Raw genomic sequence first — 50,727 nt, forward strand, 5'->3', positions numbered from 1 at the left:
GGGGGCCTTTTCTTGGACCAGAAAAGGTCGAAATTAATGACTCATTACACAATAAAGTTTCTCGATTTAAAAAAAGTTTTGACAAAAAGAAGCATATTGTATAAATCTTGTATGGAAGTTTTGCATTTATTGCTGTGTGATTGGATTTGAAAAAAAAATATTTTGATATTTTCAAATCTGAAATCTTTTCTTTACTGGTTCATCAACCTAGCTCGATATCTGAGGGAGATATCATCATTTTCGGAGATCCCTGACAAGGAGGGGGGGGAGGAGTGAAAAAATGGTATTTCACCCCCCCCCCCCCCCCCCCCCCCAGTAAAATCAGATTTAACCTTATCGTCAGCCTCTGGGCTTCAAAAACTTCTTTAATTTAGGTATGGGGGAAATTGGAGCTCAAGATTATTTAAACTCAGCGGTACTCCGAGCTGTTGAAGCTTGTTTAGGATTACTGCTTCCAATTTTAGCTTACTGCCTTCTTCCTCCATACAGGTAAAAAATAATCTATCAGAATTTTTCTTTGGCTCTACTTTTTCCTAAGGTAGATAATCTTTCTTTCAAACTCGTTACCAAATTTGCCAGACAAATGGTTGTGATTCTGATACGGATGATTTTCAAAAATTTGCTTTTCTGGTTTCTTCAAATCCTTTTTTTAGTTTGGAAGGTTCTACAGTAAACAGTAAAAACCCTGTTTTATTCCTAACTCGGAACAAAGAAACATAAAGAAAACTTCCAAGATTTAGCATTTTAAGTAAATGAATTCACCTCAAACTCATCTTTGTGGTTGAATGTAACAAGGTCCATCACCGGACATCCTTACATCCTTCTGAAAATGATTCACACTTAAAACCTCGTTTGAACCCTTTTTATTCAGTCAATATCATGATATAATTTTCCTATACTGGGTTGAATCTAAAGACTTCATATACCTGGGTTACTTTACCCTATACATTATACCTCTGAATTCTGGCAAATATAAACCTTTATTTTATATGTTCAACGAGACTAAAACATTTTATGGATTCTGTTTATACCATTTCTCTGGAGAATGAATCCAGAACCTTATCAATAAAAAGCAAGTTTTAATATTTTTATATTCATATCAATGTTAATTGTTGAATTAATTTTATTGGGTAGGTTTCATGCATCATGTGTATTTTATGAATGTAGTTTTCTGACCCACTTTTATTTTTTTATTTTCTTATCAGTGTAGTGTTCAGGTCAGACTGACCGCATTTCATATACGGTGGACCAAATACATTCTTGAATGTAAACTCACTAGCACTCATATACTTGTGTATATAAATCATCAAAAGCTAGTGTTACCAACATGAGCAATAAAACTAAAATCAATACAGACTTATCAAAATCTGTGATCAACCAAGGATTGGGTGGTGAGAGTTCTGAGTGGATAGAAGGAAGAAAGGATAAAAGTGTTAGAGGAGAAGTCTAAAGTGAACGTAAATGGTGAGTTAAAGCTAGATTGGTCGGAAAACAACGATGTTCTCAATGCTATTCTGAAGGCAGTGTTAAAACCTGTTATCTCAGGACGAGACTAGTTAAGGATTTGGAGGAGAAAAATAGGGCTCAAGCAGATCTCCTTAGTTTGAAGGTGATTTGATAATTACCAGTCCTGAAGGGATATTCAAGGTCAGCTTTGTCAAATATAGGGAAGAATTGTTGAAAGAGAAGAAATCTGTCACAGATCATGCATGTGAATTGCTTTGACGCAAATATGACATCAAAGTTCCCCCACTAATATATCTCTGCTTGTCATCAAATGCAGAGCAAAAATATATTAATAAAAATATAGAATAGGGAAGAGTGATCTGTTTGGGAGAAACTATCCAACCAGATTAAGAAAGGAGGGAGGGAAGAAGAGAACATCTATGCCAACTACATGATGACAAGCAAGAAAAATAGCATTTTGTTTGAACTGAGAGCGCTGAAGAGAGAAGGAAACTGAAGAAGATATTCTCTGATGGAAACGGGAAAATATCAATCACAGTAAATGAAAATAGCACCAAGGATCCCATCAGCTTTGTTGTTGAGGAGAAGTTTGGAATCTGTAAAACCATGAGAATCATGGAAAACAAAGATCTAGTTAAAAATGTCAAAGCTAAATAAATAGTGACTTGTAACAGTGATATACCAAATATGTGTTTTTTTTTTAACATTGAGTTAGTGAGTTATTTGTATTATAAAATCGGTTATTTTTTTATTACTTAATTTTCTTATTAACAATCATAGGCGGTTTAAGGGGGGTGGAAGTCCATTACCCCCCCCNATTTTCTCATTTAAGTATAGTTTTTATTCATTCTTCTATATAAATAACCAAGTTTACTTGAAGGTGACAGCATCATAAAAATAAATTTTGAGTAAGATATCAATTATCATGTTTCTACATATTAAATCCCTCCTCCATAAAATACATCCGTACTTTTTCCAGTACCCGGCATATCTCAGGAATATGCACATTACTAAAAAAGAGGCCTTGGTATCGACCACTGAAAGTTTAAAACTAAAACTTTGTGATATAAATATTGCCAGCTCAATACAGTGCTCTCGCCAGTTTGGCAGTTTATAATGTGAAGCATCTTTGGTATTTTTTTATATGAACGCTATATGGATAATTTATATGTTTTACTATTAATTTACTAGACTAACATGATTGATATGTTATGTTAAATTGTTATATTGTTATGGTTTCGCTTAGATACCATTTTTGCTAATTAAAAAGTGATTTTGCACTAGATTTTCACAATGTATTCTTGACATTTTTTTACATGCTCATCATAACTGTTCTTGAATATGTTTAAAGATTTAGACTCCTTTATATAGTCCGGCAAACTGTTCCATGGGTTTATCACTCTAGGGAGGAAAGGTGCCACAATGTCTAACATACAGAAAACACAAATAAATCATGATCCAGAATAATGTGTCTACTAAGCATGTACAAAAAAATCGTATTTTTGATCTAAAATTTACTTTTTAAGATTCTATTTCTCAAAACAATACTCATAATTGTCAATACTTTGAAGAGCTTGAGTTAAACAATTAACGTAAAAGTCTGGAAACAAATAAATTTAGTATTTTATCCTTAAACATCCAAAGTCTACCAGGTAAATTTGAAGAATTTAAAACTTTTTTTAGCCACAAACTGGTTATATTCTGACCATCCTTAAAACTGTAAAAATTGTTCCTGTCTTCAAGAATGGATAATCTGATAAATTTACAAATTGCAGACCAATTAGTTTACTTTCATCTTTTTCTAAACTTTTCGAAAAAGTAGCGGGAAATCAAAACATGAAATATCTAAATAAGTTTAAACTTCTATGAGCACCAGTATGGGTTTAGGGCAAAGCATAACACTACCCATCCTTTAATCCACTTTCTAGATAATTTACCAAGCCTTAAATAAACCGGAATCTGATTATACTTTACGAATTTTCATTGATTCAACTAAAGTTTTTGACACCTATGATATAGATTTACTACTCAAAAAGTTAGATCATTATGGGTTTAGACGGATATCCAATCGGTGGTTTGAAAATTATTTAAATGGAAGAAAGCAGTTTACTTCAATCAAAGGTGTAAATTCCTCTCTTGAAAATATACTTTGTGGAGTTCCTCAGGGGGTCAATATTAGGCCCAATTTTATTCTTAATTTTCATAAATGACCTTCCAAACGCATCTAAACTGTTCACTATACTTTTTGCTGATGACACAACATTACAATATTCTTCTAACTCTAAAAATTATATACGATTTTTCAAATTTAGAGCTTTCAAAAATTGCAGACTGGTTCAAAGCGAATAAACTATTATTAAATGCCTCTAAAACAAAGTATATACTTTTCAGAAAACAAAAGTTCTGGTAGGTGACTCACTTAAACTTTTCATCGAAATTAAGGAAATAGATAGAAAAGGTAGTGGTTTTAAAAATGTAAAGTTTGTGGGAATACATCTTGATGAAAGCCTAACCTGGAATTACCATCATAAAGCTGTAAAAGTCAAACCATCTAGCGCAGTGTTTGCAATTGCATTATCAAATATAAGAAATCTACTTCCAAGTAACATTAAGCATACTCTTTATAACTCATTATTTCAATCATTTGTAGAATATGGAATTTCATGAAGCCTAGGGAGGGGGGAGAAATGAAAGTCTTGAAATCAAAAAAAATAACTTTCTCCAAAAACGTTCAGTTAGAATTATTGAAAATGCAAAAATAGCTTTACATACCGATCCTCTACTCTTTACGTATAAAATCCTTAAGCTAAATTATTTGACTGAATTTAATCAAGCAACATTTATGTCAAAATACACGAAAAACCTTCTACCCTCCTTATTTAACAACATTTTTAAAAAATTCGGAAATTTTGAACTATCAAATTAACATTCTGAATACAGGCTCATTATAATATCATCCCTCTCATGGAATTCTTACGATATAGAATAACCTGCCACTTGATTTAAAAAGAAGTGCCTTGTTAGGCACGTTTAAAAGTTTATTAGAAATGTTCTCAAAGTGCAATTAACCTTCTTGTTATTCTTGCAAAAAATGGATATAGAACTTTGTAGGTTTTTGTACATTTTTGTAATCTTTTTCTGTTATAAACGTTAAAACTGAAAAATCAATTATTTTGTTACACTGCACCTTGGTCTCTCTAAATTTAGCTAGTAATCCTTAAGGGTCTGACGTGACTTATTGTAAATTTTTACAACCTAGTGATATTCATCATATTGTAAACGTTTTAATATTTATAATTAGGCGGGGATAATACCAAAAACAGCAAATAGCAAATCTCCACCTAATTGCTATAATACATACATATAGTAAACAATGTAAAAATATATTTTTGCCTGTAACATTATAACTTGTATTTTTATTTTTAACAATAAACTATATATAATCTTATCTGAAACTTTGCTAACTTGATCAAAAAATTAAGCAAACAAAATATTATATTTATCTTCCAACTTGTTTAATACTAGGAAATTTAGTTCCCAACCAGACAGTAGTGATTTATACCAGAGTAAGAGAGATATATACAGGTAAACTCTTACTTAAATATAAGTCAAAACTGCTTTTACTAATAAAGAATTGTTCATACAAGGGTGTCCGAAAACGGTAAAAGGAGATTTATCACCTCATTTGAAATCAGATTTTCAGATTGATGGCCATTTTTATATCCAACAACATGTTGACATTTGGCACCAGCAAAAAAATAGAAAGTACAAAATTAAAAGCATCATCCATGAAAAATATATTTTTTTAAATCAAAACTCATTCAGTATTAATAAATTAAAAAAATAAATCATTAGGAAGGTACATTTTTCAATTTCAAAACATGTTGATTTGGGTATCAAAAGATGTGTCTCTATATATTTTTGAAAAGCCCTTAACCCAGCGAATTCAGATATGCAAAATTATTTGCAAAATTGTTAAAAACTATTTTTGTATTCAAGGAAATCTGAACATGTGCAAATTTCCTTTAAAGATGTCTGTCAAAAAAACAGTGCTTTCTGCCACCTTTTGTTAAAGGCTTTTTAAAGAGCTATAGAATACTGAGATCCAATGACTAAAAGTAGGTTTAAATATAGATTTAGTCTGGTATACAGAAGTAAAGTAAGGCTATACATCTCTCATTTATCTCCCAACAGATATTCAACATTTCAGTAATAACATTTTTCTTTCAAAGTTATTGCTATTTTCGAAGAATTAAACTTCCAGTGCTTTTGATGAGTTCTTTTAAGCTCTGTCACTCCTGTCACGTCTGTTTTAGTTTGGGCCGTGACTGTATTATCTTGTATTTGTTTGTTTCAATATTTCTGTAATAATTTATTTGCTAGCAATACAATGCTCTCAATGACTAGATTTGCAAGAAAAAGTTTAAAATATAACTTTTTGCACAAGTCAAAACTTCAAAACGAAGCAAAAATTCATAAAATGACCAGACATTTGAAATATAACCAGATATCTGCCATTTTTAATTTTAATCGTTTGAACTATATGTTAATTTGAACTACTAACAGAGCATCATATCCTGTAGTTGAAATTGGAATTATTTTCTTTGAACTTTGCAGCAGTTTAAAGTTTGAGATAAGATTTAGAGGAATATTACCAAAAATACAGTTCAAATTCGCAAAGAAATAATTCAAATTCAAACAAAAAAAATACAAATGTACACAAAAATTGTGTAAATGTACAAAACAAAGTTTTTATTGTACATAAAAAAATAGTTCAAATGCACACAAAGCCACATAATTACAGCCTCATGAGTCCAGGCAACACCTGGTATTTTTGCTAGTGATATATTGAATCAGTTGGACAATTTAAGAGAATCTGAATTAAAGTCAAAACCTGGATCTGAGACGAAATAAGGTTGTTAAACACAACTGTAGCAGTCTTTGTCTTGCAAAATGCGTTACCTGTTCAAGAGTTTATAGATTGGTAATTTTCATTTATTTCATGTCTCTGATATTGATGTAGTTCTTGCGCTATATCCTGTGAAACTGTTTCTTTCATTCACAGTAGAGGAAACATTAATTTTTTTCCACATCGGCTCTTTATTCCTGTGGGTATATCAGCTCCCTTAATCAATAAACGTTATTTAATATATTACTAGATAATAGTATATACTAGGTTGTATGCACATGTTTTTAAAATTCCGATGTACACATTACTACATCTTATCACCTTTTCAGCTTTCCTACAAATTCCCTCTTGCCAATAAGAATAACTATTGAGCCCTAAATCTAGCTTTGTTTTCAAAATATTCAAACTCTTTAAAAACTTTCAAATCTAACTTGATCTAACTTAATCTTTTTTAGGCAAAGCTTAACACCTGGAGAACGATTAAGCCAAGTTAGTATGGATTCAGTTTAGAAAAAGAAGATTTATACATACTATGTTCAAGAATCTTGTAATAAACATCAATAGTTTTTAACTCTCCTATTTATGTTCTGGAAAACATTACTATTTACATAACATTTATTGACACTTCACAGTTTTTAATTAATCCAACAAATCAACATTCAACATAGCAATTATATTATTAAAATGGCTTTATCATCAATTTTGGTAATAATTTATAAAACCTATAGTAACTGGTCTTTTGCATATTCGGTTAATATTTGTCAACCTTGTTTAGAAGTCGGGCATGGGCATACATTGCATCGATGAAAAAAAAACTCAAAATATATTCAGTAATACAAAATGAGAACTAAATAAAAAGATTAAGCCACAGTAATAACCAGACAACTGCAGAATAGGAAGACGACATTAAGACAAAACAGAAGTGCATTTGATGTTGTTACAAAGCAAAAAGTTTAATTAGTAAGTGGAATGGGCCTGTTTACACTGCACAATTGCTGTGCCTCATGTTCATTGGACTATTTAAAGTCATAACTTTAGTCTAAAAGTCGACTTCCAATTCCAGAGTTTTCTGTATATATAGCACTAAATACATATAAAATATAGATACGGCCGGGTATGTGTTAATATTCTTTAATTGGTTTAGGGAATCTGTAGATAATTCCTATTTTATCTAGTAAAAACTGCTATTTTCATCCTCTAGACAATTAAAAATATAATAATAATGACAACCGTATGCATGGTCAAAACTTAAACAAACAAATTGTAAACATAGCAGAATTCGTCACTGAATTCCCATATTTATAGGGACACCCTGTATGAAATCAGTAATTTTTTATATTTATCAAATATTTTTTTATTAGCTGTAGAAATTACACAGATAAGACAAATGGTATAATTTACTTACAGGTCATACACTTTTGTATATGTTTTTTTTGATCTTGATACATGCTCATTTAAACTCTTGTTCGTGTATCAAGCAATATATTGTACGTACTCTGAAAGGTTTAAACAAATTAGTACACATATTTAGTCCTTTCTGTGGAATCAGTGATACATTATTTCATCAATATTTAAAAATTTTTTGGAACAGGAAGACAACTTTTAGACTAATTGTGCAGTGTGCACAGACCCATTTCACATAACAACTGATTTTTAAGGTTTTTGTAAAACCATTTGCTTTATAACAATTCATTACATATGCAGATAATTCCTGTCGTCTTAATATTCCACAGTTTTAAGGGTCTCACTGTAGTTTATATCTTTAATATTTTAAGTAGCATTATTTGTTAGTTTTTTTGAACTGGAGGATTTAATGAAATTCTCATAAAAAAAAACCAAAACTGAAAATTACGAATTTTTTAATTACAATTTTGCAAATATTCTGTGATTCTGTGATTCAATCTTAACAAAATTCTAGAATTTGATAGAAATAATATATATACACATTTTTGCTTTTCTGAACCTTTGATTTTGCGAGAAAAAAAAGGTTCATTGTATTTTTTGAACCATTCGATTACAAAAAAAGTATAAAATTTCAAAAACTTTAAAAAGTCCCCCCCCTCGAATTCTTATACAATTAATTCCCTGATTCGTGCAGGGGCAAATCTGTAGGCTTAGCATTATGATAGTGGAATCTAGCTTCTATGTTTATAGTTTTTTTCTTGTATCTCAAGATGAAAGACGACTTTTTATAATCGTCTGTAATCATCAATATTTTTTGAGGAGTGTGCACACTATATTTTAAAATTGATTAAATAGTATAGATGGGGGGAGGGGGGGGACAAAACAGCTCCATTTAAATAATTTAATTAGACTAAGAGTTCTCTTTGTTATTATAAGAATTTGGTATATTATTGAGCACAGAGCAAATCCTTCAGCTTCAAATTCTGAAAATACTCTCGGTACTTCCCTGCGGATACCAAAAAAAGATGATTTAAAAGTTTTTAAATAAGAGGAAACCGATCAACAAATTGAGGTTTTTAAAGTTTTTGAAAAAAACGGAAACAGATCAAAAACATGAGGAAACGGACCTAAAATTTGAGGAAACCGATCTACAAAACGAGATTTTTAAAGTTTTTGAAAAAAACGGAAACGGATCAAAAATATGAGGAAACAGACCTAAAATGTGAGGAAACCGATCAACAAAACGAGATTTTTAAATTTTTTGAAAAAAGCCGAAACGGATCAAAAATATGAGGAAACCGATCAACAAAACGAGATTTTTAAAGTTTTTTAAAAAAAGCGGAAACGGATTAAAAATATGAGGAAACGGACCTAAAATTTGAGGAAACCGATCAACAAACGAGATTTTTAAAGTGTTTGAAAAAAGCGGAAACGGATCAAATATATGAGGAAACGGACCTACAAATATGAGGAAATTGATCAAAAAAAAAGAGGAAACCATTCAACTCTAAATATTGAGAAACGGATACAAAATATTCGGAAATCCCTCAACAATTCTGAACTTTTGAGGGATTTCCTCGAATTTCTAAAAAAACGGAAATTCCTCAAAAATAATTTTTGATCCGTTTCCGTGTTGAGGCGTTTCCATGTGACCGACTAATAAATAACTAAACATGTTCATTGAAATAATACAGTTACAGAGTGTTAAAAAATCTAAAATGAAATATTGTAAAATGGTATATTCTTTGTTTTATAGATTATGAAATCTTCTCTGTAAATTATTAAAGTTTTACTATTGAAAAAAGGTTTGAAAAATTATACCATTAATCTAAAGACCGACTAATTCTTTGATTTTATTTGTGAATTGTTTCAAAGTTTACAGACAAGTTTTGAAAATTTGATTATTGAAATGGCAGTTTATAAAATGTATTTAGGAATTGAGTCTTTGCCACAAACTCTGATTTTTGATTTTCTATTTCTATATCTTTGCAACTTAATCAGGGGCGGATACAGAATTTAAGTGAGGGGGGGGCAAGATTTTTTAGGAACAAAAAAATTACTAATTAGGAACAAAAAACCGTGCTGGAGGCGAAAATTTTTTTTGACTTTAAGACTCAAAAAGAGTCAAAATTAATGACTAAAGACTAAAAAACTAGATTTTTAAGTTTTAGGAACAAAATTAAAGGATTAGAACAGGAATTTCGGAACAATTAAAAGATTGTTCAGGAATTAGGAACAAAAATAAAGGATTAGGACAGGGACTTAGGAACAATTAAAAGATTGTTCAGGAATTAGGAACAAAAATATAGGATTAAGACAGGGATTTAAGGTGGGTCGGACACAGTATTAGGAACAGGAACAATAATAAGAACATTAGCAATTTAAGAACAAAAAGAAATTCCTAGTTATACTTAAATGCATGAAAATTAGGAACAATCTTACAATTTTGATAAATGAGTATTGATTAAGGAATATTACTAGATATGAACAATATTATAACTTAAGTCTAGTTTCTTACAAATTTCTAGTTCTAAATTTATCGTTAATAATAGCACTTATCAAATTGGGAACATTTTTTGCCTCTAAATCACAGGGGGGGGGGGCTACGCCCCTCCCTGAATCTGTCAGGGGGTGGCGAATGTCCCCCCCCCCTGTATCCGCCCCTGAACTTAATGTCGAAGACCATAGATATTTCAAGCAAAGAATTCTAGTAGATCAAATATTTAAAATATCACAAGTTTACATACACTATCACGTTGCAAAGATTTAGAAATAAGAACATTTTTGTTTGCGGCAAAAACTCAATCCCCTTTGTATGAACATCAATGTTAGTGTATTTTTGATGACTTCTATATCATCTTGGTTTCAAGCGGGAATATTATGTAAATTTAATTTTGTAGTATCAGGGTTGAAAAAACTACTAGTCTCCGGATTTCCAAAATGATCTAAAATGTCTACCATTTGTTAACCTTTAAAATTGACGGAGATATTAGATTTTTTCAAGATTTCAGTCAATTAAAATCAACAAAACTGTTCAAACGTTTAATATGTCAGTCAATTTTAAAGATACAAAGAAGATAGACCACATTTTGGAAAGCTTATTAGCCGCCCAATCTTTTTTTATGCACTTTATGTCATTCATAAATTATCGGAAACCAAAGACGATATTTTATTTTCAATGAAATTTAGTACTAACAATGTAGTTGAAAAGTCTAAGACTAAGTGTATAATCTTTACAAAATATCCAATCGATACTGTAAACATTCTGCCCATTTATCTTAATGATGTACCATTACCATATGTTGATCATGTAAAACATCTTGGATGCACGCTACAAACAGATAATTCATTTACTCGTGATATAAATCAGAAACATGGACAGTTTATTGCTAAAAGTCATTCCCTGAATCAAGAATTTTACTTTTTATATTCAACAGTTTTGATTAAATTATATAACCTTTATGCAACGAGTATTTATGGATCCAATTTATTGAATTTATTTTCGAATGATGTGTTCAGAATTTATTCGTCTTGGAACACTGCAGTTAGAATGTCATAGATATTTTATCGAACTATTGTCAAAGTCATCTCATTTAATGACCATGTTCTGCAGTAGATTTGTTTCATTCATTTCTTCATTAGAAAATTCGTCAAAAATTTGTATCAGACTTTTGATAAATCTTTTAAAATTTGATCAAAGGTCAGTAACTGCAAAAAATCTGAGAAATATTGCAGACAAATGCAACAAAGATTTGAATATTATCGACAAACGTATTGTAAAAAATTGTATGATATTTCAAGAAATACCCTTGGAAGAAGAATGGAGGATTCCATTTTTAAATGAATTAATTTCTGCAAAAAACAATAAGATTGTTATCAATGGAGTTGACCAAGCTGAGATTGACGATATTATTAATTTTATATGCACGACCTAATTACAGTATGATTTTGTTTCTTGTATTTGTATTCATTTTTGATATATACTCTTATAGCTCTTTTTTCTTCTGTTTAATTGTACCAATTATTTAAATTGTGTACGTTTACGAAATAAATAATAATAATTCAAGTCGTCTCTCAATTCCCATGCTCTTTGGGGCACCTTGTGGCTGAATCTTATACAATCTTCATAATAATTGTAGATATATTTTTTGGGAAAATTGGAGCGATTAGAGGATATATCTACATTCAACAGTACACCAAAAAGATAAAGGATAGTACATTCAATACAGCTTATAAAAAGCCAAAAGTTAGTAAAAATTTAAATCTAGTCTAACTGAAACGCCTGTCTCGAATCCCTTCCCCCCCATGAAATCATTTTTTAATCCCCTGATCTAAAAGTCATAATATTTGTTCTAATGAGAATTATTATTAATCCCGAACGTACCTCAATTGGTTTAATATCAGGATCAAAATCATTTAAAAGAGGAACGTTAAAATAGAAAACTTTTTTTACAAATCGTTAAAGACCTTTTTTTGAAAAATGTCATTACTAGTTTTTAGTTGATAAGGTTGATCATTAATAGATTATTAAAGGATCATTAATAGATTATTAAAGGATCATTAATAGATCCTGAATAGATCATTTTTGTGGCTTTATGTAGATTTACAATAAATGAAAAAGTAGGAATAAGAATGGTTGGAGTGAAAAGCGGAGGAAAAAGGTAGTTGGAGAGGTGGTGTGGAGTTTCGGAGGTCTCCGGTATAAGGTAAATTAGGCCTCAGTTGGTTCAAGTCCATTAGTTTAGTAACATTTAATTTAATATATCTTCTAACGCTCAATTCTCTGTAATTTTATAATTTATTAATCTATTCTCACCCAAAGCCGGTGACAAAATATTTGATAAAATACTTTTTTTTAAATCTGAACATCAACATAAATTTAAGATTAGTAAAATGACGAAAACAGATTCTGAAAATGGCAGGCTGGAATTAGAAAATGCAAACGACAGAAGTATTATTTCTGAATATCCAAATGGAAAAATGAAATCAGAGTTGCATAATCATAATCCTTCTTCTGTCAGGTATTGTAAATCTAGTTAAAAATATTTTTGGCACTAGGCAGACTGTAGGTAAGAAAATTTACCTTTGAAGGGAATGACCGGCTATGTAAGGTAGTTGAACTGAGTGTGCAGTGTTGTGAAAAACTTCTTTCGGATTCATTCGAGACATATTAAACTATTTAAAGATCGGTAAATCCTGAGTTTGAGCGCAAATTCGACGTTAAAACTCCTACTTTGGGGTGGATACGTTTTCAGAATTAGTTTTTTTTTAATTATTAAATAATGACAACGAAAATTAAAGTAAAAAATGTACAGTAATGATTAGGAACATATTTCTCAAAAAAAATTTGTCAATAAATCATTGCTAAAATCGATTATTTCGTTTTCATTTTTATATTGAATTTCTAATTTTCTTCGAATTTATTCACAGATTTCTTCAAATTCTTCAAATGTCGTCTTTTCAATAATAATTCTAGAAAATCTGCGAAAATCTTTGTGAATAATGAGAAACCAGAATAATGAGATAATAGAAACTAATAATTGAACAAGATTACTTATTTTCGATGATAAGATTAATTTTTATTTTCTCAACATGTTCCTATACATGGCGTCTGTAGTTTATTGTAGAACTTTTTTACATTTTATGTCGTAGTTATTTAATAATTTAAAAAAAACTAATTCTGAAAACGTATCCACCCCCGAAGTAGGAGTTTTGAACGTCGAATTTGCGCTCAAGCTCAGGATTTACCGATCTTTAAAAAGTGTAATATGTCTCAAATGAATCCGAAAGAAGTTTTTCACAATACTGCATACTCAGTTTAACTACCTTACATATCTCACTATTTCCACATATCTCACTATTTCCACATATCTCACTATTTCCACATATCTTACTAACTTTCCATATTAACATGAAAGTCAAAAATCAAATTTTGTTTGACCATAACGCAAAGAAAAGTTTTGTTTCCATGGGGCTCTTGAAAGTCTACCGTTTAAAAATTAATTGTGATTTGATTAAATATTGTCGCGTAACAAAAGGATTTCTATTTCAAAGTTCAAGTTATAAAAATTTTAACGTTGTATAGTTAAAAAATGAATTACTCTTTATGAAAACGTTTTGGAACGTTTTCCCTTATAGTATAATGAAAAGTTCAACATTAAAGAAATGAGTTATTATTTTAATAATCAGGAAAAGAAAGCTTTTTATAAAGAGTATAAATTTTAATAATGTAACGTATACCATTTAAAAAAAAGTAATTCTGTTAATCAAAATGGTTCATAACTTTTCTCTGAATACTAAATTGATTAATCTAACGTAAGATATATGTCTGATGAAAATATTGTTCATAAAACGTTTTAATTTCAAAAGTGTAACAATAATTCTGCCAATCAAAAAATTTCAAAACGTCTCTAATCTATGAATGCAAGAGATTCGACTGATGATTTTGACAGCAAAGACTAATGGTTTTTCATTTCAAATTTAAAGGAAATGAGTTTATGCCACAAACTCTAATTTTCATTTACTTTATCTTTGCAACCCGATGTCGTAGACCATTAAAATTAAAATATAAAAGTTTGAAAAGATACAAGGATTAGTATATTTGAAAAAAAAACTTAGTTCCTTTCTAAAGTGTAACGAGTTTTTCGTAACATGTTATTAATGAAAATTTAAATCTTATAAATGTTTCTTGGACTTTAAAGGTTTTTGATTTGCCATTGTTTAATGAAACCTACTAAAACTCTGGAAAAGACAGACGACATTTAAGAAATTTTACTTATGCATTTTCTTTTATAATAGCAAAAAATCAACTTATTAAGTAGAACGGGTCTGTGTACACTGTACACAAGACAATTGCTGTGTTTCATGTTTATTTGACTAATTGAAATCATAACTTCAGTTGGGATGGGTCATGTTTTCGGTTAAAAAACTTAAACATAAAGATACTTACTAAAATGCAAAAATATTTTATCAATTGGAAAATGCCTGTTATGTTTTATTCATCAATAGACTTTTATGAAACTTTAGAAAAGAATGAAAACCTGATTTTTTAATCAATTTGTTAAAAAAAAAACATTTTAAATTTTATTTCGCGTTGTTTGTGTTAAAAAAATTTCACATTACTTAATTTTATATTTTTTAACCCCAAACATGAACCCTGAAAACATTTTAATTGTGGTTTGTAAACTAAAGCTAATGCCGCTTTTTTACTCACTTTGTTAGCAACATAAAAAAAAACACAAAAAGAACTAAAATTTCACCACCAATTTTAATTTTCTGATTTCTACATCTTTGCAAGATGGTGTAGGATTTTGCTATGTCAACTATGACTTCTGTTAGATGAGAAAGTCAATTGAGCTGTTGTCACAAACTTATATTTCTAAACCCTATATCTTTGATTTGCTACCCAATGTTGCAGACCTTATATATGTCAAATTATGAAAAACGTATAATTAATTAGAATTACTGTTCTTCATGCTAAAGTGGTTTGCCTTGCCGAGTGTCCCTAATCATGTCTATTTTTTAAGCTCGTCAAATCCACGATGATAATTTCAAGTGATCCTCCATTTAAAGAGGGATATGCGCGATTCCCAATGGTAACGTGTATACTTTTATCTAATTGATGATTTGAAAATACCAGCGTTTTCCTATCTTGTAAATGTATGCTAGACATAGCACTCCATAAATGGAAGGTCACTTGAAATTACGTCTCTAGTCTAGTCCCTTTGAGTTGAAAGTCTAATGCTAAGAACTTTCATTCACAAATTTTAAAAACCGTTATTGATAATAATATTATAATAACATTTTTATATTGCATATTCTTCTACACATTCTCTAAAAAAGTTAACAATACAACAGCATGCTGTTGTATTGTATTGCAACATACAGGGTGAGTAAAAAGAGGATTAAAAAAGCACAATTATTTTTGCATTGTTCATGTTTTAGGATGAAAAATACTAAAGTAGAATGTAATTATCACGGCAAATATCTTGTAATTCTTTCATTTAGAAACAAAATTATTTTTAATGAAGTGTAATGTAAGAAACGTTAAGGCTTGAACATTTTAATACAACGCAACATATAGAACCTTTTTTCAAATCTTTCTTAAAAACGAAACGAATAACAGTTTTGAATGTCAGTTGTAATAAAGTGTATCAAAAAAAGTTTTCACAATAACGTTTTGATAAATCGAGACGTAGGAAAAGTTGCATTTTAGTAAAATTTCTAAGCGTAATTAAAAGAATTTATAATGGAAAAGTTAAGATAAAACGTAACGTTAACAAAAAATATTCTTTGCACTGAATTGCATAGCAACGTGCAGAACTATGCCCGAATGACAATTTATTAAAGCAAAACTTTTGTCACCTTTTAGTTTTCAAACCAAGTGAAAGTGTAACGTAAGGTCTCTGAAAATTTTTACCTTGCATGAAAGTGGATCGTTAAAAAATTGTGGTTATATTATAAAAGGTTTAACGCGGGAAAGTTTTTTAAAACAGGAAATGCAAAAGTGTAACGGAGCTTACTTTTTTTGCACTAACATTTTCTAAAACTTAACGTTGTATAAGGTAATCAAATGCAGAAAATTCATTACGTAACGTTATTACATGCCATAAAAATCATGATGTACAACGTAACCATTCAAACGTTTATACTTTTATGAAAACTATCGTAACGAAAGCTAAAATCTAGAAAAATCAAAACATTAACATCTCTAGGTTGTATAAGCTGTTGCTTCATCTGCTGTGAAGGAGTAAAATTTTGCAGATTTAACCTCATTCAGAATAGATTTTAGAACAAAGTCTTCACCTTTATTCAAGCAATAATTTACTTTATCATTAAGTAGTTCATGTTTTCAGCCCCCTCCCCTCACCCCACAAAAGAAAAAACTTAGCTTAAACTTTAATTAGTTATATTGCTATTGCTATTCGGAATTTTCCAGGAGGACCAGGAGACTATTGTATTTGATCCCTTCTTTTCAGCTTGTTTTTGAAGCATTCCTCTGATTGAATTATAAGCTCAATAAACTAACGTTTAATTATCATATTTTTTAGTTTACGATCAGAGCTCTTAAATTTGCTCAGGGTCAGGATTCATGAATCGCTAAATTGCAAAACGGGTTGGACTTTTTCCCCCCCCCCCTCCCCTAAAAGGGGGGAGAAAGCCTTCTAAAGGGAGAGGCATCCCCCCCCCCTTAATCAGGCTAAAGAGGCTTGCCCCCTCCCTAGTTATATGCGTATATCTAAGTTGGGCGTTCCTGTTTCTTTCCAATGCACATCCTGCAACAGAGCTAGAAAACTTGAAAACATACAGATTAATTGTGAAAAGAAATAGACATTTAAAAGACGTTGCTTATAGCAAAAATAGCGCAACAAAAGCTTTACAGCTAAATCATACGCACTATTTTGGTCTTATTAAAATTATAACAAATTGTCATCTTCTCTAATTTTTTTTTTCTCTTGAAGTTTGGAAATGTCGTCTTTCGGCATTGATTGAAGAGTTGTTTTTAAGCAAAAATGAAAAAAATATTTTCGTCTTTAAGCTTAAAATTTCTAATTTCTAATTGTGGTTTTCTATAAAAGTGACCTGCGGATTTTTATGTAACAAAGACAAACGTAATTTACTTTTTTACGTAATTTTTACGTAAAAAAGTGAATTGTACGTTCTTAGATGAAAAAACGATCGCATTATTGCACATATTAGACTTTTTAAAATGGATTCAAGATTGTCACTTGAAATTATAACGTCTGCAGTTCCTATAACCATTTAATTACTTTTTAACTGAGTATCAGAGATGTCTTTAATTCTGTATAAAATTGAGACTGTTCATTGTTCAATGTTCATATATATATATAGATTCATATATATATTATAAAGAAAATAATATTTAAATCTAATTCATGCTGCATGTACAGATATATTAGAATTATATTCAGCATTTATATTTGTCTAAAGCAAAATTACATTAAACAATATAAAAGTTTACAAACTAATACTCTTTTCTCTGGATATCGCATTTTATACTTGACAGGGTTTGCCAAAAAAACAGGTGCAATACGAGACTTTTAGCATGAGAATAGTTTAGTTATTCAGAGGTGGTTTTCAGAAATGGAGTTAGTCAAGTGTTTTTCGTTTTCTAAAAATGTGGTATGATGTGGTACTGCAAGGCTTGATAGATTTTTGCACATTGCTTTGAAACTAACACTGGGTTTGCAGAACTTATGGAGTTTGTTTAGATTTGCTTTATTTGATGGCGAGATATATCCTCTTGAGCCGACTTCATAAGGCCGGGTGAACAGACTCATCCCTATAAGTTGTTCCTATAAGTTGTTATATCTGAAATAAAATGTGCATACTTGTTGATCTTTTGAGCGTTGGTATTTTTGATATTTGTTTCCAACGGGACAGTAAGCTCAAAAATATCCATCTTTTCCTCCATTCTATCGATAATTACTAGATCTGGTTTCTCTGCGGTCACAAGGAGGTGGGGGGAAACAGTACCTCCCCCTGGAAGGGTATGGGACGGGATGTCGGCATACATCAGAAATCGGTCAATATCAATTAATCCAGTTATATATTTAATAATATTGTTGTGCCTCCAAGTATATCTTTTTTGGTGTAGTGCAACCTTGCAGCCTTTCAAAATATGGTTTGTAGTTTCTTTTCTTTACAGAGAGTTTTCAGAGATCTGATGCAGATTTTCCCAATTGTACTTCTGTTAAACTAATTTTGTACGGTTTTGTATTTATCTTTTATGAAAATCTATTTTTTAAATGTTAAAAAAATGTATTTATGTAGAAAAATCTTGTAATCATTAATCTTATGAGAAACGAAATTAGAATCAACTTTTTCTACATATTTTAGTTATTTCTTTAATATATGCAAAGTTTCTTAACTTTTTTACGCTTAATTTCTTAGCACCTAAAACAAATCTTAACTGGGTAAGTTAATTATATAAGTTTGAATTTTACATGCACATTGCACAGCTAGTATAATTTGTAACTAGGGAAGCTGGTGTAAGTAAGTCTAATTCCTCGCTAAGCAGTTTGAACAGCCAGGGATCGGTCAACTCTGGTAATGAAGATTCGCCAAGGAGAATAATGGGGATAAAGTGGACTCAGGGAGGTAAACTATATATAAATACTTTGCTTGTCTGTCTGCTTGTTTGTATCCAATAAACGTAAAAACGGCTGAACCGATCGTACCCAAATTTTTTTTGGGACCTTGCATGACTCCAGGGAAAATCCACGACACTTTTTTTATAAAATCCGCAAAATTTTTTGTTTTGTTTTACCATGTTCAAAAAGATAACATGTCCACAATGGAAATGGAAGATGGGCGCGAAGCGCCCTAATTGCCTAGTCCAATAGTCTAGTCTACTTCGTTCGTCTGTCTGTTTGCTTGTATCCAATAAACATCAAAACGGCTGAACCGATCAGACCCAATTTTTTTGTGGGACCTCGCGTTTCCCCAGGGAAGGATTAAGGATGATAGAATTTTCAAAAATTTGCCTCTATTAAAATTCTATTTTTGAAAATTTTAAAAATCGACCAAAAATTTTTATAAAATCCGCGAATTTTTTTTTTGTTCACAAAGAGAACATGTTAACAATGGAAATCCTAAAAGCCAAGTATCTGAAATTTTGCGAGAAATTTTTTTTGGCTAAATACTGTATGTAAAAATATTCAAAGTTTTTAGGACGAAGCAGACTCGGAAAAGGGACAAAAAACCTACTGGATAAATGGAAAACTCATGCCTCTAAATCTATTGACCTAAGTATATCTTATCACTCTTTGAAAATGTAGGATAAAATATTGAGCTTCCTATATATTTATCTTACATTTTAAAAATAAATTAACCATATTTTTACTGACGTCTTCTTGTCCCCAAAATACCCCATCTCTATATTTCCTTATTGAGATACTAATTCATGGCATTTCATACATTTTAGAAAGCTTAAGACTGTTATATAATAGTTTGCAACAGTAAAAAATTGCAAAAATATTAAAAAGCCTGTTTTAAAGACAAAATTGCAAAATGGGTAAATATAAAAATACCCCATTAACCTTACCGTCTCTAATTTTTCAACCTGCTCCTCACCAATATACTATGCAAACATTAAAGGAACTGAGATTTAGCCACAAACTCTGATTTTCTATACCCTGTATCTTGGCAACCCAACGTCGTAGACCGTTGATATTTCAAACTATTAATTATGTTAGACCAAAAAATCTCAGGTTGAATTACCAAAGGTCTACCCCATCAGATTGCAAAAATATAGGTATTAGAAAATTCGAGTTGGTTTCTTTAGTTTGCCCATGGTACTTAAAAATGAATTAAATTTTGAGTTGGTTTTTATAATTGTAAACAAATAAATGTTTCTATTTTTCTATTTTTATTCTTTTCCTATAAATCTACTTTGCTTGTCTGTTTGTATTCAATAAACGCCAAAACGGCTGAACCAATCGGGTCCAAATTTTGTGTGGGACCTCACTTGGACCCAAGGAAGTTTTATATAGGACCAAAATTTCAAAAGTTTGATTTTCATTAAATTTATAAAATCCAAGTGTTTGATTTTTGTACGCCACAATAAAAGTTGAAATAGAAGATTGGCGAGAGGTGCCTTAAAAGCCTTGTTGTAATAAATTGATGAAAATGTTTTTTAAGGTGGAAAAGATAACATGTTGTCAGGTAATCCGGAGCTAAATGAGAGCAAAGAAGAAGTCAATGGCGGTGACATGGAAAAGGAATCTTCATTTTGTTAAAAAGAACACATTTTCAATGGAACAATTGCTAAACATGTTTTCAAAATTATTTCTTTAAATTGGATCAAGAAACCTTTCTGTCAATTTATTTCACAGTTATATACAGGGTGTCCAACATCATTTCGGATTGTTTATGACCCTAAATTGCGATTTTCGAGAATAATCAGAAAATTTAAAAAGAATGGTACATTTTAAGAAAATGCATAAGCCTAATATAAAAATTTGCATGTAGAAAACACTAGGCTTTTCGAGTATTATCTACGTATTTTGGCAATAAAGCTTGGAGATAATCCAATATGATACAGGATGCTCTGTACGATATCTCGATATCTATCCTGATTAGTAAACATTCAGCGGCGCTGCCATCACTTGAAAAAAATTTACAATTGTTGCGCCAATTGTATTGGGGTGTTTATAATGTGATGTAAAACATTAAAAGAAAAATGACAACGACCTTTGCGTCTTATTTGTCTTTATACTTTTCAGTTCAAATTTAATGATCAGTGAGCAATAAAGAAGATGGTATTAAAAAAGCAATAGCGTCTCAATAATGAAATGATTGCAGAAGTCAACTTGGAAGGAACATGTGTGGAGCACGTTTATTCACAGAGGATATAGCGATGATGTTACAGAATCAGAACCTAAGGGAAACGTGACATAACAATAAAGAATTGATATAATTTATCAGAGGAAATTTTTATTTTATTTTTTGATACTGAGTTTTACAATAGATATGTTTTATATTATTTTTTTTTCAATCATAAACTTATGAACGCCCTTCCCCCTTCTTAAAGGGAGTGACTGGCTATGTAAAGTAGTTGTACTGAGTATGCAGTGTTGTGGTGAAACTTCTTTCGGATTCATTTGAGACATATTAAACTTTTTAAAGATCTGTAAATCTTGAGTTTGAGCGCAAAATCGACGTTCAAAACTCCTACTTTGGGGGTGGATACGCTTTAAGAATTAGTTTTTTTTTTAATTTTTAAATAACGACGACATAAAATATAAAAAAAATTCTACAATTAACTACAGAGTACAGACGTATGGGAACATGTTGAGAATATAAAAAATTAATCTTATCATCATTAATCTTGTTTAATAATAGTTTCATTTTCTCATTATTCTGGTTTCTCATTATTTACTAAGATTCGCGGATTTTCTAGAATTATTATTGAAAAGACGACATTTGAATAATTTGAAGAAATCTGCGAATAAATTCAAAGAAGATAAGAAACTCAATAAAATAATAACAACAAAAAAATCGATTTTAGCATTGATTTATTGATAAATTTCTTTTGAGGAATATGTTCCTAACCATCTAATTAGATTACTGTATAATTTTTACTTTATTTTTCGTTGTCGTTATTTAACAATTAAAAAAAACTAATTCTGAAAACGTATCCACCCCGAAAGTAGGAGTTTTGAACGTCGAATTTGCGCTCAAACTCAGGATTTACAGATCTTTAAAAAGTTTAATATGTCTCAAATGAATCCGAAAGAATTTTTCCACAACACTGCATACTCAGTTCAACTACCTTACATAGCCGGTCACTCCCTTTAAGAACTCTTACAAAGAAGCAAATACAGTTAAATTTTGTATTTAACTGTATAAAATCTAAGGTATCTAAAGTAAAAAATTAATATCTACTATGATACTATAGTTGCATAATTAATACAACTTCTGAATTTAAAATGTTTGCCATTACGAAATACCGAAAAACTGATGTTTTGTTTTCTTGCTTTTACTTTGGAATGTTCAATGTCAAATTAATCACAACTGTTTCATAGATGGATGGAAGAGAGTTTCTGACTGAATTTCAGATCGATAAATTCAGATATTTCTTCTATCATGTACTAGATCTTAATAATGATCATGTTATCTCTGAAGAGGATTTTTTAAAGCTCAACGATAGGATAAGGCACTATATGGATTGGTCAGTAAATACCATTCAATTTTTAGCACTGAAAGAAGTTCATAATATATTTCAGGTAATTTTTCCTAGAAAACGGCCTAAATAAAGCATAAAAATATACTTACAATTATATAAGTAAAAGATAAATAAGTTGAGATGAAGTAAGATAATTTGGACTTACAATGGGTAGGAATGCTTTCTGTACACAGCTGCGGAGATTGAACGCAGTAAAACTAAACCTGAACACTGGGACCCGTTCTCCAAACCAGCAGAAATAGAGGCAAAGTGCTGTGTGGCATTAGGTACACAGGGAAATACATTTTTAACAGTACCAAGGTCTTTTTGCGATAGCTACTGCGCCTGCGCGGGCTGCAACATGGTTTTCAGATACGTATATCTAAATCATCTGATCGCAAATCTGGCCGGTGTGGCGTTATTTCTGAGTTAACGTTAAATAATGGTAGTTCATTCTACGCAGCAAATTTTCCGCGGCATCCCGCATATTTTCGCAGTTTGCGGCAGTGCGCACAACAATAATCTGGTATTTTATCTGAAATTTTAAAGTTAGAAATTATATTTATGAGCTTAAAATCTACACTATATGCTGATATATATATATATAATGTGAGAACAGAAGTAATTAACTTTACATTAAACTCTCATTAGTTGCAAGTATCAGAATCATTTAACAATTAACTTACATAAACTAAGCTGTCATATCAATCCCTAATGTTAAAACAATTGATTTTTATTTTTTACTGTCTATCGCTCAGATTCTCAAATATGAGAAGTACTTTTACTTAATGTACTGTTTATATTCGCAGAATTGTGCGCGAATGCTTCGGAAAATTTGCTGTGTAGAGTCTACTAACATTACTTAACGTTTACCCAGAAATAACGCACCACCGGTGTGGCTTTATTTCTGGGTAAACGTTAAATAATGGTAGTAGATTCTACGCGGCAAATTTTCCGCAGCATCCGTGGATATTTTTGCAGTTCACAGCAATGCGCACAACAGAAATCTGGTATTTTGTCTGAAATTTCAAAATAAGAAATTATATTTATACACTTAAAATATACACTATATGCTTATATAATGTGAGAACAGAAGTAATTAACTATAACTATAACCAGTTTCCCTAGCCCCAAACATTTAATAATACTGGAGCACCAGCAGCCTGACTTCATGCGAGGGAGGGAACCCCCAGACGCCATGAGCCTCCGCTATGCAGACACGAGCCTCCCAGAGTTGCTAGGCAGACCAAGCCCCTACTTTGCAGAAATGAGCATGTGCAACACATCCAAATGTGCCTGTGTAATACAGGAGGTTTTTTTTAACTTGTGTTTTAAGTTCAAATAAAAGATTTTTTTTATAATTTTTAGACAAAGTGGCATGAGAGGCTTCTCAAAGATGAGAAGTATTTATTAATTATCATAAATAGTGCCTAATTATGACTAATAAAGTGGTTTCTAAAACTTTAAATATTTTTTACACGTAAAGGAAAATATTTAGAAAAAAAATTTAATTGAATTTCATTTCATCTTTTATAATCTTTGATTTTAGCGATACATTTTTTGAAGTTCAAATTAAAACTTAAAAATTTGTATTTATTATTTAAATCTAAACATTTTTCAAAAAAAGGTATTGTTTAAATCAAAGATTACAACAAAACAAACAAAGTTTACCAGAAATATTTCTCCAAATATCTTCCTTTCTGCGTAAGAAATGTTTAAAGTTTTAATATAAATCTTATAAACCACTTTATGAGTCCATATATGTTTCTAATCATGACAATCAATGAACAACTCTAATCTTTAGTAAAATTCTTATGCCACTACGTCAAAAAAAATTGTTAAAAGTTTTCATCACTCATAAAAACCGAGATTTAAAAAAAGCTGTGCTGTTTGGTGGAGGCTCGTTTACTGCATAGCGGAGGCACGGTCTGCATAGTGGAGGCTCAGTCTGCATAGCAAATCTGGGAGGCTTGATGTCTGCATAGCAGAGGCTCATGGCCTCCGTGGGTTCCCTCCCTATTCATGCTATACTGGCCAAAGTAAGACTGAGCTGAAAACTGTTGAATTGAATACCCTTATTACCTATCGCTTAATCTGAATATCCAAATATCTCTACTGGATTCCCACCAAAGAAAGTTCTTTCATAAAATGGTGCGCAACCTTTCTTAATTCCAAACAGTTTCTGATTATTGATAGGGATTCTGTATACACCACTCTAATTGGTTGAAATTTAGAAACTTTCCTGGATACAAACTAAAAATTAAGATAATCTTAGGATTAACAAAAAGAGGAGATCAAGCATTGATCTTGATATTCATAATTCTAAAGTTTTCAGCTTAGGCTCCATAATGCTTACAAATGTTGTATTTATTAATCCTCGGGCGTTCTGAAGCGTACACACAGAAAATTTTGTTAAAGGGCTCTGTGTGACATCATAGTCTACATATATTTTGGCAAACAATGCATATAAGCTAAGACCGCCCTAAAGCATATTATTCTAAATTGGTCTTACGCCTATAATCTCTTTCTGCGACGTAATTTAAAAAATAATGCTGTTCTAACTAATTTAAACTCTATTCAACAGTTATTATTGAATTCTTCTTGCACTATCGATTTAATAAAGCTATAAAATGCCCGGTGTGTCCATGAAATAAAAACATCGAATTTTGAAAGAAAAAAGTTTCAATTTAAATTTTTTTTTAGCCTATTTAACCCCCGAAATACCCATGCGTTCACTAAAAAATGTTGACTAATTTGGTCCAGCTGTTTGGCCAGCTATAGATAACATGTAAATATATTTATTTATTTATTCATTCATTCAAATATATACATATATATAAATATAAGGATATAAATTTAGTTTTTTGATTGAATAATACATTGATTATATATATATATTTCAGTTTTTAAACTTCACATTTTATTAAAAAAAGAATTATACTAAACATAATGTTTCACGCCTCATGACGCTCATATATAAATGAGCAAAGAGCTTTATTATATTGAAGACTAGCTGAATTATAAAAATTTTAAAATTTCGAATTTTGAAAATTATGTTACCCTCAAAAAAGTCGGCCCATTCGGTTCTGCCGTTTTGCCAGCTATGGCTAACATACAAACAAATACATATGAGCGAAGAGCTTTATTAACTAAAGACATATATATAAATGTTAGTAATAGCTGGCCAAACGGCTCAACCAAAATGGCTGAATGTTAATGAGGCAACCTATGGGTACCCCGGGAGTGACAAAGGCTAAAAAATCAGCTAAAAACGTGTTTAAAACCAAGCACTAGTAAATGCCGTAAGTAACTCTGAAAAATAATATAAACCTGGCCAACACCGGCACTCAAGCTAGTTTTCATAACACGAAAAATCTAAAAATGTTATTTAGAAGAATGGTTGGATGTTTGGGGAAACTTAGTATCAAAAGCAAGAAACATTCATGACTTACCAATGTGGCTACAGTACTATCCTAAGGAAACTAAGTTGTATATTCTACAATGACTACTTTGGCTATTTTTTTCTACCCTAAAATATTGAAGATAAAAAAATTATGTAGAGTTAAAGAAAAACAGAAAGACGTTCTTAACCCAATTTATCGTATGTTCATTTAAAAAAATACAAAATGGTTACACTTCAATTATGGTTACACAACACCTTTATTGCAAATTATTATTTATCATTCAAACCATACACCATTAATACAAAAATGTGTAAAAAGTATATTTGTATAAAAAGTATAAAAGAATTATAAATATGCATATGCAAGATTTTACATATTACCTATTCATCATTGCTGCAATTTATCAAAATATTCTCCTAGAGTATGCTGGGAGTACAGATTTTCATAGATTTCTTGAAAGTGATATGCAATATTCTGGGCCCCAACTTCTCCATTTCTACAAGTTGAAATTTATTGTGCTTTGACTACAGAATTTCTTAATTTCTTTGAATATATCACCTCCTCCATTGAGCAATTTTTGTGCAAATTTATCTTGACTTTTGGCTCTCTTTAATCTTCTTATAGAATATTTTCATTGCAAGTGAGCATTTCGCTGCAAAATAAACTTTTCTCCCTCTCTTGGCCTCCCAGCTGCTTGCCAAACATCAAACCAAATCAGAACTTACTTTTGGCCTGATATGGTTTTACATATTCATTCCAACCTAAGATCACTTTTAATTTTTCATTTGCCACTCCTCCTGATTTTGGTAGACACAACTTTGCTGCATTATCTATAGCTTAAAATATTCCTGTTGCATATTCATCAATACTGGCATCATAATTCTGACAATGAAAAGTCTAGCAAAGGTTACATTCCTGTAGTTGAGTCTATAATATTAGGTCTTATATCTAGATTATCTCTATAATTTACTTGCTGCTAGCTCTAAAGACGCTAGGTTTTGGTGTACTGGTTAACCTCTCTACTTCCAAATTAAGCTGATCCATATCAAGTTTACAGAAAATAGGAAGATGCCCAGACATATTATCTGGATGAATTATCATACCAGCTTTGGTAACTGAACTATAAAATCTTTCATTACTGAGGAAATGATCAATAGTGGAAGTGTGAGTTATATTGATCATTGTATTTCAGTATGTTGTGTAGCTTACTTCTCCAATTCAATCATTATCTGACAGATTCCAGAAAATGTTTAAGCCTTCCTTCTCTTCAAATGTTCAAATACTTTGCACAAATTGTGTAGGTCTAGAAAAGTCACAATTTATGTTCAAGACTAGTAGGACGTTCTTAAATTCTGTTGTAGACAATATTCTGTCTATTTCACCCAGGAGAGATAGCAATTCCAGATCATTCATGTTATTATTTTGGGAATCCACCATAAAGTATAAATTTAATACCAACAATTCAGCATTGGGAAAGTTAAATTTTGTAGCTTGGATCCTGAAGATATCACACTTAATTTTACTCACATATTTTGTGAGTCCTTTCTTCCACATTGTAGCTAGACCCCCTTTACCCCGTCCAGGCTTGACCACTGTATCCTCTTTGAATGCAGGCACAATATACATATCATGAGTTTCTCCAAATATTTCTTTAGTTTGTAAGTATTGCTGTGTTTTTTTTTTCGGTCCCCAGAATCCAAGAGGAAGTGTTCTTGAATGCATAAAATGTCTGAAAACAAAGATAGCAAACTTATAATGTTCTGTTTATCAATTCCCATACCCCCCACTGTTGTAGCTAGTTCAGCACTAAGTACAAGCTGAATCCATCATTGTTCTGCTGTTGCACCACCAGTAGCACTATTCTTCTCTACACTTGTGGTTCCATTTCTATCAGAATCTGATACAGTTGTGGTTCCATTTCTATCAGAATACTGCTTCCGATAATGGATAAATACAATGACACGAACTCGCAAGGGCCATACAGTGGGATCCAAGGCTTTCTCAAGATCTTCAGCCGGAACTGAGATTTTAAAGCTAATAACATTTGTTGTTTCATTTGGTTTAGACATCTGCACAATATCGACAATTGTTATCATCAGCTTCATCTAAGTCATCCACAATTAGTGGATGTTAAGTGGTACCTTTAGGACTAACATAACAGAAAATGTCAGCCGGAGGGGATTTAATTTTTCTAATTTTCTCTTGAGTTCTTGTACCAGAGACAACTGGCTTCCCTACATTCCTTCTTTTGTTTTGAGAGTTGATTCCATCATTTAATCCTCTCATTACACTGGGAGATCTTTCTCTACCTATTCCTGCTCTAAGGGGGACTTTGAAATTCTTTGGTCTTGCCCCTATCCCACTGTAATCATCTTTACCTCTAGTTACCGCACTGTAAGATTTTGCAGCAAAACTTGGTTCAGGATTGACATTGACCTTATCCCAGATACATTGCAATAACTCCATCTTCTTCTCCATTGGTTACATCCTTTCATCCATCATGGTATTTGAGGTGTCCTGAAATGCGTTGACACTAAATTCACTATTTGTCCAAAACTTGGGTATTTGGAAATTGAAAGGTATCACAACATTTCCATGCCAAGCTCAATTTTCGATATCTTTTCCCGGAGATCTAGAAAAATGGAATATATCTTTCGTTTTTCATGGATATTTCCCTCTGTATCCTGCAGTTGAAAAGCTTGATAACAATTTGATCTAGCTGTTCCAGGGAGTGTATCCAAAACACAGGTTTTATCAGCAACTCTATCAAAAGCATAAAACATTGATCCTAAAATTCCATCAACTAGAATAATTTTCCCAGATCTTGTATCTTTTTAAAGAAAAAGCCTTGATTACTGGCTTGTTCCTTTACAATGGTCTCACTATCCATTTCGTCCAGGGAAGTAGCTAAAGAATTATCCAAGGATTTTTTTGGTTTTGGCCCCATTTTTGCCACAAGATTGGCGAAAGCCAGATTATATCTAGAATCTTCCAGATTTCTATGAATGTACTTTAAATTGTGTGTAAGCCTTGAATTGAGAAAGCAGTGTGTAAACTGCCTAAAACACTCTTACACTCATCAATTATTCCTTTAAAAACCGTTTAGAATTTATTCTTACTTACAATTTTTTAATACAAATTTTAAACATTTTGCTTTCTATTATAGAAATAGCTTAACCTATACTTTCATAGTTAAAATGCCCATATAAACAACTTAGTTCTTCAGATATTGTTTGACACAATAAACAGAAGTGGTTCAGGAGTAATCTCTAAAAACGAGCTTCGGTTGTTCTACACAGCTTTCCTGGACGTAGGAAAACTAGGGGAAAAGAAAATAAGGAAAATTTCAGACTTACTATGTTATTTTGTACTTTTTTATTTCTTTTTGCTGCAGCTAATTACTGGAAGTAAAAAAAAATTCAAAAAATTTTAAGTTTGTCTCTTTATAAAATTACAAACAGTAAAAATCTGCCAAGTTTATCTTGCCTTCCGTTAGGATTTGTTCCAAGTCAAAACAATAATGCCATTTTTATATCTAATCTAGTTGTTAAAGGGACTGTTAAATTAAAGGGGATATGGGCTGAAACCTAGAAAACCTAGATCTACAGGGTGTCCCACGAAACATGACATTTAATAAACAGTTATTTTTAGTTAACCAAATCTTTTGCTTGATTATATTTTACTTTGAAATCAATTTTATTATAACATGACTCCCATATAAGATATTTATTGCTCTTTGGTATCAAACAACTGAGCAAATAATGGAAAAAGACATTCTAAACTATTCACCAACTGTCATGTTTCGTGGGACACCCTGTATCAAGTAATACAGACGGAGACACGGGATAATGCTACTACACTGCTATTGGTGGAAATTCTTGTCACGTGATACAGACGTATTATTTATTTATCAACTATATCTATTAAAATAAATAAGTAATATGTTTAATTATTGGAGCTTACCTAAGCTGTTTAGGCTCCTCTGGGTTATCGTAACTTTTAAATTTGTTGCGTATTTGCTCAATATGATCTGTTAAAACTTCATTCTTAAACCACATCTCCCATATATGAGTTTTGGTTTAACGTTGACACAGTTTTATATCAATTTCACGAGACAGGAACATCAGATAGAACTCATATATGTTGCGATCCACTCTTAAAGTTTTTAGGTTTCAGCCTATACCCCTTTTCATTTTTCCTGAACAATCCCTTTTTAAGCAATGCATTAGGCAGCAAAGTAAAGAAATATTACTGATTCAAATCACATCAAAACCACATGTTCTCTTTTGTAAAAAGAAATTCCTAAATTATTTTTTTAATTAAAAGGAGTTCTCTATTTTATAACAGTTCAATGCTTGCTGGTTTTAGCAAAGAATTTTTTCTTAGAAATTTTAATGTATAATTTATCAGCTTCGTAACTGTGCCCCTTTTGATAATATAATCTCAAAATTCACAATTTTGCACAAAATGTTTCTGATAGAGCTTAAAATACCTTTAGCATGGTTTATTTTTTGGTTATTTAAAGGGTTTTTACATTATTGCTTGCAATAGTTTTTTTTCCGACAAACCTAGAGAGAGATCAAAGGAATGTTTATTGTAAAACAATGGACAAATTTCTGAAACAAAATGTTAATTTTTAGGACCAAAATTGTCATATTTGCCAATCGATTTCTTTTCTGTCTTTAAAATTTTCCTGTTCTAAACCTTTGAATTGCACAGAGCTGGGAACTCTTGTATTGCTGTTATCGAGATCGACGACAAACTGATTAAATACTCATAGGTGGATGACGACATTTTATGTCCCAAGTATTTAAAAATAATATCTAAACATATACAGGGTGCCCCACATCATATTAAATCGTCTAATATAAAAATTTTCTTGTTGAAAATACCAGGTTATTCGAGGATTATGTGAGTATTTTGCAAAGATAATATATATATAGATACGCAGGGATAGTACAATTTTGAGCTCTCGAGAAAAAGTGAAATCAGCACCATCTCTGTCGTACGCAAGGCATTTTATCCTCTGGATTGTTGCTAATTTATCACTTTGTTCATGCGTAATAACAACAAACGCATACTACAGTATCAACAATGTATACTGCATATTGTACTTAATGAAACAAGTTAATCAATGCAAATAAAACTGAGGTAGGAATTTGACTAGACAAAGTTTAAATGTGCAAGTTGTACTGAATGGCATACGTAAATTAATGCAATTTAAATAAAAATTATGACTAAAAAGTACATCGAATCTAGGACAAAGTCCTAATAGCGGACAGGATCCGGTCGAACAATACATCCCATTCAACACTACTATGGTCGGTTGCTCCTGGCTCTTTATGGCTCAAACTAGCTCATCACCCCCTTCACCCCAAAAACTCAAAAAAAACTCCATTACTTTCCTAAAATGATCATCCTAGGTTTGGTGCGCTCAAAACTTCAATTGGATTGGTAAATAAAAAAGAAATGAGCCAGTCCATTATCCCCTTTGATAGCCTTGTTTAATTTTTTTTAAATAATTCAAATGTGCCATGAAATATCCCAAATAAGTAAACAGTCCCTTTAAACCTCTGTTTTTGAAACTTTCCAAATTCATAGGAAATTCTGAAAACAAATGCAGGAAGGAACTGTTAATCTTTTCTTTGTTATTATGCAATAAAGTTACCCCCCTCCCCCTGACATTTTTGGAGACTTTTTTAGTTTTCTAACACATACCCATCACTTTTGGCTCAAAGTGGGGATTTTATACCTGTTGCCTGAGTCCTCAGGCATATTGCCTGAATGCCTTAGCTTACCTTTACCCGACTAAATCTATATTTAGACCTACCTCCGGTCATTGGATTCTGACTTCTTACAATTCTTTGGAAAGCCTTGGTACCAATTACAAAATCTAATTTTTATTTAAATATCTCATAAAAACTGTTTGATTAAATAGATATCACTTATTTAACAAATATAAAATAATTTCCAAAGGTTTGTCAATTTTTCTGTTTGCTTACTATATCTTTACTAAGTACAACTGAGCATAACAGAAACAAAACGCGTACTGTATGTTTGTGTTACCTTGAAATTTAATTTTTTTGGTCAAACAGGTCCAGATAGCAACACTTGAACTATACAGGATGCAATACGCGTACTGTATGTTTATATCACACAATTGCGTCTTTCCTTCAGATGGCAGCAGCAGGGGGAGAAAGGAGTATAGAAAGTAATCAATTTGCTATAGATGTCTCTCGTTTCACTTTATCTCAGAGGTACAAAAATTAGTTGTCTGCTACAAGCAATTTAGGAAGGAGGTTTCTACCTGCCAGCGTATCTATTGTAACCATCCCCAACCCTCTCCCCCTGCTCCAGCCGCCTTATCAAGATACTCTAGCTTTCCAAACACGATAAGGATGTGTTGATAAGACAGGATCACAGGATATAAAAGGAGACCTAACAAAGAATAAGTTTAGTTGTGCCCCAGCTCTCACAAGGAGAGGATGAAGACATTTGCCAACTCCCCACAGTGGTAAGAAGTCCAAAGGGGGGGGGGTAACAATATTCTAGTAACCTTCAAGTCACACACCAATAATAGAACAAAGTAGTTGAACATCTATATTAAAGAGAAATAAAATAAAGGAATAAATAACTAAAGTCAAGAGACACAGATTTGGCACTCAGTGATGGGATTCTCCTTTGGCCGGATACTCCTTGGCTGGATACTCCTTGGCTAGATACTCCTTGGCTAGATACTCCTTGGCTAGATACCGTCAACATGGTATCTCCTCAGGCAACATATCTCTTCAGGCAACATATCTCCTCAGGGCTCATATCCCCTCAGGCAACATATCTCTTCTGGCACCATCTTTGTTCTGGTAACAAATCTCCTTCAGCATGTTGTTTTCCCACAGCTCCAATCCGTCCAAGCAGTTTCTATTCCTTTGGACTGACTGCTCCTTACCACTGTGGGGAGTTGGCGAATGTCTTCATCCTCTCCTTGTGAGAGCTGGCGCACAACTAAACTTATTCTTTGTTAGGTCTCCTTTTATATCCTGTGATCCTGTCTTATCAACACATCCTTATCGTGTTTGGAAAGCTAGAGTATCTAGATAAGGCGGCTTTTGGTATTTTGGCGTTAAAGCTTTGAGATAATTCAATATGATATAAGACACTCTGTATATAAATTGGTCTGTACGGAGTGCACAGTACAACAGAAATTGGACTCACTTTATTTACAAACACAGACTTAGAAATGACAGAAAATCTAACTCCTTATCATTAAAAGGGGGGGGGGAGATTAAAAGAACCGAATGTAAAACTTAAAGAAATTGTCGCTAAATGTGATAATATTTTTGACCAGGTTCTTGGGAAAGGACTTAGTGATCTAAAAAATCCCCTGAAAAAGTTTTAAAAAACTGAAATTTTGAATCAAATCCTGACTTCCCTCCTCAAATAGTCACTCTATTTTGTAAAGTAAAATTTTACTCGAGAATTAAAATTTTAAATGTAAATCTAAAACTAAGTGGAATTAAAAAATCTGTTAGAAGTCTTAAACAAATGGGCCAATTTTTAAATTGAAATTTATATATTGGTCTTCACTTTTGTATTTTGACAGATAAAAGAGTGGTGGAGAACTAAACACAGTTTTTTCCCAGGAAGGGCTTACATTTCATTTTCTTTTTAGGGGGGGTGGGAGGCCAAAACCCCCCAAAAAGCATATATTTCACTGATCTAGATGGGAGATGAGCCCCCATAGCACCCCAGGAAAATACGCCTCTGTAATAGCGGGGCTACGACATCTCCTCTTATTCCATTTGCTCTATGGCCATTTGCTCTATTTCCATTTGCTCTATTAACCATTTACTCTATAACTCATATATCACGACGTTTGCTCTATACGTCAATCGATCTATGACATAACACGTCATTTGCATAATAAACATTTTATGACTGTGATGGTTCTAAGATATTTACAAACATATTTCGGAATGAAGAGAGATTTCAAAGAACAAAAATATTCAGTATTAAAGATAAATTCTATAGAATTAGAAGTGCCAGGCAAAATCAATGAATTGATTAAGCGACTATATAGTATTTACATATAAAATACATACAAACATACACAAATTTTTGATTTTTAATTATGAAAATTTCAAAGTTATAACTGAAGACGACATTTACATGGGTCTTTAGTCTATTTTTTCAAGTCTTTTCTTTCCAAAAAAAATCTTTTCATGCAATTAGTTCCAAACCAAAAAAAAAAACCTCATGGCCCAACCTGTCGTTGTGGCCTTAGTCTGTTCCATTTCGGATCACGTAGGATCTCCATCTTTTGTTAATCTACAGAATAATTTAATCTTTATTTTATATCCCGCACGGTAATTCATACCCTGCACGGATAACGTAGAGATTATATATTGATCCTCAAAGTGTCCACAATGGATATCGAGATCATGCAATCAGAATCAAGGGTTATAACCAACACAAAAGTTCCCAGCTAAGGTCAATTTAAGTATAAATAAATCAGGGTTTGTTTATATTCTCCCAACCCCACATTAATTTTATTAATAAAATCAATAATAATAATAATTTAAGATAAATAACCTTTGCCTTATTTAAACTCACTTACAAATTTGAACAGTTAGTCAAGACTGAAATTTACAGGTGTATAACGGACAAAGCATACACTGCTATGACATCAAACGGAGATGTGAAATTAACTTTTCACATTTATAAACTCAGTTTTCTTAATTTTCTTCTTGGAAGACAACCAAACGGTCCTGGACAATTTATTTTTGGATCTGTGCCATCAACTTCAGGGAGAGCAATATTCACAGTCGACTACAGCGCCCTCAACACAAGAGACGAAGAAAGGGAAACATTCTCACAGCTAAAACTAGAACACAAGGGTTCCAGGAAGTCAATAGTTGTATGATCATATTAATTAATATTTATGAATTATCATTATCAATTATCAATTTTACATTTTCCACTTTAATCGTTCTCTGATCTTTACTTTTTGCTTATTCATTACCATTATATGCATAATCATTATTATTCCAAGAATGAAAAAATGTGTCATGGTAGTTTATGATAAGGTGTACACCTGAAAACAATTCATATTGCAAAAATAAACAAACACTCGGAAGTTGGTTAGTTTACTATACACAATCATTTCAAAACTTCTGACTACTGATACTTATTGTCCTTTAATATTATGTTTGCCGCAGAAGTGGAGCAAAGATCGACCCTTTCCGGCTCAACATATCTTTTTAATATATATGACTTGTCCGTCTGTTAGGGTGTTTGTATCTGTTAACCGTCAAAACAGGTGAACCAATTGGGCTTATATTTTCTGTTGTAACTAACAAGATATATACGGGAAGGTTTAAAGACGGTGCAGTGCAGATGGAGTTTCATATATGGTAGGAATGCAACCTTGTGTACTGTATAAGTGGGAATATTTCCGGGGTATTGTGAAAACAATTGACTTTATAAAGCCAGTTGTAAACAAGCCACGCATTTGTATTTTGATTAGAAGTACAGTACGAATAGTTTCCCAATGTACAAAATAGCAGGACATTCTATAACGCATTTTCTGATTTTGTGTTCAATCTGAAGTAATTTCATTAATGCTTTTACTGTAAACTATTTCAAACGTTTTTAAACTTTAAAAACATGGCAGGGTGTAAATAAGGGAGTTATTAGGGCTAGTACCCTAACCCACTGCCCTTGCCCCCCTATAGATTCTTTAGGTTGATTATCTCCACATAGAACCTTAATTCCATGCAAACATTTCCCTTGATTGACAAGATCAAATCTTACGTGAATTAAGGAAAAGCAATAGCACATTTTTTTTGGTGCATCTTGCATCGTTGCTAAATTTTTAATGTTTTTTTTCCTCTAAATGAAACCAATTGCTTCGAAAGAATTAGTTTAAATATTTTCTTATGAAAATATATTGATGTATAGTAGATGCAATTATATATGTGTAGACCATGTAGATCTTGAAACTTTTTTTCAATAGATGTCGACATAAAAGAAAAACTACGCTCAAAGCCCAAATCAAACCCAACCTCCGTCAATAGAATCTAAATCCGTGGAAAGTGAACACATGTTTTATATAAGGAATGCTTAAAATTCGTCATTATTGCTGCAAACAATAATTTTGTATTTAACCAGGTATTTATTTTTTAGAAGTCACAAAACGTTTTATTCTCCTGATCCTATCGACCCCTCATTTTCCCCTACCTACTTAATAATAATAAGTTTTGTTTATCAAATATTATAATGATTAATATCAACATTTTGTAATTGTTTACTAAACTGTATTTGTATATTTGAAATACAGATTTTTTTTTTTGCCACCATGGCAGTATAGTAGAAAGAGGGAATATCAACCTGCTTTCGAGCAAATATCGACCCTTTACTGGGATTATCAACCATAAACAACCCTAGAGGCCCGTTTGTTCTTCTACATTATGAGGTATGTTCAATAACTTCTAGTCCTAGTTAAAAAAGTTCACTATATTTATTCTGGTTAATTTCTTTGACCAGCTATTGTTTATATCAGATGTTATATTGGACGCCAATATCTTTCTCCCAGATCCTGTTTATGTTGCTTGTAACAGCCTAATTATCTCATCTGTAGATTTAACCTTTATACATTTAAGCGGGTTCTGGAGATTTGATTATCTCAAAAAGTCAAAGGAGGGTAAGCTTTTATTGTAGGAAGAGCCCTTGAGGTTTTTTTAGTAACAAATAATATTTTTTTCCAGGACCTCTGTGGACTGTTTTGGAGGTCTTCGTGTTTTTTTTTTCAAACTCAGACATTTCCTTGTTCTGCAAACTTTCTCCATCACACTTCTCTTTTTAACACACTTTGTAGACTGTTGCCTTGTCCACATCATTCTTCTCTATATAATGCATTCTGGATCATTTCAAAGGTGTCTGTTTTGTATTTGGAAAGTTTAAGGCCCAAATACTTTGTGTATTGAGTATTCCATGGGTCCTCTTTTCCTAATTTGTATTTAAAATCTTATTTTGCTGTGACAGGAATTAAACAACCTCACATAAACATATACAATCTGATGTATTTACTATCCAGGATAAATAAATTATTGTTATTGTTTTCTGTGTCATCTTTTTGTTTGGGGCATGTTTTGAGCATTATCTAAAAAATTAGGGACATTTATAAAACATTTGAATGAAAGTTTTTGAGTGTAATTAAAAATTACTGTGGGGTGGGGGCATATTTTTTTCAAATTTCTAGAAAATTCGCTATTTTTGGAACTATATGAACCCTTGTTAAGAACTTCTCCCCCCCCCCCCCTACAGGGGTCAAGCCTTAATCAGGCTAGTAGGTGGCCTTGATATGACACCAAAGAGAAAATATCTCATCACGATGGTTCCATTTGTCGTCTTTTTCAGAGAATTTATCAATTCAGAAACATCATAAAGATGAAAAATAAGAAAGGGAATATTTGGGACTATATTTAAACATGGCTAGAATTAAAAAGAAGAAAAAACCTAGTTAATAAAATTGTTTATTTTTATTGGTCTGATAAGGGGATATTTGTCAGGACGGAGTTGTTAATACAGTGATAACCAGAAAACTCCTAAATAGGAAGACGGCTTTATAAAAACTTAAGTGTATTTGATGACGTGTATTTGCTTACACTGCACAATTGCTGTGTCCCATTCTCAAAGGACTATTTGCAATCATAACTGGAGTCTAAAAGTCGGCTTCCTATTTCAGAGTTTTCTGGTTATTACTGTAATAGAACTGATGGAAATAATAAATTTTTAATATAAAATGTGGATCATAAAGGAATTGAGTTTTTGCCACAACCTCAAATTTTTGAATCACTATTTCTTTGCAACCTGATGGTGTAAAATTTTGATATTTCAAACTTAGATTAATTGATATAACAAAATTCATAGTTTGAAATATCTAAGGTCTATACGACATTGGATTGCAGAGATATAGAAATTAAAAAAACAGGTATGTGACAAGAACTCAGTTCCTTTTTGGCTTATGTTACTTAATTTTGAAAAATTTAACTTGCAACTGCAATTCTGCCCAAACTCTTCCGCCTTCATTGCCAGAGCTCTAGAATCCTTAATAACTTCCTGAAGGAGATGGGAACAAATCTCGGCAGGCAACCTGTGTAAAACATGACCAGAGAGAAAGACTCCAGGCTTATGAATTTAAGAAGCAGATGCAACATCTTATTCAAATCATGAGATGGGAATGCGTCTTCCATCCGTCGTTTATTATCTTGTAAAGACGTCTCTTAATATTATTATTTATCCAAAAAAAAACCACCAAGAAAAATTCTCTTCACAGGACGTCCTGTGAGCATCTCAAAAAAGCATATCTAGGACGTCTTGAGACGCCCTGGCTTGTTGTTCACAAGTTGGGGCGTACACACAGGGTTGACCCCAAAATAAAAAAAAAACTTTATAGGAGGGTAAAAATTACCCCTCCCAAAAATTTAAATTCATATTTCTTTATATTTCTTAATATTTTCCAGGGCATAAAATTATCTAAAACCCTATTGGTTGAAGGGGGCTCTTAAAGTATTTTTGCCAAAAATATATCTTTTTCTTGAGGGTTCTCATCAAAAAAGTCTCGAACCCTATTGAAAAAGAAAAGTTTTTGCTCAAATACTATATACCTCGCCTCCCTTTAACCAGTAAAGTAAAAGGAAACAAAGTAAAAAAAAATAATTATTTATGAAATATAACAAAAACATACAAAATTACTTTTATATTTTTTTAGAATTGGGGGGAAATATTCGCACAACTTCTATTTTTAAAGGTTATTAAATATCCTCTCATGAAACACTTTATTTTGCATGTTTTTTATATTTCAATAATAAATAATTTTTTAAAATTTTCCATTGGTTTCAACTCTGCAGTTCCCTAACCACCACCGGAGAAAAATTTAAATAATTAAACAAAAATTTTAAATTGCATTATCGTTAAATTGTTATTATTATTATTGGTATTCATTATCAATAGTTCAAACGTAGATTACAACTATGCCGATACATATGAAAGAGGGAACAGAGTAAAAGTCGTCTTTCAAAAACATTCTTAATAAAATCTACTCTTCCATCATACCGGAGGAGACAGGACAGATCGAGGAAACTTTGATATTTCTTGTCCTAGTGTTCCAGGATAAAGATTCAACACGGGAGGTTCCTGGGAGATGAATTGATTCTAAAGCAGGAGAAGAATACGGTTCAGAGCAGGTTCAGGATCAGGAAATCTGTCTTTCTTTCTCCGCAGCTACCACTGAGACGTTCTAAATAATTAAAAATGATTATTAAATTGTAAAGTAATTTAGTCTTTATTTTAAACATTTTAAAATAATTATCACTATCATTTTTATTATTATTATTATCATTATGATCATTATCTTTTATTACTCTTATTATTATTATTATACTTGATCTTATTTCGCAACACTATCATAAATTAAATTATACATCAAAGCCATGAGATAAAATGTTAACAAATTTTGATATATTTTTAGTATATTTTAAGTAACCCCAAACCAAACGACATTATACTTGTCATGAAGACCTCTCTGGACCCACCCAAACTTAAAAGTATTGGAAAAAAACGAAAAATAAGTAATACAACAAATCTTCTTTCTTAAGCGTAATTATAAGTGACCCTTCATGTAAAGAATGCCCGACCACATTCTTGTCGGATTTACTACGTAGCCTAAATCAGGAATAATTCTTATTATTCGCACCCATTTTGTGTAAAGGTGGTATAATATTATTATGCGAAAGTGTTATAATCAATATTATGTTTTTGAATATTTTATTGTCAAACTTTATTCGCCAATCAATTTCTTTACATTCTGTAGGGGGGGGGGGCACGCCCCCACTCTAAGGTGAAAGGAGGGGGCGCGCGGTATTAAAGTCCTCTTTGCTCCTGGGGCAATTTTAAATTTCAGTTTTGACTCCATTTCTACACTAAAAAAGGCTTTTTAGATTTTATTCGTCAATAAATTTCTCTACATTCTGTAGGGGGGGGGGGAGGCGCCCCCACTCTCAGGTGAAAGGAGGAGGCGCTCGCCCGACTGTCCACCCCTCCTTGTTACGCCTCTTTTAATGCCATGTTTTACCGTCAAATTGACAAAAACTGTTTCTGAATAATTTTTATAAATTAGTTAAAAATTGAAGCTGTTGAGGATTCAGAGCAGAGACAGTATATTTTACAGCTTAGAAAATCTTATCCATATGTGACAGCATATATTGAGGGAGGGGGGGGGGGGGAANGGGTAAGATTTTGGACCTTAAAAAGAGAGGGTCGGGCCCCGTCGTTTGGACGCCCACTACTCCCTCCACGACCCTATATGGGATTTACTCCTCAAATAATGATTTAAAATCGTTTAAAATGCAACTACAAATCGTTTATTAAGCGACTTTTTTATTTTTTGGAAAATTGAGGGACTTTGGGATGACTTATGACGTCCGTGATCCCGTTCAAGACCCTGCGGTTCTTGCTGGGATAATATTTTGTTCTTACAATATAGATTTGTGGGATATGTTTGTTTAAAAATAGAGTTCCTTTTATAATATAGATTTCAGAAAATAGTTTTAAATTTGGAAATGTTGTCATCGACATAGTTATATACTATCGACCTTAAAATCTTTAATAATCTTTAAAATTGTGCATATTTCTAACATTTAGGGTTAGAAATAGGCCATGTGACGTGTTAGTTTTGAACTAATCTCTCCTGAATTAAATATTAAAATTTACTTTACCACATCTAAAATATAGAGTATGAGATCGCTGAGGAAGTTAAGATGTTATTTAGTGTTTAAGAGTGATTCGTTTTTAATGGTGCAATTTCTCAGGCAAGATTTAACGATGTTCCGACCACTTCAAATGTCCCTCAAAACTTCTAGATTGTGTGTAAGCCTTTTGCTATGCATCACAGAACATTAAAGAATGGTTTCTGTAAAAAAATAGTTTTAAATAGTCAAAATTGATTTTGGAACATTTTAAAATTTTAAGCATTTATATAGGGTATGGACCAATACAACATTTATGTCTACCTCAAAAAAATAAACCCTACTCTAGGAAAGAGAACAAAATTCAAATATTTGATACGTTTAAGATTAAACATTGGATTTAAGACTGACAGTTCAATTATTGCATTATATCCACCAAAACTATTTAATTCCTAATCCATTGTTTAGTATAAGAAGCATACATAAAGTTAAACTTAATTTGGGGGTGTGTACATGAATTTGTTTAGGGAGTGGCATATATTCTTTTCCCAGTGGGGTAGGCAGGGGTCTCACTGCATCACCCTTTTGGGCCTAAAATATCTCTGGAAAACATATTTTTATTAACTGAGCCCCAGTAGCCTTCCTGCACTTCTCTACAATGCTTCAAGATCAGAAACGAATGTAGGAATTTACTAACTGGAGTGTTATTTTCCAAAAATTCGGATTAATTAATTATTTCATCATTCTACATCTATATACATATGTACGCTTATTTTTCAATTAAAGAACTTCAGTTTAAATCTAGGGAAATTGTTTAAAAATGTAATCCGGAAATTGATAGTGAAACTTTTGAATTTTTATTAACACATTTGCATCATATCTCAAAAAATATTGTATATGATTCAAATAAAAATAGAATAGAATTTATTTAATATTCTGTACTATACAAATATAATAAACATGAAAATTGATGATGAATTTTGTGATATTTCTATATTACAGAATTGGATCGAAGTGAAAAAAGTCTTGGTTGCCAGTGCCACATAGAAAAGGGTTGCAAAGCAACCAAAATTTCACAACGTTCTTGAATTGCATGATTAATTGTAAAGTAATACACAAATACAAGATTACCCACAAAAGATGAATCTGAGAATGAATGTTAAAAAATAGACAAACAACTGATTGAATTCGAATAAAAGAAACTGAATACATCTCCCTTTGGTTAATCCGGGGCAAAGACGCTATATATTTAGATTCTGAATCATAAAATCTACGCAAACTCTACGCACTTTGTAAAGATTGTAACAAATGATTTAAGGCAATTTTTGCTCTCTTGGAAGTTCCATTATGCGGTCTTTTCACATTGATTGAATATTTGTTTTTAACCAAAAAAAGGAAAAAAGCTTTGTTTTTCTATCTTGAAATTTCTAATTTTTGTTTCACCTTAAAAGTGACTTCTGGGTTTTATGCAACAAAGATCCTGTTCAAGATGGATATATTACCAATTGTTACTCAGATGAATGTTTAAATGATACCGTGTTTTGTCAGATTTGGGAAAGTTGTTGATACTGAATTAAAAAAAGTAAATATTTTTATGAACTGATAGACATAATTTCAAGTGACCATCCCATTTAAAGTGACATGCCCAACTAACAGCGGTATCATTTAAATAGTTGTCTGAGCGACTATTGGATTTTTTATAAATCTACTCACACATGATATACAACTTTTTTTTCTCGCATTTAAACCTTTCATAATTCTCAAGATAGATATTGACTACCCTTTTTTAAAATATTTTTGCAGATTTAATTTCTTTAAGACCAATTTCAATTGCATTCCACAATTTAGAAAACATTGCCGATGATAAGGTTTAAAGATTTTGTCTAAACCCTGTTTTAGTTTTTAAGATATTGTTAATTCTGTTCAGCTAGAGACTTAAACATATTTTGGAAGAAAGAGGGCAGGCCATAATTAAAGCATCCATGCATGCCAGAGCACTAAATTTGTATGTATCATTACAAAGTTTTAATTTTGAAAATAATGAATTTGAATGTGCCTTGAAAGTACAATTATTTACCGCTCTTACCCCCCCCCCCTTTTTTTGCAACTATCTGGTTTTTATAGTTTGAGTTTTTAATCCATCCCCATGTAACAATTCCATATTTAAAAAAGAATGTTAAACAAGTAGACAAAGTTTTTATGGTTAAATATTCTTAATCTGATACAAAGATTGAGCAAGCAATTTTGTTGGAGATATGTTCAATTTGAAAATCCCAGTATAAAAATTCATCCAAAAAATGTTAAATATTAATTGATATAAGAGCTACTTTTGCAGTCGACCCTAGAAATAATTTTCATCATCGGCCTGTAGACGGGTGAATACTATACATATACATCCTAGCTCTAATTTGAATTAAGAAACTAGTAGTTTAGGATCTTCTCAAACAGTTGTTAAAACCTTCAGTTTAAAAGTACCTAAAATGATCATCTCAGGCTGATGCAGTGTTAGTAAGAGAAATAGGATTATTGCCAACAAAATGAAAAGAAAATTTTGTAAAAGTAAAAACAGAAAAATCCAATTAGAGCTTTTTCAAAAAATATTTATATATGTATGTATCTTGCAAGACTGCCACCGCCAGAGCAACACACCTAAACATCTAGAGGCAATCATTTCTTTTGCATTTTGAGCTAAGATGAATTTCAGAAATTTTAAAATTTCATCAAATAACCCTCAAAACCCCTCAAAAAAGGGAGTATTGGCTCCACTATTACCGTTTTCTCTGAGTAAAATTCACAGAGCAAACGTTTCATGGGTCCAGTACCAGCAAATCAAAACTGGTGGAGATACCAGGTCAAAAAGTCGTACCAATAAAATAAAACTGGAGAATCTAAAAGTCAAAAAGCCGTACCAATCAAAGTGGGAGAGCTACGAGGTCTCAAAGTCGTACCAGTAAAATTAGAAATGGAGGTAATACGAGGTGACAAAATTGTACCAGTAATATTAAAAATAGAAGAGCTACGAGGTCACAAAGTTGTACCAGTAAAATCAAAACTGGCGGATCTACGAGGTCACAAAGTTGTACTAATAAAATAATAACTGGAGGAGCTACGGGGTCACAAAGTCGTACTGCACCAGTAAAATAAAAAATGGAGAAGTTATGAGGTCACAAAGTCGTACCAATAAGATCAAAACTGGATGAGGTACAAAGTCATAAAGTCGTTCTGGTGAAACTATAGGATCTATGTGCTCACAAAGTCGTACCAGTAAAATCGAAAATAGAGGGGCTACAAGGTCACAAAGTCGTACCAGTAAAATCAAAACCAGAGGAACTACGAGGACCTATGTTCTCACAAAGTCGTATCAGAAAAATCAAAAATGGAGGAGCTACGAGGTCTCAAAGTCGTAACAGTCAAATAAAAAAATGAAGGAGCTATGAGGTGACAAAGTTGTACCAGTAAAATCGAAACTAGAGGAGCTACGAGGTCACAAAGTCGTACTAGCAAATTTAAAAAAAGTTGCTACGAGGTCACTAAGTTGTACTGCACCAGCACAAAAAAATGGAGGCGCTGCGAGGTCAAAAAGTCGTACCAGATAAATAAGACCAGAGGAGCTACGAGGTCACAAAACCGTATCAGAAAAATCTAAGTTGAAGGAGCTACTAGGTCTCAAAGTCGTATCAGTAAAATCAAAAATGGAAGAGTTACGAGATCACAACGTCGTACCAATAAAATAAAAATGGAGGAGATTTGAGGTCACAAAAAAGTTATTCTTGCTTCCAGCATTTGAACCAGAGTAAATGTATCCTTGCTTTCAGCATCCAAGCCAGATTAAATTCATTTTTGATCCATGCATTCAACCTAAACTAAAAATTCATCCTTGCTCCTGTCTTTCAACCCAGAGTAAATTCATCCTTGTTCCCAGCATCCAGCGCAGATTAAATTAATCTTTTTCCTAGCATTTAACCCGGAGTAAACTCATCCTTGCTCCCTGCATTGAACATTGAGTAAAAATTTACCCTTGCGTCCACCATTCAGCCTAGAGTAAAAATATATCCTTTCTCTTAGCATTCAACCCAGAGTATATACATCTTTGCTCCAAGCATTGAATTTGGAGTAAAAAATTATCTTTGCTCTCGGCATTGAACCCAGAGTAAATTCATCATTGCTACCAGAATTCAACCCCAGTTAAATTCATCCTTACTACGATCATTCAATCCAGAGTAAACTCATCCTTGCTCTTAGCATTCAATCTGGAGTAAAAATTTATCCTTGCTCCCAGATTTAACCCAGAATAAATTCATCAATGCTCCCCGTTTAAATTCATCCTTACTACGAGCATTCAACCCAGAGTAAACTCATTCATCTTAGCATTCCACCCGGAGTAAACTGATCCTTGCTTCCAGCATATAACCTAAAGTAAACTCATCATTACTCTAACCATTCAAACGGAGTAAATTCATTCTTGCTTTTGGTATTTAACCCAGAGTAAATATTTATCCTTGCTACAAGCATTAAACTGCAGTGAAATCATTTTAGTATTCACCCTTTTACTCAGCATTTTAACATGGAGTAAACTAATTCTTGCTCCCAGTTTTCAATCCAGAAAAAAAGATACAGAATACTTGATACAGAATGCTGGATACATGATACTGGATACATGATTCTATAACCAGAATACTGTTAAAACTGATTTGATATGTTTTAGGTTATTTCATAAAAAGCATACCACTATCTTCAAAGAAGTTTAGGATTGAGCATTGAAATATATTGATAAATACTATTTCTAGCGAGTTTATTCTTTGTTGTATATACAGAATATTACATGCAGAACATTTAATGCTGGATATAGAAGGTTAAAAGTTATTACTTCTAACACCAATCCTCCACCTTTCCCCCTTCCTCCCCCTTCAGAACCAGATTCAATCCATTTGTCCCACCAGGAGGTACAGGAATGAGCTTCAGGTAAGGTTGGAGCAAGAAGAGGAGAGATCAAACCCTTCCTATCAGAAGGTTCATGACGGATAAGGTCCAGGGAAGGTGGGGGCAAGATGAGGAGAGATGCAGCAGGTCCTGTAGCCTGTATCCGGCGAGTTTCTCAAATACAAGAAATATAACAATAACAATAATAATGTATTTTAACATTTACATTTTTAAGAAAAGAAATTACTGTTTACGAGGTCAAGGATTAAAAGGTTTGACGGGTATAAATCTAGCCCTGGATATCCCGGGACAGATTTATTCATGTCCTGGATTAATGAGTCCTAACTTAATTTTAGTTTATTTATGTAATCCTGTGATGGATTAAGTTTGGACATATCCTGGAGATGTTTTTCCTAACTATATTTTATCCTGGGATGAATCTACTTACGACACATCCTGCAAATATTAGTCCTGTATCCAGTATCCTGTATCCAGCATCTGGTATCAAGCAATCTGTATTCTGTGTTCTGTATCCTGAATCCTGTATCCTGCATCATGTATCCTGTATCCGTATCCAGAATCCATTCCCATCACCACGGTCAAAACACCTCACAGGCTCACATTAGCCTCCTGAACGTTTTCGCAGACTTTCCATATATAAAAATATTTTTTAATCCATTGTCTTTGAATTTTTAAACCTTAAGTAAAATTATAATAATTAATTAGAATGCCAACCCAAGCTGTTACTTTATTAATGTTACCTGACTTTTCCACAGGGTTATTAAACCCTAAACAGGCTGGCGTTTGGCGCCCCCCCCCGTAGTTTTTTTGTCCTAGCACTCTCATTTATGACACTACTATCACCTTGAAATTTTGTGACTTTTAATGAAACGTAATTTAAAGGATTTTTTGTTAAAAAAAAAATATTTTTTTATTTATAAGGCGGAAAAAAAATCGGTCTGTGAAAAAAATCTAAAATAGCCTTTAATTTTTTTGTGACTAAAGCTGCAGATCTAAAAACTATATTTTTAAAAAGTCCTTTAAAAATGCATGTAGATACATATGTCACACTTTGATATTTATTTAAAACAAAACAAAAAATATTTTTTTCTTATTTTTTTACCCTTTTTAGGCATTTCCACCCTCCCTAGCACCCAAACTATTAAAGTTATCGGTCTAAGTTTTTTTTCTTTGAGCTGGCAATGAAAAATTGGACTATGAACATGCATTTCAACCCAATACTTATTCTCAGAGGTCTTTTTCTAGGGGGGGGGGACGTCAAACGCCCCCCTAGACTATACATAGATTCAGACCCCAAGCCTTTATAGGGTTAAGTATATTTTCTTTAAAAAGTAAAATGATTGAATTGTACATATATACTGGTCACAATTTTTCACTCTTAAACGTAAACCATTTTAAATCATGTAATATTCTTAATTTATCAATATATCTTCTTTCTTAAGAATTTATTCTTACTTAAAATTGCAATCTCCTTGAAGTTAAAGAATAAGAAATCTAATTGCAACTTCCTTGGATTTCAATTAAAGCAAAGTCTTATCTTTAGACATAAAACTGACACTGGAGCTAATTCTAATTCCAGTAACACCCGGCTGTATTTATTCTTTCTCACATCTTATCTGTCTGTCTGTCTATCTTATATGGAGGGCTTTTAAGCGCCCCCTTTTCTTTTAACAAATTTGGACCCGATCGGTTCATCCGTTTCTTTTTGGAATACAGAAACACATTAAATATAGATGTATTTAATCATTATTTTTCAAATATAGTATGTGATAACATTCTCAACAATTAATTGTAAAGCAAACAAGATTAATTTGATATTAAAGAATTATTTTTATAATGTCACCTGTGTCGCAACGATTAGAAGAAGTTGAACTAAAGAAATTCTTGCTCTTTATTTTCGACCAACACGTTGTGAACAAATTTTAGCAACCAGTTAGTTTAAAGCATTAGAAATATTTCTAGGCAGAAAAGGGTAATCTAAAAAAACAAAACAATATTTTACCTAGGTAACACAGTGTCCTGGAAGAACATTAACCTTTTTGAATAAGTTCCAAAAAACGCATTTTGAAGTTCTTTTATATTAATTCCCTTGACCGTTTTCAAGACAATGTTGAGTTTTCCATTTTCGAACATATCCTGAATTGGACTCATTGTCGCGTTTTCAAGACAAACCCCACTTTCCGGTTTTTAGTGTGATCCGCAATTCAAAACAAAACTTTTTCAGAACTAACAAAATGAATACCTAAAAACAAAAAATTTCTTTTAAAGGCGGCTAATCAAATATTGAATTATGTCTAGAATCTAAGTTTCCACATTTATTGTTAAATAAAAGAGAACAGATGATTTATTTTCTAGCATTTGAAACTCCCCCTGCCTCGCCTCTCTCTTTGTTCTCTGAGTCAAAGCAGAATACAGAACCACTGAACAGTGCACCCCAGATCTTTCTAGAATACAGACATAGAGTTTAATCTCCCGTTTGTATAGGAAAGCTGGGGGACTTGAACATACAGCTACCATGCCTACCACAGAACCAAAAAAGACACTGGCCTCCTCCCTCGTTGTTTTGCTGGAATGTGCGTCCTCTGATATCCTCTGTGATGTTAAGGAATCCAAGGATGTACATATTACCAGTATGGAGATGAAACCTCATCAAGAGATTCATTTCCTGTAGCTTCTGGAACGGGATCAATTGCTCTCGTACCAGCCCGTGTGAACTACCCAAGGTGTCAGATGCTGCCTCATCCATATATTTAAGACGTTGATCTTTACAGACAGCTCTTCACATATGTATCTGGAGCAGCTAGAAGATCAGTCAGAATTAGGACTCCTGGAGCAGAAGCTAAACTTAATATTGGAGACGTTGTTCTTTACAGACAGCCCTTCACATATCCATTATAGAAGAAAAAGATGATCTTGAATTCGAGTATATGTCTCAAAACCAAAATATGTTCCAAAAAACGCTATATTGTGGCGGAAGACGATTCAACCTGAAGCCGGATATTCGAACGCGGCAAGCTGCTCTAGGATTTCCTGCCACGTCATCTGAGTTTTTGATATATGATTTTCTAAAGTAAATTTATATAGTTTTTTAGTCAAGTTAATAAAGTAGTTATTTAAACTAGTTGTTGATCAAACCGAGCGTAGCTAAATTTGGTGACCCCGAGTCTTTCGCTCACACGTCATAGCTCACTACGGTTCTTCACAACATTCAATTTAGACAGTTTTTCAACTTAAAAGATTTTAATTAGACGATTGTGCATTAAACAAATGCTCAAATCCACCTTGCACCAGTTCTAAAGTTTTCTTAGATACAGTATTTTATTTTTTATAATTTTCAACTTATTCAGATTTTTGTTTTTTGTTTATATCAAATTACAAATGTAAGCCAGAAACACTTGAAACGTTAAATTAAAAAAATCCCCTGAAAATTTAGCAAATTATCAGCCCAAAAAAAGAAACTATTTAGAGTATGAAAAAACCTAGTTTTTTAGCCTTAAATGCAAAAAAAATTTCTTTTCATGAAAAACGAGATTTTTTATAGGACTTGTTCTGATACAATTTGTTTGCAAAAAGACTAAATGCTATTGCAAACTAATGAAATACTAATGAAAACTTCGTGCTAATTTAGATAATAATGTTAAAGTACAAAGAAGAAGATCTCCTAGTTCATAGATAAGATGTTTGTTTTCCAACGACTTTATTAAACAGAACAGATATTCTCAAAGACAGGAGTCATGGTATATATCTTCTGCACTGAAACTATTTATCAACTCTCAACAGTTGTTTTGTTTATTTGATATTAAGATATAAGATATAGACAGACAGGGAAGAGGTGGCGGATTTTACATATTGGTGGATCTGCAATTTTATTAGCTGTTTAAAAAGTCTTAATTTATAGTGGACAACCTTTAGGGTGTAAATTAAGAAAGGTGAAAGGTAGTCTTTTTTTGATAGAGTTTTTTAATTCCAGAAATGATTGGGAAATTGAAATCAATTTCAGCTAAAACCCATAATTTGAAATACATCATAAATGGGGTTGTCATAGGGGGCAATGTTGCAGATATTTAGTTTTTTAATTAAATGATTATATGGAACTCTTTAAAACTGTTCCCGCATATTCATGGCTATTTAATTATTTTCGCAAACACTGAAATTTACGTAATGTAGTATAAAACTCATTGAAAAACTGTCAAGACGACATTTGATAAATTCTTCCGATGTATTCGTTATTAAGGGTTTCACTGTATGATAACTAGTAATTTTAGCTTTAAGTTTGAATTGGTACACAAAAAATTTTCATAGTTTTAATCTCAAATTTTACAATGTTGGATAAAACTAAATGCTGATAATTTTGATATTACTACTCACGTTCACTGATATTGAATTGTCTGGACAAAATGTTGAAACTGAGGCAATTTAAGTTTCTGCAAAATTCAAGGATTTGAATTTTTGATACAAACTGGAACATCTTATTTATTTATTTGTTACATCGTATCATATATATCTGTTTATCAACATATGCGAAAGAACAACAAATCAGTTTGATCAGAAAATCTTACCTCAGGACAAATATTTTTCAAAAAAGTTTTTATTCGGTTGGTCTGAGGGAACAGCTTTATTAAACGATTGTTTCGGACCCTATAGACACTTTACAGAATGATAGCAATTCTTCAAGAAAAGATTATACTAAACAACTTATTTATGTGTTGATCATTATTTCGTGTTTAACCAATTACGTTCCTAGTTCTTTAATTGTTGTTCCTAATTCCTAGTTCTTTCATTTTTGTTCCTAACTTGTAACTTACTTAATATTCATATTTTGTTAATAATTATAATTAAATATATTAAATAAATATAATTGTTCCTAATTTCTTAACAATCTTTTCACTTGTTCATTAGTTTAGTTTATGTGTTTCATTTATTGTTCTTGTTCTTAGTTCTTAGTTCTAGTTTTTTTTGCTTGTTCCTAGCTGGCTCAATAGTTACTTTTCCTCATTTGATGTTCCTAATCTAGTCTCCCTAGATATCTAGGATTTGATATACCATGTTCTTAGTTTTTGTATTTAATATCATACAGGGTGTCCCAAAAAACATGGGAATTCAGTGACGAATTCGATATCGTCTTTATGAATAATTCTTTGATTTAGTATGAGTTCTCCGCCCTGGTCG

General features: G+C 31.9%; 1 protein-coding gene and 1 long non-coding RNA gene across 3 annotated transcripts; both read left to right on the plus strand.

Annotated features, from left to right (window-relative positions):
* Window positions 1–377: 377 nt before the first annotated feature.
* LOC111706012 (uncharacterized) lies at window positions 378–6,947 on the plus strand. The gene is made up of 3 exons (XR_002766125.1): window positions 378–489; window positions 4,993–5,052; window positions 6,832–6,947. It is a non-coding gene; the product is annotated as an uncharacterized LOC111706012 (long non-coding RNA).
* Window positions 6,948–12,668: 5,721 nt separating this feature from the next.
* Window positions 12,669–35,577, plus strand: LOC111705787 (uncharacterized). Of its 2 annotated transcripts, none has more exons than XM_023478491.1 (10): window positions 12,669–12,801; window positions 18,783–18,901; window positions 19,475–19,552; window positions 20,444–20,523; window positions 21,107–21,187; window positions 22,330–22,530; window positions 22,645–22,756; window positions 25,862–25,947; window positions 29,100–29,212; window positions 34,523–35,577. In XM_023478491.1, exons 1-10 carry the CDS (start codon window positions 12,674–12,676, stop codon window positions 34,791–34,793), a joined length of 1,269 nt encoding a protein of 422 aa, XP_023334259.1. In that variant the 5' UTR covers window positions 12,669–12,673; the 3' UTR covers window positions 34,794–35,577. The 2 variants fall into 2 exon arrangements, with proteins under 2 accessions (XP_023334259.1, XP_023334333.1); XM_023478565.1 differs by having other exon boundaries at window positions 25,865–25,947.
* The last annotated feature ends 15,150 nt before the right edge of the window (window positions 35,578–50,727 follow it).

Source organism: Eurytemora carolleeae, unplaced genomic scaffold, assembly GCF_000591075.1.
Source record: "Eurytemora carolleeae unplaced genomic scaffold, Eaff_2.0 scaffold63, whole genome shotgun sequence".
Lineage (NCBI taxonomy): Eukaryota > Metazoa > Arthropoda > Copepoda > Calanoida > Temoridae > Eurytemora > Eurytemora carolleeae.

Coding starts and splice junctions, on each gene's coding strand:
- LOC111705787 (XM_023478491.1), top strand. CDS start 12,674: ATGACGAAAACAGATTCTGAAAATGGCAGGCTGGAATTAGAAAATGCA. Junction 18,902..19,474: donor GATAAAGTGGACTCAGGGAG/GTAAACTATATA, acceptor CAAAGTTTTTAG/GACGAAGCAGACTCGGAAAA. Junction 22,531..22,644: donor AAGTTCATAATATATTTCAG/GTAATTTTTCCT, acceptor TACAATGGGTAG/GAATGCTTTCTGTACACAGC.